General features: G+C 40.1%; 5 protein-coding genes and 1 non-coding gene across 6 annotated transcripts; 3 read left to right on the forward strand and 3 right to left on the reverse strand.

Annotated features, from left to right (window-relative positions):
• The first annotated feature begins 32335 nt into the window (after window positions 1–32335).
• Window positions 32336–34540, forward strand: LOC141622373 (L-ascorbate peroxidase 3-like). The gene is made up of 9 exons (XM_074438412.1): window positions 32336–32571; window positions 32806–32924; window positions 33057–33106; window positions 33203–33268; window positions 33363–33411; window positions 33508–33590; window positions 33675–33754; window positions 33929–34031; window positions 34240–34540. The coding sequence occupies exons 1-9, from the start codon at window positions 32396–32398 to the stop codon at window positions 34324–34326; spliced, it is 813 nt and encodes a 270-aa protein (XP_074294513.1). The 5' UTR covers window positions 32336–32395; the 3' UTR covers window positions 34327–34540.
• Window positions 34541–34790: 250 nt separating this feature from the next.
• LOC141622372 (L-ascorbate peroxidase 3-like) lies at window positions 34791–36672 on the forward strand. Its single transcript, XM_074438411.1, has 9 exons — window positions 34791–34984; window positions 35083–35201; window positions 35351–35400; window positions 35483–35548; window positions 35617–35665; window positions 35768–35850; window positions 35925–36004; window positions 36092–36194; window positions 36292–36672. The coding sequence occupies exons 1-9, from the start codon at window positions 34863–34865 to the stop codon at window positions 36466–36468; spliced, it is 849 nt and encodes a 282-aa protein (XP_074294512.1). The 5' UTR covers window positions 34791–34862; the 3' UTR covers window positions 36469–36672.
• A 262-nt stretch (window positions 36673–36934) lies between these two features.
• LOC141622374 (proteasome subunit alpha type-7) lies at window positions 36935–40399 on the reverse strand. The gene is made up of 3 exons (XM_074438413.1): window positions 40070–40399; window positions 38127–38541; window positions 36935–37360 (listed from the first exon to the last, which is right to left on the reverse strand). The coding sequence occupies exons 1-3, from the start codon at window positions 40240–40242 to the stop codon at window positions 37202–37204; spliced, it is 747 nt and encodes a 248-aa protein (XP_074294514.1). The 5' UTR covers window positions 40243–40399; the 3' UTR covers window positions 36935–37201.
• A 984-nt stretch (window positions 40400–41383) lies between these two features.
• TRNAR-UCU (transfer RNA arginine (anticodon UCU)) lies at window positions 41384–41456 on the forward strand. The gene has a single exon. It is a non-coding gene; the product is annotated as a tRNA-Arg (tRNA).
• A 787-nt stretch (window positions 41457–42243) lies between these two features.
• Window positions 42244–52011, reverse strand: LOC141622375 (26S proteasome non-ATPase regulatory subunit 4 homolog). The gene is made up of 10 exons (XM_074438414.1): window positions 51859–52011; window positions 51648–51761; window positions 51455–51560; window positions 48314–48428; window positions 47996–48205; window positions 47593–47884; window positions 46764–46887; window positions 43955–44064; window positions 43678–43746; window positions 42244–42463 (listed from the first exon to the last, which is right to left on the reverse strand). Exons 1-10 carry the CDS (start codon window positions 51868–51870, stop codon window positions 42425–42427), a joined length of 1191 nt encoding a protein of 396 aa, XP_074294515.1. The 5' UTR covers window positions 51871–52011; the 3' UTR covers window positions 42244–42424.
• A 6946-nt stretch (window positions 52012–58957) lies between these two features.
• Window positions 58958–61431, reverse strand: LOC141622369 (thaumatin-like protein 1). The gene is made up of 3 exons (XM_074438409.1): window positions 61169–61431; window positions 60353–61031; window positions 58958–59697 (listed from the first exon to the last, which is right to left on the reverse strand). The coding sequence occupies exons 1-3, from the start codon at window positions 61233–61235 to the stop codon at window positions 59472–59474; spliced, it is 972 nt and encodes a 323-aa protein (XP_074294510.1). The 5' UTR covers window positions 61236–61431; the 3' UTR covers window positions 58958–59471.
• Window positions 61432–70763: the final 9332 nt, after the last annotated feature.

Raw genomic sequence — 70763 nt, forward strand, 5'->3', positions numbered from 1 at the left:
GGTTGATTCCTTAAATTAGCTCGGACGCGTGATTGAAAACAGGAGAAAATGAAACAGGGGTCCGACCTTCGACAAAATTGAAGTGTATAATACGGTTTTGGGATTCGGTCCCGGAACAAAATTCTCCGGAAATCACATAGAAAGTTCCTCGGGTCAGATAAAGCGGCCACGCAAAGTTTGAGCACCAACGGAAGACATTTGGGGGTGCCGGTGTGCCACAAACCAGCATTCTCCGAAACTCGGATTATCGTGAAAAATGTGTTAAAGCTCGTTATTTGAGGTCATTTACGAAATGAACAGGTTGATTCCTTAAATGAGCTCGGACGCGTGATTGAAAACAGGGAGAAAAAAACGGGATCGGTACGACCTTCCGAACGGCTGAAATTGAAGTGTATAATACACGGTTTTTCGGGATTCAGGGGTCCCGGAACAAAATTCTCCAAAAATCACTGAGAAAGTTTATCGGGTCAGATAAAACGGCAACGCAAAGTTTGAGCACTAACGGAAGACATTTGGGGGTGCCGGTGTGCCACAAACCAGCATTCGCCGAAACTCGGATTATCGTGAAAAATGTGTTAAAGCTCGTTATTTCAGGCTGAAATCGAACAGGTTGATTCTTGAAATCGAACAGGTTGATTCCTTAAATGAGCTCGGACGCGTGATTGAAAAACAGGGAGAAAAAGAAATAGGGTCCGGTACGACCTTCCGAACGGCTGAAATTGAAGTGTATAATACACGGTTTTTCGGGATTCCGGGGTCCCGGAACAAACTTCTCCGGAAATCACATAAAAAATTCCTCGGGTCAGATAAAGCGGCCACGCAAAGTTTGAGCACCAACGGAAGACATTTGGGGGTGCTGGTGTGCCACAAACCAGCATTCGTCGAAACTCGGATTATCGTGAAAAATGTGTTAAAGCTCGTTATTTGAGGCTGAAATCGAACAGGTTGATTCCTTAAATCGAACAGGTTGATTCCTTTAATGAGCTCGGACGCGTGATTGAAAAACAGGGAGAAAAAAAACAGGGTCCGGTACGACCTTCCGAACAGCTGAAATTGAAGTGTATAATACACGGTTTTTCGGGATTCCGGAGTCCCGGAACAAAATTCTCCGGAAATCACATAGAAAGTTCCTCGAATCGATAAAGCGGCCACGCAAAGTTTGAGCACCAACGGAAGACATTTGGGGTGCTTAGGTGTGCCACAAACCAAATTCTCGAAACTCGGATTATCGTGAAAAATGTGTTAAAGCTCGTTATTTGAGGCTGAAATTGAACGGTTGATTCTGAAATCGAAATTCCTTAAAAGAGCTCGGACGTGTGATTGAAAACAGGGAGAAAAAGAAACGGGGTCCGGTACGACCTTCCGAGCGGTCAAAATTGAAGTGTATAATACACGGTTTTTGGATTCGGAGTCCGGAACAAAATTCTCCGGAAATCACATAGAAAGTTCCTCGGGTCAGATAAAGCGGCCACGCAAAGTTTGAGCACCAACGGAAGACATTTGGGGGTGCCGGTGTGCCACAAACCAGCATTCGCCGAAACTCGGATTATCGTGAAAAATGTGTTAAAGCTCGTTATTTGAGGCTGAAATCGAACGGGTTGATTCTGAAATCGAAGGATGATTCCTTAATTGATCTCGGACGCGTGATTGAAAACAGGGATAAAAAAGAAACAGTCCGGTACGACCTTAGAACAGGCTGAAATTGAAGTGTATAATACACGGTTTTTCGAATTCGGGTCCGGAACAAATTCTCCGGAAATCACATAGAAAGTTCCTCGGGTCGGATAAAGCGGCCACGCAAAGTTTGAGCACCAACGGAAGACATTTGGGGGTGCCGGTGTGCCACAAACCAGCATTCGCCGAAACTCGGATTATCGTGAAAAATGTGTTAAAGCTCGTTATTTGAGGCTGAAATCGAACAGGTTGATTCCTGAAATCGAACAGGTTGATTCCTTAAAAGAGCTCGGACGTGTGATTGAAAACAGGGAGAAAAAGAAACGGTCCGACGACCTTCGAACGGCTGAAATTGAAGTGTATAATACACGGTTTTCGGGATTCCGGAACAAAATTCTCCGGAAATCACATAGAAAGTTCCTCGGGTCGGATAAAGCGGCCACGCAAAGTTTGAGCACCAACGGAAGACATTTGGGGGGTGCCGGTGTGCCAAAACCAAAGATTCTCGAAACTCGGATTATCGTGAAAAATGTGTTAAAGCTCGTTATTTGAGGCTGAAATTGAACAGGTTGATTCCTTAAATGAGCTCGGACGCGTGATTGAAAAACGGGGAGAAAAAGAAACAGGATCCGGTACGACCTTCCGAACGGCTGAAATTGAAGTGTATAATACACGGTTTTTCGGGATTCCGAGGTCCCGGAACAAAATTCTCCGAAAATCACTGAGAAAGTTTCTCGGGTCAGATAAAACGGCCACGCAAAGTTTGAACACTAACGGAAGACATTTGGGGGTGCCGGTGTGCCACAAACCAGCATTCGCCGAAACTCGGATTATCGTGAAAAATGTGTTAAAGCTCGTTATTTGAGGCTGAAATCGAACAGGTTGATTCTGAAATCAACAAGTTGATTCCTTAAAAGAGCTCGGACGTGTGATTGAAAACGGGGAGAAAAAGAAATAGGGTCGATGCGACCTTCCGAACGGTAGAAATTGAAGTGTATAATACACGGTTTTTTTGGGATTAGTCCCTAACAAAATTCTCGAAATCACATAGAAAGTTCCTCGGAGTCGGATAAGCGGCCACGCAAAGTTTGAGCACCAACGGAAGACATTTAGGGGTGCCGGTGTGCCACAAACCAGCATTCGTCGAAACTCGGATTATCGTGAAAAATGTGTTAAAGCTCGTTATTTGAAATTTGAAATCGAGCAGGTTGATTCCTGAAATCGAACAGGATGATTCCTTAATTGAGCTCGGACGCGTGATTGAAAACGGATAAAAAGAAACGAGGGTCGATGCGACCTTGAACGGCTTTGAAATTGAAGTGTATAATACACGGTTTCGGAATTCGGGTCCGGAACAAAATTCTCCTAAATCGCATAGAAAGTTCCTCGGGTCAGATAAGCGGCCACGCAAAGTTTGAGCACCAACGGAAGACATTTGGGGGTGCCGGTGTGCCACAAACCAGCGTTCGCCAAACTCGGATTATCGTGAAAAATGTGTTAAAGCTCGTTATTTGAGGCCGAAATCGAACGAGGTTGATTCCTGAAATCGAAAGTTGATTCCTTAAAAGAGCTCGGACGTGTGATTGAAAACGGGGAGAAAAAGAAACGAGTCCCGGTCGACCTTCGAACGGCTGAAATTGAAGTGTATAATACACGGTTTTTCGGGATTCGAGTCCCGAACAAAATTCTCCGGAAATCACATAGAAAGTTCCTCGGGTCAGATAAAGCGGCCACGCAAAGTTTGAGCACCAACGGAAGACATTTGGGGGTGCGGTGTGCCTGACCAAAGCATTCTCTGAAACTCGGATTATCGTGAAAAATGTGTTAAAGCTCGTTATTTGAGGTGAAATTGAACAGGGTTGATTCCTTAAATGAGCTCGGACGCGTGATTGAAAAACGGGGAGAAAAAAACGGGATCGATACGACCTTCGAGCGAACATTTAGAAATTGAAGTGTATAATACACGGTTTTCGGGATTAGAGGTCCGGAACAAAATTCTCCGAAAATCACTGAGAAAGTTTCTCGGGTCAGATAAAACGGCCACGCAAAGTTTGAACACTAACGGAAGACATTTGGGGGTGCCGGTGTGCCACAAACCAGCATTCGCCGAAACTCGGATTATCGTGAAAAATGTGTTAAAGCTCGTTATTTGAGGCTGAAATCGAACAGGTTGATTCCTGAAATCGAACAGGTTGATTCCTTAAAAGAGCTCGGACGTGTGATTGAAAACAGGGAGAAAAAGAAACAGGGTCCGGTACGACCTTCCGAACGGCTGAAATTGAAGTGTATAATACACGGTTTTTCGGGATTCCGGAGTCCCGGAACAAAATTCTCCGGAAATCACATAGAAAGTTCCTCGGGTCAGATAAAGCGGCCACGCAAAGTTTGAGCACCAACGGAAGACATTTGGGGGTGCCGGTGTGCCTGAAACAAACATTCTCCGAAACTCGGATTATCGTGAAAAATGTGTTAAAGCTCGTTATTTGAGGCTGAAATTGAACAGGTTGATTCCTTAAATGAGCTCGGACGCGTGATTGAAAAACAGGGAGAAAAAGAAACAGGATCCGGTACGACCTTCCGAACGGCTGAAATTGAAGTGTATAATACACGGTTTTTCGGGATTCCGGGGTCCCGGAACAAACTTCTCCGGAAATCACATAAAAAATTCCTCGGGTCAGATAAAGCGGCCACGCAAAGTTTGAGCACCAACGGAAGACATTTGGGGGTGCCGGTGTGCCACAAACCAGCATTCGTCGAAACTCGGATTATCGTGAAAAATGTGTTAAAGCTCGTTATTTGAGGCTGAAATCGAACAGGTTGATTCCTTAAATCGAACAGGTTGATTCCTTAAATGAGCTCGGACGCGTGATTGAAAAACAGGGAGAAAAAAAACGGGTCGGTACGACCTTCCGATCGGCTGAAATTGAAGTGTATAATACACGGTTTTCGGGATTTCGGGTCCGGAACAAAATTCTCCGAAAATCACCGAGAAAGTTTCTCGGGTCGAGATAAACGCCACGCAAAGTTTGAGCACTAACGGAAGACATTTGGGGTGCCGGTGTGCCACAAACCGCATTCTCCGAAAACTCGGATTATCGTGAAAAATGTGTTAAAGCTCGTTATTTGAGGTGAAATCGAACAAATTCCGAAATCGAACAGGTTGATTCCTTAAAAGAGCTCGGACGTGTGATTGAAAACAGGAGAAAAACGAGGTCGGTCGACCTTCGACGGTGAAATTGAAGTGTATAATACACGGTTTTTCGGGATTCCCGGAACAAAATTCTCCGAAATCACATAGAAAGTTCCTCGGGTCAGATAAAGCGGCCACGCAAAGTTTGAGCACCAACGGAAGACATTTAGGGTGCCGGTGTGCCACAAACCAAAGATTCGTCGAAACTCGGATTATCGTGAAAAATATGTTAAAGCTCGTTATTTGAGGCTGAAATCGAACAGGTTGATTCCTGAAATCGAACAGGATGATTCCTTAATTGAGCTCGGACGCGTGATTGAAAACAGGATAAAAAGAAACGGTCCGACCTTCCGAACGGTGAAATTGAAGTGTATAATACACGGTTTTCGGGATCGGGTCCTTTGAACAAAATTCTCCGGAAATCGCACGGAGAAAGTTCCTCGAATTCGATAAAGCGGCCACGCAAAGTTTGAGCACCAACGGAAGACATTTGGGGTGCCGGTGTGCCACAAACCAAAGATTCGCGAAACTCGGATTATCGTGAAAAATGTGTTAAAGCTCGTTATTTGAGGCCGAAATCGAACAGGTTGATTCCTGAAAATCGAACGAGTTGATTCCTTAAAAGAGCTCGGACGTGTGATTGAAAACGGGAGAAAAAGAAACGGTGGTCCGTACGACCTTCCGAACGGTGAAATTGAAGTGTATAATACACGGTTTTTCGGATTCCTGAGTCCGAACAAAATTCTCCGGAAATCACATAGAAAGTTCCTCGGGTCTGATAAAGCGGCCACGCAAAGTTTGAGCACCAACGGAAGACATTTGGGGGTGTCGGTGTGCCACAAACCAGCATTCTCCGAAACTCGGATTATCGTGAAAAATGTGTTAAAGCTCGTTATTTGATTCCTGAAATCGAACAAAGTTGATTCCTGAAATGAGCTCGGACGCGTGATTGAAAAACGGGAGAAAAAGAAACAGGGTCCGGTACGACCTTCCGAACGACTGAAATTGAAGTGTATAATACACGGTTTTTCGGGATTCCTGGGTCCCGGAACAAAATTCTCCGGAAATCACATAAAAAGTTCCTCGGGTCAGATAAAGCGGCCACGCAAAGTTTGAGCACCAACGGAAGACATTTGGGGGTGCCGGTGTGCCACAAACCAACGATTCGTCGAAACTCGGATTATCGTGAAAAATGTGTTAAAGCTCGTTATTTGAGGCTGAAATCGAACAGGTTGATTCCTTAAATCGAACAGGTTGATTCCTTTAATGAGCTCGGACGCGTGATTGAAAAACAGGGAGAAAAAAAAAAGGGTCCGTACGACCTTCCGAGCAGTGAAATTGAAGTGTATAATACACGGTTTTTCGAGATTTCGGTCCGGAACAAAATTCTCGAAAATCACCGAGAAAGTTTCTCGGGTCAGATAAAACGGCCACGCAAAGTTTGAACACTAACGGAAGACATTTGGGGGTGCGGTGTGCCTACAAAACCGGCATTCGCGAAACTCGGATTATCGTGAAAAATGTGTTAAAGCTCGTTATTTGAGGCTGAAATCGAACAGGTTGATTCCTGAAATCGAACAGGTTGATTCCTTAAAAGAGCTCGGACGTGTGATTGAAAACAGGGAGAAAAAGAAACAGGTCCGTACGACCTTCCAACGGGCAAATTGAAGTGTATAATACACGGTTTTTCGGGATTCCGGAGTTCCGGAACAAAATTCTCCGGAAATCACATAGAAAGTTCCTCGGGTCAGATAAAGCGGCCACGCAAAGTTTGAGCACCAACGGAAGACATTTGGGGGTGCCGGTGTGCCACAAACCAGCATTCTCCGAAACTCGGATTATCGTGAAAAATGTGTTAAAGCTCGTTATTTGAGGCTGAAATTGAAATTGAGAAATCAGGTTGATTCCTGAAATGAGCTCGGACGCGTGATTGAAAAACAGGGAGAAAAAGAAACGGATGCAGTACGACCTTCCGAACGGCTGAAATTGAAGTGTATAATACACGGTTTTTCGGGATTCCGGGGTCCCGGAACAAAATTCTCCGGAAATCACATAAAAAATTCCTCGGGTCAGATAAAGCGGCCACGCAAAGTTTGAGCACCAACGGAAGACATTTGGGGGTGCCGGTGTGCCACAAACCAGCATTCGTCGAAACTCGGATTATCGTGAAAAATGTGTTAAAGCTCGTTATTTGAGGCTGAAATCGAACAGGTTGATTCCTTAAATCGAACAGGTTGATTCCTTAAATGAGCTCGGACGCGTGATTGAAAAACAGGGAGAAAAAGAAACAGGGTCCGGTACGACCTTCCGAACAGCTGAAATTGAAGTGTATAATACACGGTTTTTCGGGATTTCGGGGTCCCGGAACAAAATTCTCCGAAAATCACTGAGAAAGTTTCTCGGGTCAGATAAAACGGCCACGCAAAGTTTGAGCACTAACGGAAGACATTTGGGGGTGCCGGTGTGCCACAAACCAGCATTCGCCGAAACTCGGATTATCGTGAAAAATGTGTTAAAGCTCGTTATTTGAGGCTGAAATCGAACAGGTTGATTCACGAAATCGAACAGGTTGATTCCTTAAAAGAGCTCGGACGTGTGATTGAAAACGGGGAGAAAAAACGAGGTCCGTGCGACCTTCCGAACGGCTGAAATTGAAGTGTATAATACACGGTTTTTCGGGATTCCGGAGTCCCGGAACAAAATTCTCCGGAAATCACATAGAAAGTTCCTCGGGTCAGATAAAGCGGCCACGCAAAGTTTGAGCACCAACGGAAGACATTTGGGGGTGCCGGTGTGCCACAAACCAGCATTCTCCGAAACTCGGATTATCGTGAAAAATGTGTTAAAGCTCGTTATTTGAGGCTGAAATTGAACAGGTTGATTCCTGAAATGAGCTCGGACGCGTGATTGAAAAACAGGGAGAAAAAGAAACAGGATCTGGTACGACCTTCCGAACGGCTGAAATTGAAGTGTATAATACACGGTTTTTCGGGATTCCGGGGTCCCGGAAAAAAATTCTCCAAAAATCACTGAGAAATTTTATCGGGTCAGATAAAGCGGCCACACAAAGTTTGAGCACCAACGGAAGACATTTGGGAGTGCCGGTGTGCCACAAACCAGCATTCGCCGAAACTCGGATTATCGTGAAAAATGTGTTAAAGCTCGTTATTTGAGGCTGAAATCGAACAGGTTCATTCCTGAAATCGAAGAGGTTTATTCCTGAAATGAGCTCGGATGCGTGATTGAAAAACAGGGAGAAAAAGAAACGGGGTCCGGTACGACCTTCCGAACGGCTGAAATTGAAGGGTATAATACACGGTTTTTCGGGATTCAGGGGTCCCGGAACAAAATTTTCCGGAAATCACATAGAAAGTTACTCGAGTCAGATAAAGCGGCCACACAAAGTTTGAGCACCAACGGAAGACATTTGGGAGTGCCGGTGTGCCACAAACCAGCATTCGCCGAAACTCGGATTATCGTGAAAAATGTGTTAAAGCTCGTTATTTGAGGCTGAAATCGAACAGGTTCATTCCTAAAATCGAAGAGGTTTATTCCTGAAATGAGCTCGGATGCGTGATTGAAAAACAGGGAGAAAAAGAAACGGGGTCCGATGCGACCTTCCGAACAGTGAAATTGAAGTGTATAATACACGGTTTTTCGGGAGTCCGGAACAAAATTCTCCGGAAATCACATAAAAAGTTCCTCGGGTCAGATAAAGCGGCCACGCAAAGTTTGAGCACCAACGGAAGACATTTGGGGGTGCCGGTGTGCCACAAACCAGCATTCTCCGAAACTCGGATTATCGTGAAAAATGTGTTAAAGCTCGTTATTTGAGGCTGAAATTGAATAGGTTGATTCCTTAAATGAGCTCGGACGCGTGATTGAAAAACAGGGAGAAAAGAAACGGGTCCTCGAGTGCGACTTTCCGAACGGCTGAAATTGAAGTGTATAATACACGGTTTTTCGGGATTCCGGGTTCCCGGAACAAAATTATCCTGAAATCACATAGAAACTTCCTCGGGTCAGATAAAGCGGCCACGCAAAGTTTGAGCACCAACGGAAGACATTTGGGGATGCTGGTGTGCCACAAACCAGCATTCGTCGAAACTCGGATTATCGTGAAAAATGTGTTAAAGCTCGTTATTTGAGGCTGAAATCGAACAGGTTGATTCCTTAAATCGAACAGGTTGATTCCTTAAATGAGCTCGGACGTGATTGAAAAACGGAGAAAAGAAACGGTCGGGTACGACCTTCCGAACGGCTGAAATTGAAGTGTATAATACACGGTTTTTCGGGATTCCGGGGTCCCGGAACAAAATTCTCCGGAAATCACATAGAAAGTTCCTCGGGTCAGATAAAGCGGCCACGCAAAGTTTGAGCACCAACGGAAGACATTTTGGGGTGCCGGTGTGCTACAAACCAGCATTCGCCGAAACTCGGATTATCGTGAAAAATGTGTTAAAGCTCGTTATTTGAGGCTGAAATCGAACGGGTTGATTTCTGAAATCGAACAGGCTGATTACTTAAATGAGCTCGGACGCGTGATTGAAAGACAGGGAGAAAAAGAATAAGGGTCCGGTACGACCTTCCGAACGGCTGAAATTGAAGTGTATAAGACACGGTTTTCGGGATTAGGTCCCGAACAAAATTCTCCGAAATCACTTAGAAAGGTCCTCGGGTCGGATAAAGCGGCCACGCAAAGTTTGAGCACCAACGGAAGACATTTGGGGGTGCCGGTGTGCCAAACCAAAGATTCGTCGAAACTCGGATTATCGTGAAAAATGTGTTAAAGCTCGTTATTTGAAATTTGAAATCGAACAGGTTGATTCCTGAAATCGAACAGGTTGATTCCTTAAATGAGCTCGGACGCGTGATTGAAAACAGGGATAAAAAGAAACAGGGTCCGGTACGACCTTCCGAACGGTTGAAATTGAAGTGTATAATACACGGTTTTTCGGAATTCTGGGGTCCCGGAACAAAATTCTCCGGAAATCACATAGAAAGTTCCTCGGGTCAGATAAAGCGGCCACGCAAAGTTTGAGCACCAACGGAAGACATTTGGGGGTGCCGGTGTGCCACAAACCAGCATTCTCCGAAACTCGGATTATTGTGAAAAATGTGTTAAAGCTCGTTATTTGAGGCTGAAATTGAACAGGTTGATTCCTTAAATGAGCTCGGACGCGTGATTGAAAAACAGGGAGAAAAAGAAACAGGATCCGGTACGACCTTCCGAACGGCTGAAATTGAAGTTTATAAGACACGGGTTTTCGGGATTCCGGGGTCCCGGAACAAAATTCTCCGGAAATCACATAGAAAGGTCCTCGGGTCAGATAAAGCGGCCACGCAAAATTTGAGCACCAACGGAAGACATTTGGGGGTGCCGGTGTGCCACAAACCAGCATTCGTCGAAACTCGGATTATCGTAAAAAATGTAGTAAAGCTCGTTATTTGAGGCTGAAATCGAACAGGTTGATTCCTGAAATCGATAAGGTTGATTCCTTAAATGAGCTCGGAAGCGTGATTGAAAACAGGGATAAAAAGAAACAGGGTCCGGTACGACCTTCCGAACGGCTGAAATTGAAGTGTATAATACACGGTTTTTCGAGATTCCGGGGTCCCGGAACAAATATCTCCGGAAATCACATAGAAAGTTCCTCGGGTCAGATAAAGCGGCCACGCAAAGTTTGAGCACCAACGAAAGACATTTGGGGGTGCCGGTGTGCCACAAACCAGCATTCGTCAAAACTCGAATTATCGTGAAAAATGTGTTAAAGCTCGTTATTTGAGGCTGAAATCGAACAGGTTGATTCCTGAAATCGAACAGGTTGATTCCTTAAATGAGCTCGGACGCGTGATTGAAAAACAGGGAGAAAAAGAAACGGTCCGATGCGACCTTCCGAACAAATTGAAATTGAAGTGTATATAATACACGGTTTTTGGGATTTCGGGGTCCGGAACAAAATTCTCCGAAAATCACCGAAAGTTTCTCGGGTCGGAAAACGGCCACGCAAAGTTTGAACACTAACGGAAGACATTTGGGGGTGCCGGTGTGCCTAAACCAAATTCGCCGAAACTCGGATTATCGTGAAAAATGTGTTAAAGCTCGTTATTTGAGGTTTGAAATCAAACAAAGTTGATTCTGAAATCGAACAGGTTGATTCCTTGAAAGAGCTCGGACGCGTGATTGAAAACGGGAGAAAAAGAAACGGTCCGACGACCTTCCGAACGGTGAAATTGAAGTGTATAATACACGGTTTTGGGATTCCGAGTCCGGAACAAAATTCTCCGAAAATCACATAGAAAGTTCCTCGGGTCGATAAAGCGGCCACGCAAAGTTTGAGCACCAACGGAAGACATTTGGGGGTGCCGGTGTGCCCAAACCGGCATTCTCAAAACTCGGATTATCGTGAAAAATGTGTTAAAGCTCGTTATTTGAGGCTGAAATTGAACAGGTTGATTCCTTAAATGAGCTCGGACGCGTGATTGAAAAACAGGGAGAAAAAGAAACAGGATCCGGTACGACCTTCCGAACGGCTGAAATTGAAGTGTATAATACACGGTTTTTCGGGATTCCGGGGTCCCGGAAAAAAATTCTCCAAAAATCACTGAGAAAGTTTATCGGGTCAGATAAAACGGCAACGCAAAGTTTTAGCACTGACGGAAGACATTTGGGGGTGCCGGTGTGCCACAAACCAGCATTCGCCGAAACTCGGATTATCGTGAAAAATGTGTTAAAGCTCGTTATTTGAGGCTGAAATCGAACAGGTTGATTCCTGAAATCGAACAGGTTGATTCCTTAAATGAGCTCGGATGCGTGATTGAAAACAGGGAGAAAAAGAAACAGGGTCCGGTACGACCTTCCGAACGGCTGAAATTGAAGTGTATAATACACGGTTTTTCGGGATTCCGGAGTCCCGGAACAAAATTCTCCGGAAATCACATAAAAAGTTCCTCGGGTCAGATAAAGCGGCCACGCAAAGTTTGAGCACCAACGGAAGACATTTGGGGGTGCCGGTGTTCCACAAACCAGCATTCTCCGAAACTCGGATTATCGTGAAAAATGTGTTAAAGCTCGTTATTTGAGGCTGAAATTAAATAGGTTGATTCCTTAAATGAGCTCGGACGCGTGATTGAAAAACAGGGAGAAAAAGAAACAGAGTCCGGTACGACTTTCCGAACGGCTGAAATTGAAGTGTATAATACACGGTTTTTCGGGATTTCGGGGTCCCGGAACAAAATTCTCCGGAAATCACATAGAAACTTCCTCGGGTCAGATAAAGCGGCCACGCAAAGTTTGAGCACCAACGGAAGACATTTGGGGGTGCTGGTGTGCCACAAACCAGCATTCGTCGAAACTCGGATTATCGTGAAAAATGTGTTAAAGCTCGTTATTTGAGGTCAAATCGAACAAAGTTGATTCCTTAAATCGAACAGGTTGATTCCTTAAATGAGCTCGGACGCGTGATTGAAAAACAGGGAGAAAAAGAAACAGGGTCGGGTACGACCTTCCGAATTTGAAATTGAAGTGTATAATACACGTTTTTCGGGATTCCGGGGTCCCGGAACAAAATTCTCCGAAATCACATAGAAAGTTCCTCGGGTCAGATAAAGCGGCCACGCAAAGTTTGAGCACCAACGGAAGACATTTCGGGTGCCGGTGTGCTACAAACCAAAGATTCGCAAACTCGGATTATCGTGAAAAATGTGTTAAAGCTCGTTATTTGAGGCTGAAATCGAACGGGTTGATTTCTGAAATCGAACAGGCTGATTACTTAAATGAGCTCGGACGCGTGATTGAAAGACAGGGAGAAAAAGAATAAGGGTCCGGTACGACCTTCCGAACGGCTGAAATTGAAGTGTATAAGACACGGTTTTTCGGGATTCCGAGGTCCCGGAACAAAATTATCCGGAAATCACTTAGAAAGGTCCTCGGGTCAGATAAAGCGGCCACGCAAAGTTTGAGCACCAACGGAAGACATTTGGGGGTGCCGGTGTGCCACAAACCAGCATTCGTCGAAACTCGGATTATCGTGAAAAATGTGTTAAAGCTCGTTATTTGAGGCTGAAATCGAACAGGTTGATTCCTGAAATCGAACAGGTTGATTCCTTAAATGAGCTCGGACGCGTGATTGAAAACAGGGATAAAAAGAAACAGGGTCCGGTACGACCTTCCGAACGGTTGAAATTGAAGTGTATAATACACGGTTTTTCGGAATTCTGGGGTCCCGGAACAAAATTCTCCGGAAATCACTAAGAAAGTTACTCGGGTCAGATAAAGCGGCCACGCAAAGTTTGAGCACCAACGGAAGACATTTGGGGGTGCCGGTGTGCCACAAACCAAAGATTCTCCAAACTCGGATTATCGTGAAAAATGTGTTAAAGCTCGTTATTTGAGGCTGAAATTGAACAGGTTTATTCCTTAAATGAGCTCGGACGCGTGATTGAAAAACAGGGAGAAAAAGAAACAGGATCCGGTACGACCTTCCGAACGGCTGAAATTGAAGTTTATAAGACACGGTTTTCGGGATTCCGGAACAAAATTCTCCGGAAATCACATAGAAAGGTCCTCGGGTCGGATAAAGCGGCCACGCAAAATTTGAGCACCAACGGAAGACATTTGGGGTGCCGGTGTGCCACAAACCAAAGATTCGTCGAAACTCGGATTATCGTAAAAAATGTAGTAAAGCTCGTTATTTGAGGTCAAATCGAACAAAGTTGATTCCTGAAATCGATAAGGTTGATTCCTTAAATGAGCTCGGAAGCGTGATTGAAAATAGGGATAAAAAGAAACAGGGTCCGGTACGACCTTCCGAACGGCTGAAATTGAAGTGTATAATACACGGTTTTTCGGGATTCCGGGGTCCCGGAACAAATATCTCCGGAAATCACATAGAAAGTTCCTCGGGTCGATAAAGCGGCCACGCAAAGTTTGAGCACCAACGGAAGACATTTGGGGGTGCCGGTGTGCCTGAAAACCAAAGATTCGTCAAAACTCGAATTATCGTGAAAAATGTGTTAAAGCTCGTTATTTGAGGCTGAAATCGAACAGGTTGATTCCTGAAATCGAACAGGTTGATTCCTTAAATGAGCTCGGACGCGTGATTGAAAAACAGGGAGAAAAAAAACGGGTCCGGTTTACCTTCCGAATTTGAAATTGAAGTGTATATAATACACGGTTTTTCGATTTCGGGGTCCCTAACAAAATTCTCAAAATCACCGAGAAAGTTTCTCGGGTCAGATAAAACGGCCACGCAAAGTTTGAACACTAACGGAAGACATTTGGGGGTGCCGGTGTGCCCAAACCAAAGATTCAAAAACTCGGATTATCGTGAAAAATGTGTTAAAGCTCGTTATTTGAGGCTGAAATCGAACAGGTTGATTCCTGAAATCGAACAGGTTAATTCCTGAAATGAGCTCGGACGCGTGATTGAAAACAGGGAGAAAAAGAAACAGGGTCCGGTACGACCTTCCGAACGGCTGAAATTGAAGTGTATAATACACGGTTTTTCGGGATTCCGGGGTCCCGGAACAAAATTCTCCGGAAATCACATAGAAAGTTCCTCGGGTCAGATAAAGCGGCCACGCAAAGTTTGAGCACCAACGGAAGACATTTGGGGGTGCGGTGTGCCAAACCAAGATTCTCCAAACTCGGATTATCGTGAAAAATGTGTTAAAGCTCGTTATTTGAGGCTGAAATTGAACAGGTTGATTCCTTAAATGAGCTCGGACGCGTGATTGAAAAACAGGGAGAAAAAGAAACAGGATCCAGTACGACCTTCCGAACGGCTGAAATTGAAGTGTATAATACACGGTTTTTCGGGATTCCGGGGTCCCGGAACAAAATTATCCAAAAATCACTGAGAAAGTTTATCGGGTCAGATAAAACGGCAACGCAAAGTTTTAGCACTAACGGAAGACATTTGGGGGTGCCGGTGTGCCACAAACCAGCATTCGCCGAAACTCGAATTATCGTGAAAAATGTGTTAAAGCTCGTTATTTGAGGCTGAAATCGAACAGGTTGATTCCTGAAATCGAACGGGTTGATTCCTGAAATGAGCTCGGATGCGTGATTGAAAACGGGGAGAAAAAAACGGTCCGTGCGACCTTCCGAACGGCTGAAATTGAAGTGTATAATACACGGTTTTTCGGGATTCCGGGGTCCCGGAACAAAATTCTCTGGAAATCACATAAAAAGTTCCTCGGGTCAGATAAAGCGGCCACGCAAAGTTTGAGCACCAACGGAAGACATTTGGGGGTGCCGGTGTGCCACAAACCAGCATTCTCCGAAACTCGGATTATCGTGAAAAATGTTTTAAAGCTCGTTATTTGAGGCTGAAATTGAACAGGTTGATTCCTTAAATGAGCTCGGACGCGTGCTTGAAAAACAGGGAGAAAAAGAAAAAGGGTCCGGTACGACTTTCCGAACGGCTGAAATTGAAGTGTATAATACACGGTTTTTCGGGATTCCGGGGTCCCGGAACAAAATTCTCCGGAAATCACATAGAAAGTTCCTCGGGTCAGATAAAGCGGCCACGCAAAGTTTGAGCACCAACGGAAGACATTTGGGGGTGCTTGGTGTGCCACAAACCAAAGATTCGTCGAAACTCGGATTATCGTGAAAAATGTGTTAAAGCTCGTTATTTGAGGCTGAAATCGAACAGGTTGATTCCTTAAATGAGCTCGGACGCGTGATTGAAAAACAGGGAGAAAAAGAAACAGGGTCCGGTACGACCTTCCGAACGACTCAAATTGAAGTGTATAATACACGGTTTTTCGGGATTCCGGGGTCCCGGAACAAAATTCTTCGGAAATCACATAGAAAGTTCCTCGGGTCAGATAAAGCGGCCACGCAAAGTTTGAGCACCAACGGAAGACATTTCGGGGTGCCGGTGTGCTACAAACCAGCATTCGCCGAAACTCGGATTATCGTGAAAAATGTGTTAAAGCTCGTTATTTGAGGCTGAAATCGAACGGGTTGATTTCTGAAATCGAACAAGCTGATTACTTAAATGAGCTTGGACGCGTGATTGAAAGACAGGGAGAAAAAAAATAAGGGTCCGGTACGACCTTCCGAACGGCTGATATTGAAGTGTATAAGACACGGTTTTTCGGGATTCCGGGGTCCCGGAACAAAATTCTCCGGAAATCACATAGAAAGGTCCTCGAGTCAGATAAAGCGGCCACGCAAAGTTTGAGCACCAACGGAAGACATTTGGAGGTGCCGGTGTACCACAAACCAGCATTCGTCGAAACTCGGATTATCGTGAAAAATGTGTTAAAGCTCGTTATTTGAGGCTGAAATCGAACAGGTTGATTCCCGAAATCGAACAGGTTGATTCCTTAAATGAGCTCGGACGCGTGATTGAAAACAGGGATAAAAAGAAACTGGGTCCGGTACGACCTTCCGAACGGTTGAAATTGAAGTGTATAATACACGGTTTTTCGGAATTCCGGGGTCCCGGAACAAAATTCTCCGGAAATCACATAGAAAGTTACTCGGGTCAGATAAAGCGGTCACGCAAAGTTTGAGCACCAACGGAAGACATTTGGGGGTGCCGGTGTGCCACAAACCAGCATTCTCCGAAACTCGGATTATCGTGAAAAATGTGTTAAAGCTCGTTATTTGAGGCTGAAATTGAACAGGTTGATTCCTTAAATGAGCTCGGACGCGTGATTGAAAAACAGGGAGAAAAAGAAACGAGGATCCCAGTACAACCTTCCGAACAGTGAAATTGAAGTGTATAATACACGGTTTTTCGGGATTCAGGGGTCCCGGAACAAAATTCTCCAAAAATCACTGAGAAAGTCTATCGGTCGGATAAACGGCAACGCAAAGTTTGAGCACTAACGGAAGACATTTGGGGTGCCGGTGTGCCACAAACCAAAGATTCGCCAAACTCGGATTATCGTGAAAAATGTGTTAAAGCTCGTTATTTGAGGTCAAATCGAACAAAGGTTGATTCCTGAAATCGAACAGGTTGATTCCTTAAATGAGCTCGGATGCGTGATTGAAAATAGGGAGAAAAAGAAACGGTCCTGATTTACCTTCCGAACGGCTGAAATTGAAGTGTATAATACACGGTTTTTTTTGATTCGGGGGTCCCTGAACAAAATTCTCCTAAATCACATAAAAAGTTCCTCGGGTCAGATAAAACGGCCACGCAAAGTTTGAGCACCAACGGAAGACATTTGGGGGTGCTTAGGTGTGCCTGAAACCAACATTCTCCTAAACTCGGATTATCGTGAAAAATGTGTTAAAGCTCGTTATTTGAGGCTGAAATTGAACAGGTTGATTCCTTAAATGAGCTCGGACGCGTGATTGAAAAACGAGGAGAAAAAAGAAACGAGGTCCTGCGACTTTCCGAACGGCTGAAATTGAAGTGTATAATACACGGTTTTTCGAGATTCCGGGTCCGGAACAAAATTCTCCGGAAATCACGGAGAAACTTCCTCGGGTCGAGATAAAGCGGCCACGCAAAGTTTGAGCACCAACGGAAGACATTTAGGGTGTGCGGTGTGCCTGAAACCAAAGATTCGTCGAAACTCGGATTATCGTGAAAAATGTGTTAAAGCTCGTTATTTGAGGCTGAAATCGAACAGGTTGATTCCTTAAATGAGCTCGGACGCGTGATTGAAAAACAGGGAGAAAAAGAAACAGGGTCCGGTACGACCTTCCGAACGACTGAAATTGAAGTGTATAATACACGGTTTTTCGGGATTCCGGGGTCTAGGAACAAAATTCTCCGGAAATCACATAAAAAGTTCCTTGGGTCAGATAAAGCGGCCACACAAAGTTTGGGCACCAACGGAAGACATTTGGGAGTGCCGGTGTGCCACAAACCAGCATTCGCCGAAACTCGGATTATCGTGAAAATGTGTTAAAGCTCGTTATTTGAGGCTGAAATCGAACAGGTTCATTCCTGAAATCGAAGAGGCTTATTCCTGAAATGAGCTCGGATGCGTGATTGAAAAGCAGGGAGAAAAAGAAACAGGGTCCGGTACGACCTTCCGAACGGCTGAAATTGAAGTGTATAATACACGGTTTTTTGGGATTCCGGGGTCCCGGAACAAAATTCTCCGGAAATCACATAGAAAGTTACTCGGGTCAGATAAAGCGGCCACGCAAAGTTTGAGCACCAACGGAAGACATTTGGGGGTGCCGGTGTGCCACAAACCAAAGATTCACAAAACTCGAATTATCGTGAAAAATGTGTTAAAGCTCGTTATTTGAGGTCAAATCGAACAGTTGATTTCGAAATCGAACAGTTGATTCCTGAAATGAGCTCGGACGCGTGATTGAAAAACAGGAGAAAAAGAAACAGGTCCGATGCGACCTTCCGAACGGGTCAAATTAAAGTGTATAATACACGGTTTTTCGGGATTCCGGGGTCCCGGAACAAAATTCTCCGGAAATCACATAGAAAGTTACTCGGGTCAGATAAAGCGGCCATGCAAAGTTTGACCACCAACGGAAGACATTTGGGGGTGCCGGTGTGCCACAAACCAGCATTCTCCGAAACTCGGATTATCGTGAAAAATGTGTTAAAGCTCGTTATTTGAGGCTGAAATTGAACAGGTTGATTCCTTAAATGAGCTCGGACGCGTGATTAAAAAACAGGGAGAAAAAGAAACAGGGTCCGGTACGACCTTCCGAACGGCTGAAATTGAAGTGTATAATACACGGTTTTCGGATTCCGGTCCCTGGAACAAAATTCTCCGGAAATCACATAGAAAGTTCCTCGGGTCATATAAAGTGGCCACGCAAAGTTTGAGCACCAACGGACGACATTTGGGGTGCTTGGTGTGCCAAACCAAAGATTCTCCCATACTCGGATTATCGTGAAAAATGTGTTAAAGCTCGTTATTTGTGGCTGAAATTGAACAGGTTGATTCCTTAAATGAGCTCGGACGCGTGAATGAAAAACAAGGAGAAAAAGAAACAGGGTCCGGTACGACCTTCCGAACGGCTGAAATTGAAGTGTATAATACACGGTTTTTCGGGATTTCGGGGTCCCGGAACAAAATTCTACGGAAATCACATAGAAACTTCATCGATTCAGATAAAGCGGCCACGCAAAGTTTGAGCACCAACGGAAGACATTTGGGGGTGCCGGTGTGCCACAAACCAGCATTCGTCGAAACTCGGATTATCGTGAAAAATGTGTTAAAGCTCGTTATTTGAGGCTGAAATCGAACAGGTTGATTCCTAAAATCGAACAGGTTGCTCCTTAAATGAGCTCGGACGCGTGATTGAAAAACAGGGAGAAAAAGAAACAGGGTCCAGTACGACCTTCCGAACGGCTGAAATTGAAGTGTATAATACACGGTTTTTCGGGATTCCGGGGTCCCGGAACAAAATTCTCCGGAAATCACATAGAAAGTTACTCGGGTCAGATAAAGCGGCCATGCAAAGTTTGAGCACCAACGGAAGACATTTAGGGGTGCCGGTGTGCCACAAACCAGCATTCTCCGAAACTCGGATTATCGTGAAAAATGTGTTAAAGCTCGTTATTTGAGGCTGAAATTGAACAGGTTGATTCCTTAAATGAGCTCGGACGCGTGATTAAAAAACATGGAGAAAAAGAAACAGGTCCGATCTACCTTCCGAACGGCTGAAATTGAAGTGTATAATACACGGTTTTTCGGGATTCCGGGGTCCCGGAACAAAATTCTCCGGAAATCACATAGAAAGTTACTCGGGTCAGATAAAGCGGCCATGCAAAGTTTGAGCACCAACGGAAGACATTTAGGGGTGCCGGTGTGCCACAAACCAGCATTCTCCGAAACTCGGATTATCGTGAAAAATGTGTTAAAGCTCGTTATTTGAGGCTGAAATTTAACATGTTGATTCCTTAAATGAGCTCGGACGCGTGATTAAAAAACATGGAGAAAAAGAAACAGGGTCCGGTACGACCTTCCGAACGGCTGAAATTGAAGTGTATAATACACGGTTTTTCGGGATTCCGGGGTTCCGGAACAAAATTCTCCGAAAATCACTGAGAAAGTTTCTCGAGTCAGATAAAACGGCCACGTAAAGTATGAGCACTAACGGAAGACATTTGGGGGTGCCGGTGTGCCACAAACCAGCATTCGCCGAAACTCGGATTATCGTGAAAAATGTGTTAAAGCTCGTTATTTGAGGCTGAAATCCAACAGGTTGATTCCTGAAATCGAACAGGTTGATTCGTAAAATGAGCGCGGACGCGTGATTGAAAAACGGGGAGAAAAAGAAACAGGGTCCGGTACGACCTTCCGAACGGCTGAAACCGAAGTGTATAATACACGGTTTGTCGGGATTCCGGGGTCCTGGAACAAAATTCTCCGGAAATCACATAGAAAGTTACTCGGGTCAGATAAAGCAGCCACGCAAAGTTTGAGTACCAACGGAAGACATTTGGAGGTGCCGGTGTGCCACAAACCAGCATTCGCCGAAACTCGGATTATCGTGAAAAATGTGTTAAAGCTCGTTTTGAGGCTGAAATCGATCAGGTTCATTCCTGAAATCGAAGAGGTTTATTCCTGAAATGAGCTCGGACGCGTGATTGAAAAACAGGGAGAAAAAGAAACAGGGTCCGGTACGACCTTCCGAACGGCCGAAATTGAAGTCTATAATACACGGTTTTTCGGGATTCCGGGGTCCCGGAACAAAATTCTCCGGAAATCACATAGAAAGTTCCTCGGGTCAGATAAAGAGGCCACACAAAGTTTGAGCACCAACGGAAGACATTTGGGAGTGCCGGTGTGCCACAAACCAGCATTCGCCGAAACTCGGATTATCGTGAAAAATTTGTTAAAGCTCGTTATTTGAGGCTGAAATCGAACAGGTTCATTCCTGAAATCGAAGAGGATTATTCCTGAAATGAGCTCGGACGCGTGATTGAAAAACAGGGAGAAAAAGAAACAGGGTCTGGTACGACCTTCCGAACGGCTGAAATTGAAGTGTATAATACACGGTTTTTCGGGATTCTGGGGTCCCAGAACAAAGTTCTCCGGAAATCACATAGAAACTTCATCGGGTCAGATAAAGCGGCCACGCAAAGTTTGAGCACCAACGGAAGACATTTGGGGGTGCCGGTGTGCAACAAACCAGCATTCGTCGAAACTCGAATTATCGTGAAAAATGTGTTAAAGCTCGTTATTTGAGGCTGAAATCGAACAGGTTGATTCCTTAAATCGAACAGGTTGATTCCTTAAATGAGCTCGGACGCGTGATTGAAAAACAGGGAGAAAAAGAAACAGGGTCCGGTACGACCTTCCGAACGGCTGAAATTGAAGTATATAATACACGGTTTTTCGGGGTCCCGGAACAAAATTCTCCGGAAATCACATAGAAAGTTACTCGGGTCAGATAAAGCGGCCACGCAAAGTTTGAGCACCAACGGAAGACATTTGGGGGTGCGGGTGTGCCACAAACCAGCATTCTCCGAAACTCGGATTATCGTGAAAAATGTGTTAAAGCTCGTTATTTGAGGCTGAAATTGAACAGGTTGATTCCTTAAATGAGCTCGGACACGTGATTGAAAAACAGGGAGAAAAAGAAACAGGGTCCGGTACGACCTTCCGAACGGCTGAAATTGAAGTGTATAATACAAGGTTTTTCGGGATTCCGGGGTCCCGGAACAAAATTCTCCGGAAATCACATAGAAAGTTCCTCGGGTCAGATAAAGCGGGCACGCGAAGTTTGAGCACCAACGAAAGACATTTGGGGGTGCCAGTATGCCACAAACCAGCATTCGCCGAAACTCGGATTATCGTGAAAAATGTGTTAAATCTCGTTTTTTCAGGCTGAAATCGAACAGGTTGATTCTTTAAATGAGCTCGGACGCGTGATTGAAAAACAGGGAGAAAGAAAAACAGGGCCCGGTACGACCTTCCGAACGGCTGAAATTGAAATGTATAATACACGATTTTTCGGGATTCCGGGGTCCCGGAACAAAATTCTCCCAAAATAACCGAGAAAGTTTCTCGGGTCAGATAAAACGGCCACGCAAAGTTTGAGCACTAACGGTAGACATTTGGGGGTGCCGGTGTGCCACAACCCAGCATTCGCCGAAACTCGGATTATCGTGAAAAATGTATTAAAGCTCGTTATTTGAGGCTGAAATCCAACAGGTTGATTCCTGAAATCGAACAGGTTGATTCGTGAAATGAGCTCGGACGCGTGATTGAAAAACAGGGAGAAAAAGAAACAGGGTCCGGTACCACCTTCCGAAAGGCTAAAATGAAGTGTATAATATATCATTTTTCGGATCCCGAACAAAATTCTCCGAAAATCACATAGAAAGTTCCTCGGGTCGATAAAGCGGCCACGCAAAGTTTGAGCACCAACGGAAGACATTTGGGGGTGCCGGTGTGCCACAAACCAAAGATTCGTCGAAACTCGGATTATCGTGAAAATGTGTTAGAGCTCGTTATTTGAGGTCGAAATCGAATCGGTTGATTCCTGAAATCAAACAAAGTTGATTCCTTAAATAAGCTCGGACGCGTGATTGAAAAACAGAAGAAAAAGAAACAGGTCCGTTTACCTTCAACGGCCGAAATTGAAGTGTATAATACAAGGTTTTTCGGGATTCCGGGGTCCCGGAACAAAATTCTCCGGAAATCACATAGAAAGTTCCTCGGGTCAGATAAAGCGGGCACGCTAAGTTTGAGCACCAACGAAAGACATTTGGGGGTGCCGGTGTGCCACAAATCAGCATTCGCCGAAACTCGGATTATCGTGAAAAATGTGTTAAATCTCGTTATTTGAGGTTGAAATCGAACAGGTTCATTCCTTAAATGAGCTCGGACACGTGATTGAAAAACAGGGAGAAAAAAAAAACAGGGTCCGGTACGACCTTCCGAACGGCTGAAATTGAAGTGTATAATACACGGTTTTTCGGGATTCCGGGCTCCCGGACCAAAATTCTCCGGAAATCACATGGAAATTTCCTCGGGTCAGATAAAGCGGCCACGCAAAGTTTGAGCACCAACGGAAGACATTTGGGGGTGCCGGTGTGCCACAAACCAGCATTCGTCGAAACTCGGATTATCGTGAAAAATGTGTTAAAGCTCGTTATTTGAGGCTGAAATCGAACAGGTTGATTCCTGAAATCGAACAGGTTGATTCCTTAAACGAGCTCGGATGCGTGAATGAAAAACAAGGAGAAAAATAAACAGGGTCCGGTACGACCTTCCGAACGGCTGAAATTGAAGTGTATAATACACGATTTTTCGGGATTCCGGGATCCCGGAACAAAATTCTCCGAAAATCATAGAGAAAGTTTCTCGGGTCAGATAAAACGGCCGCGCAAAGTTTGAGCACTAACGGAAGATATTTGGGGGTGCCGGTGTGCCACAAACCAGCATTCGCCGAAACTCGAATTATCGTGAAAAATGTGTTAAAGCTCGTTATTTGAGGCTGAAATCCATTAGGTTGATTCCTGAAATCGAACAGGTTGATTCGTGAAATGAGCTCGGACGCGTGATTGAAAAACAGGGAGAAAAAGAAACAGGGTCCGGTACGACCTTCCGAACGGCTGAAATGAAGTGTATAATATACGGTTTTTCGGGATTCCGGGATCCCGGAACAAAATTCTCCGGAAATCACATAGAAAGTTCTTCGGGTCAGATAAAGCGGCCACGCAAAGTTTGAGCACCAACGGAAGACATTTGGGGGTGTCGGTGTGCTACTAACCAGTATTCGCCGAAACTCGGATTATCGTGAAAAATGTGTTAAAGCTCGTTATTTGAGGCTGAAATCGAACGGGTTGATTTCTGAAATCGAACAGGCTGATTCCTTAAATGAGCTCGGACGCGTGATTGAAAGACATGGAGAAAAAGAATAAGGGTCCGGTACGACCTTCCGAACGGCTGAAATTGAAGTGTATAAGACACGGTTTTTCGGGATTCCGGGGTCCCGGAACAAAATTCTCCGTAAATCACATAGAAAGTTTCTCGGGTCAGATAAAGCGGCCACGCAAAGTTTGAGCACCAACGGAAGACATTTGGGGGTGCGGGTGTGCCACAAACCAGCATTCTCCGAAACTCGGATTATCGTGAAAAATGTGTTAAAGCTCGTTATTTGAGGCTGAAATTGAACAGGTTGATTCCTTAAATAAACTCGGACGCGTGATTGAAAAACAGGGAGAAAAAGAAACAGGGTCCGGTACGACCTTCCGAACGGCTGAAATTGAAGTGTATAATACAAGGTTTTTCGGGATTCCGGGGTCCCGGAACAAAATTCTCCGGAAATCACATAGAAAGTTCCTCGGGTCAGATAAAGCGGGCACGCGAAGTTTGAGCACCAACGAAAGACATTTGGGGGTGCCGGTGTGCCACTAACCAGCATTCGCCGAAACTCGGATTATCGTGAAAAATGTGTTAAATCTCGTTTTTTGAGGCTGAAATCGAACAGGTTGATTCTTGAAATCGAACAAGTTTATTCTTTAAATGAGCTCGGACGCGTGATTGAAAAACAGGAGAAAAAGAAACAGGGTCCGATTTACCTTCCGAACGGTTGAAATTGAAGTGTATAATACACGGTTTTTCGGGATTCCTGCTCCGGAACAAAATTCTCCGAAAATCACATAGAAAGTTCCTCGGGTCAGATAAAGCGGCCACGCAAAGTTTGAGCACCAACGGAAGACATTTGGGGGTGCCGGTGTGCCACAAACCAGCATTCGTCGAAACTCGGATTATCGTGAAAAATGTGTTAAAGCTCGTTATTTGAGGCTGAAATCGAACAGGTTGATTCTTGAAATCGAACAAGTTTATTCTTTAAATGAGCTCGGACGCGTGATTGAAAAACAGGGAGAAAAAGAAACAGGGTCCGGTACGACCTTCCGAACGGCTGAAATTGAAGTGTATAATACACGGTTTTTCGGGATTCCGGGCTCCCGGAACAAAATTCTCCGGAAATCACATAGAAATTTCCTCGGGTCAGATAAAGCGGCCACGCAAAGTTTGAGCACCAACGGAAGACATTTGGGGGTGCCGGTGTGCCACAAACCAGCATTCTCCGAAACTCGGATTATCGTGAAAAATGTGTTAAAGCTCGTTATTTGAGGCTGAAATTGAACAGGTTGATTCCTTAAATAAGCTCGGACGCGTGATTGAAAAACAGGGAGAAAAAGAAACAGGGTCCGGTACGACCTTCCGAACGGCTGAAATTGAAGTGTATAATTCACGATTTTTCGGGATTCCGGGGTCCCGGAACAAAATTCTCCGAAAATCACTGAGAAAGTTTCTCGGGTCAGATAAAACGGCCACGCAAAGTTTGAGCACTAACGGAAGACATTTTGGGGTGCCGGTGTGCCACAAACCAGCATTCGCCGAAACTCGGATTATCGTGAAAAATGTGTTAAAGCTCGTTATTTGAGGCTGAAATCCAACAGGTTGATTCCTGAAATCGAACAGGTTGATTCGTGAAATGAGCTCGGACGCGTGATTGAAAAACAGGGAGAAAAAGAAACAGGGTCCGGTACCACCTTCCGAAAGGCTAAAATGAAGTGTATAATATACGGTTTTTCGGGATCCCAGAACAAAATTCTCCGGAAATCACATAGAAAGCTCCTCGGGTCAGATAAAGCGGCCACGCAAAGTTTGAGCACCAACGGAAGACATTTGGGGGTGCCGGTGTGCCACAAACCAGCATTCGTCGAAACTCGGATTATCGTGAAAAATGTGTTAAAGCTCGTTATTTGAGGCTGAAATCGAACAGGTTGATTCCTGAAATCGAACAGGTTGATTCCTTAAATAAGCTCGGACGCGTGATTGAAAAACAGGAAGAAAAAGAAACAGGGTCCGGTACGACCTTCCGAACGGCTGAAATTGAAGTGTATAATACACGGTTTTTCGGGATTCCGGGGTCCTGGAACAAAATTCTCCGGAAATCACATAGAAAGTTCCTCGGGTCAGATAAAGCGGCCACGCAAAGTTTGAGCACCAACGAAAGACATTTGGGGGTGCCGGTGTGCCACAAACCAGCATTTGCCGAAACTCGGATTATCGTGAAAAATGTGTTAAATCTCGTTATTTGAGGCTGAAATCGAACAGGTTGATTCCTTAAATGAGCTCGGACACGTGATTGAAAAACAGGGAGAAAAAAAACAGGGTCCGGTACGACCTTCCGAACGGCTGAAATTGAAGTGTATAATACACGGTTTTTCGGGATTCCGGGCTCCCGGAACAAAATTCTCCGGAAATCACATAGAAATTTCCTCGGGTCAGATAAAGCGGCCACGCAAAGTTTGAGCACCAACGGAAGACATTTGGGGGTGCCGGTGTGCCACAAACCAGCATTCGTCGAAACTCGGATTATCGTGAAAAATGTGTTAAAGCTCGTTATTTGAGGCTGAAATCGAACAGGTTGATTCCTGAAATCGAACAGGTTGATTCGTAAAATGAGCTCGGACGCGTGATTGAAAAACAGGGAGAAAAAGAAACAGGGTCCGGTACGACCTTCCGAACGGCTGAAATGAAGTGTATAATATACGGTTTTTCGGGATTCCGGGATCCCGGAACAAAATTCTCCGGAAATCACATAGAAAGTTCTTCGGGTCAGATAAAGCGGCCACGCAAAGTTTGAGCACCAACGCAAGACATTTGGGGGTGCCGGTGTGCTACTAACAAGCATTCGCCGAAACTCGGATTATCGTGAAAAATGTGTTAAAGCTCGTTATTTGAGGCTGAAATCGAACGGGTTGATTTCTGAAATCGAACAGGCTGATTCCTTAAATGAGCTCGGACGCGTGATTGAAAGACATGGAGAAAAAGAATAAGGATCCGGTACGACCTTCCGAACGGCTGAAATTGAAGTGTATAAGACACGGTTTTTCGGGATTCCGGGGTCCCGGAACAAAATTCTCCGTAAATCACATAGAAAGTTCCTCGGGTCAGATAAAGCGGCCACGCAAAGTTTGAGCGCCAACGGAAGACATTTGGGGGTGCCGGTGTGCCACAAACCAGCATTCGTCGAAACTCGGATTATCGTGAAAAATGTGTTAAAGCTCGTTATTTGAGGCTGAAATCGAACAGGTTGATTCCTGAAATCGAACAGGCTGATTCCTTAAATGAGCTCGAACGCGTTATTGAAAAACAGGGAGAAAAAGAAACAGAGTCCGGTACGACCTTCCGAACGGCTGAAATTGAAGTGTATAATACACGGTTTTTCGGGATTCCGGGGTCCCGGAACAAAATTCTCCGGAAATCACATAGAAAGTTCCTCGGGTCAGATAAAGCGGCCACACAAAGTTTGAGCACCAACGGATGACATTTGGGGGTGCCGGTGTGCCAGAAACCAGCATTCGCCGAAACTCGGATTATCGTAAAAAAATGTGTTAAAACTCGTTATTTGAGGCTGAAATCGAACAGGTTGATTCCTGAAATGAGATCGGACGCGTGATTGAAAAACAGGGAGAAAAAGAAATAGGGTCCGGTACGACCTTCCGAACGGCTGAAATTGAAGTGTATAATACACGGTTTTTCGGGATTCCGGGGTCCCGGAACAAAATTCTCCGGGAATCACATAGAAAGTTCCTCGGATCAGATAAAGCGGCCACACAAAGTTTGAGCACCAACGGAAGACATTTGGGAGTGCCGGTGTGCCACAAACCAGCATTCGCCGAACCTCAGATAACCATGAAAATGGATTAATGCTCGTTTAATGCTCATTATTTGAGGCTGAATCGAATAGGTTAACTCCTGAAATGACCTCGGTCGCGTGATTGAAAAACCGGGAGAAAAAGAAACTGCGTCCGGTACGACATCCCGAACGGCTCAAAGTGAAGTGTATAATACACGGTTTTACTGGATTCCAGGGTCCCAGAACAAAATTCTCCGAAAATCACATAGAAAATTCCTCAGGTCAGATTAAGCTGCCTCGCAAAATTTGAGTAGCAACGGAAGATATTTGGGGGTGCCGGTATGCCATAAACCAGCATTCGTCGAACCTCGGATAATCGTGAAAAATGGATTAATGCTCGTTATTTGAGGCTGAATCGAGTAGGTTAACTCCTAAAATGACCTTGGACGCTGATTGAAAAACCCGGAGAAAAAGAAACAGGGTCTGGTACGACCTACCGAACGGCTCAAATTGAAGTTTATAATACACGGTTTTTCGGGATTCCAGGGCCCCGGAACTAAATTCTCCGGAAATCACATAGAAAGTTCCTCGGGTCAGATAAAGCGGCCACGCAAAACTTGAGTAGCAACAGAAGACATTTGGGGGTGCCGGTATGCCATAAACCAGCATTCGTCGAACCTCGGATAATCGTGAAAAATGGATTAATACTCGTTTAATGCTCCTTATTTGAGGCTGAATCGAACAGGTTAACTCATGAAATGACCTCGGATGCGTGATTGAAAAACCGGAAGAAAAAAGAAACTGGGTCCGATACGACCTCCCGAACGGCACAAATTGAAGTGTATAATACACGGTTTTTCGGGATTCCAGGGTCCCGGAACAAAATTCCCCGGAAATCACATAGAAAGTTCCACAGGTCAGATAAAGCGGCCACGTAAAATTTGAGTCGCAACAGTTGACATTTGGAGGTGCCGGTATGTCATAAACCAGCATTCGTCGAACCTCGGATAATCGTGAAAAATGGATTAATGCTCGTTTAATGCTCGTTATTTGAGGCTGAATCGAATAGGTTAACTCCTGAAATGACCTCGGACGCGTGATTGAAAAACCGGGAGAAAAAGAAACTGCGTCGGGTACGACATCCCGAACGGCTCAAATTGAAGTGTATAATACATGGTTTTTCGGGATTCCAGGCTCCCGGAACAAAATTCTCCGGAAATAACATAGAAAGTTCCCCGGGTCAGATAAAGCAGCCACGCAAAATTTGAGTAGCAACGGAAGACATTTGGGGGTACCGGTATGCCATAAACCAGCATTCGTCGAATCTCGGATAATCGTGAAAAATGGATTAATACTCGTTTAATGGTCCTTATTTGAGGCTGAATCGAATAGGTTACCTCATGAAATGACCTCGGACCCGTGATTGAAAAACCGGAAGAAAAAGAAACTCGGTTCGATACGACCTCCCGAACGGCTCAAATTGAAGTGTATAATACACGGTTTTTCGGGATTCCAAGGTCCCAGAACAAAATTCTCCGGAAATCACATAGAAAGTTCCACGGGTCAGGTAAAGCGGCCACGCAAAATTTGAGTAGCAACGGTTGACATTTGGGGGTGTCGTTATGCCATAAACCAGCATTCGTCGAACCTCGGATAATCGTGTAAAATGTATTAATGCTCGTTATTTGAGGTTCAATCGAATAGGTTAACTCCTGAAATGACCTCGGACACGTGATTGAAAAACCGGGAGAAAAAGAAACTGGGTCCGGTACGACCTCCCGAACAGCTCAAATTGAAGTGTATAATACACGATTTTCGGGATTCCAGGGTCCCGGAACAAAATTCTCCGGAAATCACACCAAAGGTTTATCGGGTGAGATAAAGCAGTCATACAAAGTTTGAGGAGCAACGGAGGACATTTGCGGGTGTCAGTATGCGATAAACTAGCATTCGCCGAACCTCGGATAATCGTGAAAAATGAATTAATACTCGTTATATGGAGGTGAAATCGAATAGGTTTACTCCTGCAATGACCTCGAACATGTGGTTCAAAAATCAGGAGAAGAAGAAACGTGGTCCGGTAGGACCTTCCGAACGACTCAAAATGAAGTGTATAATACACTGTTTTCGAGATTCCAGGACCCTTAACAAAATTCTCTGGAAATCACACAGAAAGTTCCTCGGATCAGGAAAAATAGCATTCGTCGAACCTCGGATAATCGTGAAAATTAAATTAATACTCGTTATTTGCGGCTGAAATGGAATAGGTTACTCATGCAACAACCACGAACACGTGGTTGAAAAACCGTGCGAAAAAGAAACATGGTCCAATACGACCTCCCGAATGGCTCAAAATGAAATGTATAATCCACGGATTTCGAGATTCCGGGGTTCCGGAACAAAATTCTTTGGAAATCACACCAAAGTTTTCTCGGGTAAAAAAAAGCGGTCACACAAAATTTGAGGAGCAATAGAGGACATTTAGGGGTGCCGGTATGCGATAAACCAGCATTTGCCGAACCCCGGATAATCGTAAAAAAAAAGAATTAATAATCGATGGAGCTGAAATCGAATAGGTTTACTCCTACAATGACCACGGACATGTGGTTGATAAATCAGGAGAATAAGAAACGTGGTCTGGTAGGACCTTCCGAACGACTCAAAATGAAGTGTATAATACACGGTTTTCGAGATTCCAGAGTCCCTGAACAAAATTCTCTGGAAATCACATAGAAAGTTCCTCGGATCAGATAATGCAGTCACACAAAATTTGAGGAGCAACGGAGGACATTTGTGGGTGCCGGTATATGATAAACCAGCATTCGTCGAACCTCGGAGAATCGTGAAAAATGAATTAATACTCGTTATTTGTGGCTGAAATCGAACAGGTTTACTCCTGCAACAACCTCGAACACGTGGTTGAAAAACCGGGCGAAAAAAGAAACGTGCACCGGTACGACATCACGAGCGGCTCAAAATGAAGTTTTATCCACGGTTTTCGAGATTTCAGGGTCCCGGAACAAAATTCTCTGGAAATCACACCAAAGGTATCTCAGGTCAGACAAAGCGGTCACATAAAATTTGAGGAGCAACGGAGGACATTTGGGGGTGGCGGTATGCGATAAACCAGCATTCGCCAAACCTCAGATAATCGTGAAACATGAATTAATACTCGTTATTTGGAGCTGAAATCGAATAGGTTTACTCCTACAATGACCTCGGACATGTGGTTAAAAAATCAGGAGAATAAGAAACGTGGTCCGGTTGGACCTTCCGAACGACTCAAAATGAAGTGTATAATACACGGTTTTTGAGAAAATTCACTGGAAATCACACATAAAGTTCCTCAGATCAGGTAAAACTGCCACAGAAAATTTGAGGAGTAAAGAAGAACATTTGGGAGTTCCGGTATGCGATAAAAAAATAATCGTCGAACCTCGGATAATCGTGAAAAATGAATTAATACTCGTTATTTGGGGCTGAAATCGAATAGGTTTACTCCTGCAATAACCTCGGCCATGTGGTTGAAAAACCGGGCAATAAGGAAACGTGGTCCGGTACGACCTCCGGAACGGCTCAAAATGAAGTGTATAATCCACGGATTTCGAGATTCCAGAGTTCCGGAACAAAATTCTTTGGAAATCACACAAAAGGTTTATCGGGTCAGATAAAGCGGTCACACAAAATTCGAGTAGCAACGGAGGATATTTGGGGGTGCCCGTATGCGATAAACCAGCATTCGTCAAACCTCGGATAATCGTGAAAAATGAATTAATACTCGTTATTTGCGGCTGAAATCGAATAGGCTTACTCCTGCAACAACCTCGAACACGTGGTTGAAAAACCGGGCGAAAAAGAAACGTAGTCAGGTACGACCTCCCGAACGGCTCAAAATGAAGTATATAATAATGCACGGTTTTCGAGATTCCAGGGTCACGGGAAAAAATTCTCCGGAAATCGCACATAAAGTTACTCGGATTAGGTAAAGCGGCCACGCAAAATATGAGAAGCGAAGGAGGATATTTGGGAGTGCCGGTATGCGATAAACCAGCATTCGTCGAACCTTGGATAATCGTGAAAAATGGATTAATACTCGTTATTTGGGGCTGAAATCGAATAGGTTTACTCCTGCAATAACCTCGGACACGTGTTTGAAAAAAGGGCGAAAAAGAAACGTGGTCCAGTACGACCCCCCGAACGGCTCAAAATGAAGTAATGCACGGTTTTCGAGATTTCAAGGTCCCGGAAAAAAATTCTCTGGAAATCGCACATATAGTTACTCGGATTAGGTAAAGCGGCCACACAATATTTGAGGAGCCGAGGATATTTGGGAGTGCCGGTATGCGATAAACCAGCATTCGCTGAACTTCGGATAATCGTGAAAAATGAATTAATACTCGTTATTTGAGGGCTGAAATCGAATAGGTTTATAGTAATACTATGCGTCAATGTCACTCAGTCTCAGAATATAAAATTCAATTCAAGAAAAAGCAATTTTCATGTCTTCCCCGATATATGAATCTTATTCTCCATAGATATAAATGAACGGAAAATGGACCAATATCGAATCCATATTCCTACATTTTTAGAAAATGCGATTCTTTTGTTCTCCATAGTAAGTTGTGAGCTCATAACTGTTAAGTTATACTATTATATATAATCGTACATTATTCTAACCATTGAAAATTTTAAAATCGTCAACTGTTGCACGATTCTTCATAAATAGAAAGGTAAAATAATTTCTCATATTCTTATCGGTTAGCATCTACCATATAATTTTAAATTTTATTTTTACCACACATTGATGCTATTTTGTTTATGATAACATAAAAAAATACTCTTAATATTATTCGTTCACTAGTCACCACTAAAGTGTCTTGTATAAATAGACTAAAATGATGCACATATTTTTCAAGTTATAAATCGTCTATAATTTTACATATACTAGCATCTTGAATACTTGCATCATGGCACAATTACATTTGGGTTTGAATTTGGGTTTGAATTTGGGTTTGAACAAAAAAAAAGGGCAGCAGGTTAAGGTTGATACCAAATATTTGCAACAAATTGAAGGAGCTCGTCAAGAACTCCGTAACCTTCTCTCTCAAAATACCCAATTCGATCCCATTTTGCTTCGCTTAGCGTAACCTTTCTACTCCTTCCGTTTTTTAATATATGCTTTGTGTATGATGTTTTCGTTTTTTGATCTAACACTTTAGCTCTAAGCAAGACAAATACTCCGTAGTATTTGTTTTGGGTTACGTTAAAAATTGAATAGAAGTGTGACAACGATCTTATAAATAATTATAAAATAAATATAAATATTTATAAAATTATACGAAGTATAATGCATAACAAAGTTGGAGCGTGGTCGCAGATTCCATGATGCAGGTACGTATGACGCAAAAACAAACACAGGAGGTGCAAATGGTTCAATTAGGAATGAGCTAGACAACCCTCCAAACAGTGGAGTCATCAATGCTATTGATTTTTGTGGTGAGTTAATTACATTTCGTAACTATATAGTTGATCTTCTGTAAAACCGTTATATGATGACATAAACATTATAAGGTTATTGCTGTTATAACGGTCTTATTTGTGAATTTGTGGCATCTTTACTTGTCTCAGAACCAGTGAAGGCCAAATATCCTATGGTTACTTATGCGGATCTTTATCAGGTGAATATTTACGTTTTGTTTTATTTTTTCAATCTCGTTCTTTGATTTAGTTATATGATTGAATAAAACAAAACGACTGAATTTTTGTACGTTCAGCTAGCTGGAGTTGTTGCAGTTGAGGTTACCGGTGGTCCTAGCATCAACTTTGTTCCTGGTCGACCTGTACGTGTTTAATTTCAATATACGAGGTACTCCGTATGTATTATGTTAATTAATCAATTATGGGATTCATTTATTTGTTCATTTTGTTATGTAGGATGCATTGCAACAAGAAGACAATGGAGCTCTTCCAAACCCTAATGGAGGTACGTACAGTGCATGCCTTTGATTTTTTAAGAGAACTTCTTATAATAACAAAATTACGAATTGATCAGATTAACAATGGTGTTGACGGGTTTTAGGAACTCGACACTTGAGAGACATATTCTACCGCATGGGCTTCAATGACAAGGACATTGTAGCACTATCAGGAGCACATACACTGGTAATTAAGTCTTTAAATAATATTGATCGAGATGAATTTGCTGAATTAATATTAATATCGTATACCATTTTTGGTAAATTTTAGGGTCGCGCACATCAAGATAGATCGGGTTTTGATGGTCCTTTCACTTATGAACCTCTCAAGTTTGACAACTCCTACTTCAAGTAATAATACACACATCATCGACAGTCAAATTAATACTGTAGGATATAATAAATATAATAGTTGGGCCTCAACCATTATATTTATATCCTATTACAAATAGCTAAGATTATGTTATTCCGACTCAGCTATCCAATTCAATTTACATTTACGACTCGTATTTTCCATGATGACAGGTTGTTATTGGCTGGTGAGGATCCAAACCTGGTGAAGTTTCCTACCGACAAGGCTCTAATGCAAGAGTCTGCGTTCCGCGGCTATGTTGAACTCTATGCTAATGTAAGCGAACAATATCGACTATCTCACACAATAATTAGTGACAGATTCTCATTATAGACGGGAGATATCCGTTTATAGTTATAGACGGGCTAAATATTTACCCACTTTGAGCATAAGACAATCAACAAGTTGCATGGTGGGGCCCAAAAATGTCACCACTTTAAACATAATTGACCTGTCTTTCATTATTGTACTGTCAAAATGGCAGGATGAGAGGGCCTTCTTCAGAGATTATGCAGAGTCACACAAGAAAATGTCTGAGCTCGGATTTCAGCCACCATGCAGTGGATACTGATGTCGATGATGACCGTCATCTTCAACTATATGAAATTACTCGGATTATTCAATAATCCGAAATACCTCTTTTATTTATGAATAATATGTTATGGTTTGTAATAAATAAAGGGAAAACTATCCTGAAAAAAAACCTTGCTTTGTTGTAATAATAATACAGGTGATGTATTCTAAATAATTAAACTGTTTGCTTTGTTTAATAAAGTGATTACGCTTCTTTCTCTTGTGAAGTAGCAGTTCCATGCAGTTCTCGATGCAGTTTTTCATCTTGGGTCATTCGGAAACAGAATTTAAGATTAACTATGTTTACGGCATTTAGTTGTGAATTTCGTGACCTCGAAAAGAACACTCAAAGAATTATTCATCCCTTGTCAAAGGGTTTTCTTATTTGTTTTGTGTTACCTCCTCTTAAAGCAAAAGCAATCCCTTACTTTTGCAGCTCTTATACTTGAGTCGCGCTGTCCATTGAAATCATATTTTTACGAAACCAAAACTAGTACCCTCAGCTAACGAAGGCGCAAGTAGGCAGTAGCCAAGATGACAACTCGAAAAGGGCAGGTGAACGATGCAGAATACTTGAAAGAAATCAATTGGGCTCGTCGAGACCTACGTGCACTAATATTTACCAAGCAATGTGCTCCTATCATGCTCCGCCTAGCGTAATGTTCTTATCTGATTCATCGTTAAATTCAGTGTTGCTTCCTGTTTTCTTTGCAATGTCATTTATATTACGGTCTCTTGTTGCTCTGCTTCGTAGATGGCATGATGCAGGCACATATGATGTTAAAACGAAGACTGGCGGTCCAAATGGTTCAATTAGATACGAGTTGAGCCATGGTGCCAATCGAGGCCTCAAAGTTGCCATTGATTTTTGTGGTGAGCCTACTAAGACAAAAAAAAAACTCGTATTCATACAACACGTCAGCTGATAATTGGTTTAAAGCAAAATGACTCGCTAAAATTCAGGAAAGGTAATAAAGTAGTAATTATTTTTTACTGATTTCTGTTTCATTTACTGATCTCAGAAGAAATAAAGGCGAAACACCCCAGGATCAGTTATGCGGACATCTACCAGGTGAAATTGAGATTCCGTATTGTAATGCATCAGTGAGTGTACTTTTTAAGTTGAATCATAACCATTAGGTTACGTACCTCAGCTCGCTGGAGTCGTTGCTGTGGAAGTCTCAGGTGGTCCAACCATCGACTTTGTTTCAGGTCGAATGGTACGTGTTTCTTTCATCTGATATTTTAATTTAGAATTTGCACAATCATATTTAATAAATATAACCAGGATTACCCGAGTTCTACTGATGAAGGCCGTCTTCCTGATGCTAATGGAGGTAACTCATCTTATCTAACAAACAGCATCTCTTTCAATCTTCCCAATGCAAAGTTTGCATAAAAACGACTATCCTTGTTCCGTTGGGTTTCTAAATAAATAGGTAGCGAACATTTGAGAGAGATTTTTTATCGCATGGGTCTTTCTGACAAGGACATTGTTGCACTTTCTGGTGCACATACACTGGTAAGGCACGCATCTTCGACGTCTTTGCAGGGTTTTTTTTACACCTATATAAACTCTGCACTTTCCATAATTAGGGTAGAGCACATGTAGAGAGATCGGGTTTTGAAGGAGCTTGGACACCGGAGCCTCTCAAGTTTGATAACTCCTACTTTGTGTAAGTTGACACTTTCCATACTTGATCTGTACAGAAGCAGATTGCAATGTATAAAAGCGTTATTACTTGTTTCGATTTACATGCCAGTGAACTGCTTAAAGGAGAAAAATCAGGGATGCTGAAACTACCTACAGACAAAGTTCTTGTTCGAGATTTGGCGTTCCTTCCTTATGTTGAACTCTATGCTAAGGTATGGACACTAGTCAGACACAGGCCGAAAAGAAGATTGTTTCCTCAAGAACAATTGATGCTTATACCCGAGTTTGAGTCGATGTTTGATGTGATAGGACGAAGAAGCCTTCTTCAGAGATTATGCAGATTCTCACAAGAAGCTGTCAGAGTTGGGATTTTCACCGCCTAACTCTCGCCCAAAGATGGTTACTAAGGTTGTGGTTGGCATCGCTGTTGCTGTTACCGTTGCTGTCTTCAGCTACTTCTATGAAGTCTATAAGCAGTCTAAGTAAGACGGTGAAGTCTGAAACAACAAACAAACGCCTGAACATATAGTACTGCCAAATTGTACGAATAATGAGCCCGAACGGCTTGATCTTTGTTCCATTATTCTTATTATTTTTTACCATAACAGTTCATTAATGTCTAAAGCAATAAAAAGTTGTCAAAGAAACCGAAATTAAAATAAAGACGAATAAAAAGGTCTGGTTAATACTGATGATGTGGTGCATCTCTGTTTTCCGTTTAGACGGATCTTCAATTTACCTTTGTTATATATTTGGCATCCCCGTTGCAGTCGGGATGAGCGGAAAAAAGTGCTCAACGGAAATTCTATGGCAAGAAGTTAAGATTGCCCACCATCTGAGGGTCTTTTAGGCATCAAAACTTTTGTTCCATATATCGTCACTATCGCGACATAAACAGCATCGACTGTTCCTCGTAAACAGTCTGGAAAACAGAGGACCGAAATCCTTTAAATTCATGCCAAAGAACTCAACTCAAATGACGAAATCCTTTTACATTCAAGCAATTACAGATAATTCTCTAGCCGATAATGAACCATAGACAAGACTATGGCATAATTCAAATTGTCTACTGATAGCGCACACAAAATCCAAAGTCTGGCTTATGAATAATCTGAAACCCAGCGCTAAAGAAACTTCATGAACCGGCAAAGGATTAATGATCAAGGGAAAGGAAGTAACTAGTTCACCACAAGTAAGCCCAGAAAAGAAAAAGGTGCATCTACGAATCTCTAGCAGGACCTTTCTTAGCTGCCTCAGCTGCTGCTTTCTCCGCTTCAAGCTCAGCAACAATGGCATCGATTTCAGCCTCCTCCAACTGACGCAAACCTTCTTTTGTCATCACTGCAACTTCCAAGTTCTTTCCTCCGCTTTCAACCACCTTAAAAGAATTTGCATAAAACAGTTACCAGAGTTAATTTATCAACAAGTGAGTAGGGATGACAATTTCACCCAAATCTAATTACAGCTACCCGATCAAAACCACGTGGATGAAAAGCCATATTAGATAGGTAAACCGCGGGTGACAGCTCAAACGCATGGTGGATGGGTGGCGAGACTAATGAAGCTCCATCTAACCCATCAGACATCAACAAAGATATATCAAACATCGAAGCACGTGTTTTTGCCAGAACAATCATCCAAAAAAGGGTCAACAGTTAGTTGCATGCATACAACCACGTCATGAAACTTAATACTCGTATAAAAGAAAGATCAAGCAAGAGATGGGACCGTTGTATTCATAAAACGGTCTCAAATTAGTTTTATATCCAAAAAAATATACAATTTCGGTTGGAGACAGCATACATCTTATTTCTAGAAGATTGTTTTAAGTGAATCTAAATTTAAGGACATTCATTACATAAACTTGTCAAACAAACAAAATGCAAATGACAGCTTGAACTTACACTAACGAAATAGGATAAGTAACTGTTATCTCAGATGGATGGAAGTTTTTCACAAATTACTCTAATTCACAATTTATAATGCAATTCTTTAGATGGGAAATATATTTAGGACGAAACTTCCGACTTCTGAGTGCCCTATAGAAGCCAGCTGGCCTAATATGTCATCGAATTGGCAATTTCACATTCATAATAGATTAACAAGTTTTATAACATAAAATAAAATGCTCCAAACTGACTTACTTCAAGTAATGCACGAATTGCCAGCTTCACAGTTTCTTGCCCAGCAGTTTCTTTGTAGTTCTTCTCCAAAAATTCTCTAATTGAATTGGAGTTTCTCCCTGTTGCATTAGCTTTCCAGGCTGAAAATGTGCCCGATGGATCGGTCTGGTATAGAGCCGGCACCTCGGTGTATGGGTCAAAGCCGACGATCAAGGTTGAAAGACCAAATGGTCTAACACCACCACTTTGTGTGTACTTCTGCTGAAGGCCAGCAATGTAACGGGTAATATACTCAACTGTCACTGGATCTTCCAAGGTAAGCCTGTGGCTTTGACATTCCACACGTGCCTTGTTAATAAGGACACGGGCGTCAGCTTTGAGCCCAGCACAGGCCAACGCAATATGGTTATCAAGGTTTACAATTTTCTTTACCGACCTGAAAACAAAATAAATATTGCTTAGTTTGGATACAACAATAGGAAGGAAAGGGGAAGAAGGGGATGGAGGGAGAATGAAACATGATGTTTTCCTTCAGATCTATTTTTATGTCAAAAGAACACTAATGTTCCCGTAGGAAGGAAAATGGATCTCCTTCAGATCTACCTACTAGCAACCCAAACAAGATTGCTCTCATCCCTATTATGTCTTCCTTAACTACAAAGGACACAAGACACACAGTCTCTTCCTAGAAAGGAAAATGAACAATAAACAAATGCAGCGGAACTGATGCCTGGAAATTACAAGTTGAAAATAACACATGCAGGACATAGAGGACTGATCCAAACAACTTTCATCAGAATCCATATAAACCTAAACAAACGGATTGAGCATTACGAAATTACAAAACCTCTCACTTTAGATGAAACTATGAAAACTAAACCCTTGGAAACCCTTGACCTGTCTACTAGTCCCTCCGTTCATGATAAAGATGTTTAGTCAATCACCTTTCTTTCATACTCAGCATAACAAAGGTATTCATCTTAATCATCGGTACAAACGAAAGATATGTGGCTTCCTAATTTCACGGAAGACAATGCCAACTCATTTTTTGGTTATATTTTGAAATTTCCTTATGCTAATGGCCAAAATCATACGTTTACAAACAAAGGGAGTATAATTGTTTACTTGATCACAATACTGAAATAAGAAGGCGAAGCGCAACAACATATCCCGACATTTCACCAAACTAATCAACTCTAATTCAAACACCAGAGCATAGAGGTCAGGCATCACCCCATAAATTTCCTCAAATTTATCACTCTCTGCAATCGAATACTCGAGATTGGACGCCAAAGTTTAACTCTTCGGTTTATATTAGAACCTTTTTCCACTCAACATGAACTATATAGTGAACCTAATTAGCTCCCTATGCTTACGAGCAGTAGTGATTCAAGTTAATCGAACCCAAATTCTTTCAGACTAACACTTTGTTCATAAACTATCAAATCAACCAATTACTTGCTTAAATATAAATTCCTATAAAAAATCACTTTCAATCAAAAACACTGCAAAATCGAACTTACTACTAACTAAATCATCGAATGAAATGCGATCAAACAACAAAACCCTAAGAAATCAAAAACAGTACAATTGAACAGCAACGCAAAACCCTATAAAATCGAACCTACGCACAACTAATTCATCAAATAAATTGCGATCAATTAACAAAACCCTAGAAAATCAAAAACAGCACAATCAAACAACAGCGTAAAACACCAGAAATCGAACTTACGCACAACTAAATCATCAAATAAAACGCGATCAAACAGAAAAACCCTAGAAATCCGAATACAGCACAATCAAACAACATAAAACCCTATAAAATCAATATTATACACAACTAAATCATCAAACAACCAACAATAAAATAACAAAACCCTAAAATCAAATCCAAAAACAATCAGATCTATCATCATAAAACCAAATCAAAACAAAACCCTAGAAAATCGACAAAATTAACAAACCTAGAATCCTGAAGTTTAGCAGTGGATTTCTTCTCAACACCAAGAACAACTGTATCAGTACCGCGAACGCCGACAGCGGCGTTACCTTTACGAACAGCTTCAAGAGCGTATTCGACTTGAAAGAGGTGACCATCAGGTGAGAAGACAGTGATTGCTCTATCGTATCTCGCCATTGTTGTGATTTCTTAAGTTTTTTAGGTTTTCTATGGATCAAAGTTGAGTTAATTGGGGGTGGGGGAGTTTTGGGAGTGAGAAAGCAAGGTATATATGAAGAGTTATGTTTAACGACTTGGGCAACAAGACATTGAGCCTTTCTTTTTCCACATGCTCACTTTATTTTTATAATAAAGAATTAATAAAACTTACCAAAAAAAAAAAAAAAGATGGAAGATAATCAAACTACTCTGAAAAAGAAAAGAGGGAAGATAATAGAAAATTGGAATGAGTACTTCATCCATTTCATTCAATTCTACCTCGTTTTCTTTTGTTCATATCTTTAGAAACATATTAATAAAAATTATAAAAATTTACTTCGTAATATTCACAATGCATTTAGTAAGACAATTTAGATAAGATTTCACATGAGTATCTTTTATGTTATATATTAGAAGTTGTATCGAAAATTCTCTCCCCTCATAAATAGTGCCAAAAAAGAAAACGTATAGAGTTAAATGGAATGGAGAAAGTATTAAGTATGTAAAGATGGTTGTTTTTTTTTTTTACTCAATTAGGGGTGATCAATTATCATTATGTGGCTTACGTAAATAAATAGAAGGCGGTTTTACAATAAGTTAATTGTAAAATCAGTTTATAAAATACCCTTTTTCATGATTTATGATCAGCTTAATTTTAAAAATCTGATCTTAATTTCAAAGATCTTAAATCTTAACTAGTATTTTAATTTATCTACCATAATCATTCTAAAGTAACACATACTCGGGACAACTTATAACAACCTCAGGAAAAATAACTCAATTCGAATTAATACTCCCTCCTATTTTATATGATCTTCTACATTAGTTTTGGACCAAATGGGGGAAAATGAAAGTGGGTGAGGAAATGTGGGGTTACATGTTATATTAACCACAAATGATAGACAAATAAGAAAAGTGGAAGTTCTTTGTAAATTTTCCGTTTTAAAAAATGTGGAAGATGTTAGTGAATAGGAGGGAGTAGTACGAGTTACATTTAAAAATTGTATATTCAACCCCAATTATTGTTTGCTAAACGAACAAATAATTTGTCCTAGTAGTGTGCCATTGGAAATATGGGTTATCATGTTCATTAAACTGAGTACGACAAATATACAAGAAGGCGCCCGTGGCCTAATGGATAAGGCGTTTGACTTCTAATCAAACGATTGTGGGTTCGAGTCCCACCGGGCGTGCATTTTATTTAGCTTTGCACTGTTTAGTGTTTCTTTTTGCACATTCATTTATGGGGTACTACACTATCTAATTATCTATGAAGAAAATTCTGTACTGTATCTGTGTATTCGTTATCCTTACGAAATCTCAGATAAACTGGAACGATCTGATCTGATAAGGGATATAATGAAATTCTTTAATTAGGTTTTTCCAGAATAAAAATGTAATTTTTTTTTATTAATGGACCAATAAAAATGTTATTCGAAACGTCCCGTAATCTTCAACCAATTATGCGCTTCAATATAATTCTCAGGAGTAAGTGTTATAGCTTGTTTCCAATACTCGGCGGCTTGATCAAACCAAGCCTCTGCAATTTCAGAATCTCCCTGTCGGATGGCCTGTTCTCCCCGGTCGGAATTGGCGGGTCAATTCCTTCCCTTAGAACCGTACTTGAGATTAATGCAAATGTTTTTATTCCCGTTCTAAAATAATTATAATAAATTTTCGGGAAAAAAAAAACAAGATTGTGATAGTTTATTGTTAAAGTACAATGGTACAACATTCTCCGAGCAAAGTTGACATGATTAGGTATTGTTGGGTGTCTATTTGTGTTAATTTAGAACCATTAAGAGTTAAATCTGTAAAAAAATTTGTCGCTATCATTTGATTATCGTAAAATGTTACCCTAACACCTGAGGGCCAAACCAATCTTTATCTTGTTAGTTTTACTGTTTGATTATATATTTCTGTTGTATATACACAAGGGTCATTAGCAGAGTATATAGGAAGAAGAAACGAGGAGGCGGGTAAACACAACAGATGTAAGTCATCAACGATAAAAGTTTACCAAATGTGTTTGGTAATATAACAATACATTCAACATTGAGACACTATTTGTTCTGGGAGGCTAAGGCTATTTGCTCAATTGGTCATGGTTCAATCAACCCTAAGACCACAATGCAAGTCCCGGCTTTCTTTGAGAAATGAATCAATTCTTCTCGTCGCTTGGCTTGTCGTCATCCTTTTTCTGCAAACCAGATTAATCCACACTTAGTAATAGGTGCAAGAAGCTGCAAATATGACTATTTTTTTTCCCAGAAAGCTAATATTAAAACATCACTATAAATAAGTATCCTCACATTCAAGGTGCGGCAAAACAGAGCCAGTTAAACTTAAAGTGCATATAAAAGTTGTGCAGCTGAAAGGCTGAAAAATATCACCACAGGCTGTCACGAGTGCATCAGAAGAGATTCACGTAAAGCGATCCCAACATTAGCGTATTAGGTTGAATAAGCCCATGATGAAATGACACCGAGTTCACTCCATTCCAATACTGATGAGTAACGACTCAGTTCAATTATCAGCCAACCAAACATCGAACCACGCAACCTAGGCTATGCTATCTATGTTACTCGACTCTTCAATATATCCTCGCACACACATGTACGATACTCGACACTCAGATAAGGTTTGATACTTGAACACCTCATTTAAGCCAAAATATGCATATTTTTCATTTAAATAGCCAAGTCCGACACTTGGACACATACCGTGTCAAATACTTCTAAACAAGTCTAAGCAACACAATCCACAATCATACAACTCCTAGGTGACTAAAGAAGGTATGGACACATGGCATGGCACCATATGTAACCATAATGTCAGACAGGGCCACTAAATTCTGCGAAATTTTACTCACCAACTACGGATATCACCTAAATGCATATTGAAAATGATATATTGCCCAGCAGACATCCAAAATAAGGCCGTTAAGAGCCAACATAAAACCATACACCATAGGAGAATGCCTATAAATAGTCCAAATTGGCACATTCACTCGTGATTAGTAGAAACTAATGACATTCACCCTTCGATTGACTGAGAAGCCAGAAAACTCTACAGAATGAAACATTAAAGCACACAGGAAATTATATTCGCCAAAGAGACTTCCATATTGAATATGTGAGAAATGTGTAGAGCATACGTAATGCCAACATGCAAGCAGCAACAGCAAATACCCCCAAAAGGAATGGAAATAGTAAGCCCGCTTACAAGAATGTAACCCTATTTCTCAATTCTCAGACAGAAACCAAATTACTGATGACTCTATATTATAGGGAGATAAGTGACTTGATGTAGGTATGCAAGCTGACAAGCATAAAAGTGATAAAACAAGTGACAAATATGACAGAGGTTGAGAGTTGAGACTGAAGAAAAAACAATACTTCATGATGATCTCACCTCAGATTGATGTTGCATGGAAGCCATCAAATCTTTGACAGAAGAATCATTTGGGTCAACTCCTGGAAGCTGTTAGATAGAATATGTTTGTTCATTTGTAGATCGAAAACATAAAAACAAGAAGTAAATAATGTCACATTTTAAGAATAATTTTTTTTTTAAAAAAAAAAAACTTGTACAAATAATCCCTATCTACTACTGGTTCTTATCAGTCCCTCGTCTATCTACTGGTTCTTATTTAAACTTTGTAAATTATGAGGTGAAAATAACAACATACCGAAGCAAGAAGTGAAGCCACATAAGATTCATCAGCCAGCAATTTCCTCACATCTGTAACAGTTACGTCTTTTTCATTGTCGAATTTGTCGTCCACAGAGAGTTGAAGAGCTGAATGCATTAACAAAATCGTGAAAAAATGAATACACGTGATAATTTCAGAACAACATGAGCTATCTCATTTGCAACTACCGATAACAAACAAAATATCAGGAAAGAGATGATGGAAAATATGATGCTCTCTCTAAAAATAACGAGAGCAATCGAAAATCATTCCTTCTTGAAAGTATATAATAGAAGTTCTTAATTAACACACGTTTAATCTTTTTCTCTCGTTTAGCCAGTAAAGACAAAGTGAAAAACCCTGAAGAGTCTTCCTCCTCAAACATCCTTCCCTGAAACGATAATAAAAGTCACAACAAAGGAACTAGAAAACGCCATCGGACTAAATATTCAGTTTCTTGCTTAGAAAAACTGAATGAACAGTGGTATCTCATAGATGGATCACACGTGTGCCTTGATGCATCACCACCCGTGCCATGATACATCAAAGGTGTGTCACAACCAAGTAAAACTGAACCTCAATACGATCTTCGGGTTCATTAAAGGTGAGTATTAGCTGTGTCCGTGACCTCGTCTTAAACATATTGTCGTTGGCTGGGTGGTTGCGAGCGGCCAACTTTACAGATTCATAACTGTTACGGCTTTGAGCCAATGTTTTCGAATATCTCCAAATTTTACAATAAGCTTCCTACAGGTCATATATATTGAGCATAAGTTCCACTCGCCCAAAAATATGATGTTTAGAATCAAGAAGGGTTTGTTTAGATTGGGGGGTTCAGAAGGAAAGGGAGAGGAGGAGGAGGGTTATTAAATCGCTTGTTCGGCTAGCAACAAGGTTGGAGGGAAATCGAGGGGGAAGGAATAGAAGGATCCACTTTCCCTCCTCCAAGACAAATCACAAGCCCTCCAGCAGAGTTGGAGGGAAATCGTATTCAAAAACACCACCTCCATTCCCTATCCCCTCCCCTTTCCCTCTATCCATCTTCCCTCCCTTCCCTCCTTTTGTGATATCCAAACAAGGCCTAAATCATGTAACCATCAAGGCTCATAAAAGAAGGGATTTTAAGATTTAATTACCAGCTTAACAGCAAAAATGGATCTCGGGTAAGGAGCCGTAGTGGTCCAAAACTATCTACGAACTAGTGGTGACACCTTCTATACAATCGACAGAGGTGGACATGAAAGGTTGAAATTAAAGACTATAATACTCTACTAGACAGCTTATAGCTTATAGGACACTGTATAATTAAAATGAAAATTATTAGGAAGCATTTTATAGGCCTTACATAGCACCATCTTTGATAACCACCATGTAGTTACTGGTGAGTAGAAACACTACTAGATGGATAAACCACACACCCGTGTGGCAGTATAGTATATCCAACGGTGTCTGTGTGTTGATGTTGACCACCCAACTCATTCAGCCATAATCATAGGGGTTGTCTCGAAATTAGAGTTGATCAAGTGCGGCCCGACCCATTCGGCCCAGCCCGTTCGGCCCGCTAAAATAGCGGGCTTGGACAAGAAAAATCAAAAATTAAACGGGTAACAGACAAGAAAATTCGGCCCGCTAGAATAAATGGACGGGCTTGGACTAAACAAAATTGCTCATGGGCGGCCCGCTAGGCCCGCTATTATTAGTAAACCTCATAAAAGTCCAAAAACCCTCAATCTCAGACGTTCTATGCTCATTTCATTTGCAATTTGTACACTCTAAATCAATTAGGTAGCGCAAATGAATACTTATGCCTTACGTATAAGTGGGAGATTGTCGGTATTTACACTTGTCGTATAACGATTCTCCGAGATTGGACATGCTAACGGGATTGTCGTATAAAGATAGTACCTTTCAAGTATTTACACGGGAGTGTATGTAACCGCTAACAGTGCCGCACAAATACCGAGGCAAAAATGAACTTTTGATGTTTGTAGTAGAACATTGCCAAATTTGTGTTTTTTCCAAAATTAGTAAACTTATCTTTTGAAAATTAGTATACTTTTTTAAGGGTAGACTTTTAAAGATAATTGTTAAGATTTAGGGGATGTAGCTATAACAAACTCGTGTTTTAATAAAAACACTAATTTTTGTATTTTATTTTAGTCAGGCCCACGGGCCGGCCCGCTCTCTTGAAGTGGGCGGGTACGGACAGTGGAAAATGGCCCGTTTAGCGGGCTCGAGCTATTAAATACGGCCCGCCGGACACTTTTTTAGCAGCTAGGCCCGGCCCATGTCCGGCCCAAGCCCGCTTTTGATCAGCTCTACTCGAAATGTCCAAATTTAAACATATAATTCACTATCTAGGACAGCCTCCTGTAGACAAGGTGTAATAGTTAAATGTGTTTGAGAAGCATAGCAGGGGTGCACCTTAAATTGGGTGGTAGCAAACAATAGATCCAATATTAAACAATTAAGTCGCAAATGGAACATCATCTCTGTCGAGACATCGTTATGGGCCTAAACGAACAGCCTATGACTCTATGAGCCATAAAAGTAGTAGTAGTGTTATGGTGACTATGAGTTGATGTTGCAAGCCTTGCAACCCAAATTATTCTCATGAGTCGGCTGGCATGGTCCAAAATTACAGAATCTAAAGGGTACAGTTCATGCACATGACTGCTAGTTGGGTCATCATGATGGGATTGGATGAAAACAGTCGGCCTAAGAACAAGCAATGATGTTTTAGAATATAAACCTATTTAAGCTTATATGATTTAATCATCGACTGTTAAAGTTGGTGTATACTAACCGAGCTGCAAATCTTGATCGTCTACTGTGGCATCTGACATATCTGTATCTCGCACAGTAATGGTTGACACAGGGTCATCCATTGACATTGCCAGTGCCTGCTGCAGGAGGGCATTCTCATCATCCTGTCATTGTTACGTGTAAACCATTTAGGGAAAAACACAATGGGAACAAAAGGTCGTTTAATTTGTCAAAAGAGACCAAAGCATACATGCTTGACTTGAGGTCTGGACCAGCTAACAACCAAGTCCCTTTCCTGACCGTCATTGAGCAAGGGCAATCACAGAAATAACAAATGGGTATAGACAGTAAACTGCAGCTCGGCAAAGCATTGACATTATTGGTTTGACATAAGACTAACTCCAGCTAAAAACGACTTAGGGTCTGAGTTTGGATTATCATACTCAGTTTTTTTTCCTCTCTTCCACAGATAGTAGATTGTTATTATGGTTTTCTGATCACATTCAGGTTTCCAGTTATTTCTCAAACATTTAGTCCAAAGTATAAGATATAACCTCTGCCAAAAAAAAATTTAACTCCCAATTCCAAAACCCGCAAGCATAACCCAACATGACCCAAAATTAGCAAGGCTAAGCGCAAGAGAACATCAGCTTAAGCAAGCATTTCTTGAACAACTAGTCAAATAAGTTGAGAATAATCAGCTAGTCAACTCAGTTAATGAAATTAGCTAACGTCTAAATTATTAACACACAATTGCCAAACAGGGTTGAAGCCAAATAAGGTAGATCTCAAAAGAAGCCAACCCATTTTTAAGACAACAAAGAAGCCAGCCTAATAGTAATAAGAGATTAAAATGAAAAAATGTGTACCATCAAATCAATATTTTTATCCGCTTCAGCGTTCGCACTGCTACTTTCTCCCATAGTAGCATCTTGAGAGCTTGAATGTTCCTGTCCAGCAGCTTCTTCAGAAGCCTTTTTTGCAGCTGCCTCTTGCCTTGCCCTCTCTTCCTCCATTGAAACTCTAAGAGCAAGAGCTAACTCGGGATCAAGGTTTGGATCAACGCCAAAGTCATATCCAGTCATGCCACCTGCTGAGGCAGCGGCTGCAGCTGCAGCAAAACCACTTCCTCCCTCTCCATCTCCAGTAAATATGGGAGTACTGAGACATAAAAGAAATTCATAGATTATATTAAATAATTCTTACTTACAGAGCGACATGACTTGGTAATAATTAACAAAGCCCAAACAAATAATTTAACCATGTTACAACCTTATAAGCACATCGGACAGAGCATTAGAGCCTGGAGGAACGTGGACGTAGTGGCTAGTTTCATTGTTATTCACCGCAGATACTAAGGCCTCTAGCTTCTCTGACTTTCCCTCCTCATCTTCACCAAAGTCAACAACATCCAGTGCAACACTGTTCTTTTTTAACTTCCGTCCTATCATCTCCAACGTCTTTTTTTCATAATTAACCGGACTGCCAGTAGATAATATAATTAAGAAAATGTAAAAAACAAAACTGCTCGAATAAAATAAAATATCTGGAAGGAGAAACTAAAGGAAAGACAGGACAATTATCATCCACCTTCCAGCGAAGACTATAATTCTCTGTTGTTGCTTTTTGTTTTGACGATGCTTAAGAGCTAATTGAGCCACTTGAATTCCAGCTGCCAATTCCATTTCACCACCTATTTCAAGACCTGAATCCGCAGTAGAGCATGTTCAGTACACTATATTCCTACCATAAATAAGTCTATGAAAGAGATTTGTGAAACACAAGGAAAAAAGAAAACGTGATACTAGGGATCAATGATAACTATTTTACCCAAGTGGCTCATGGGCTCCAAATCTCCCATAATGGCAGTTGGGGGAAGTCAAATACACAAAGAGGCTGTTTCCATGATATCAAGAATCAACAACAACAACATAGCCTTAATCCCAAAATGATTTGGGGTCGGCTGACATGAATCATCCTTTAGAACCGTCTATGGGTAAATGCACACCTCCAAATGCGAAAAAAATAGAAAAGGGAAAAATGAAAAACAAAAGGGAGAGTGAAACATAATACAAAGTCAAGGTAAACTTATAGGTTTTAAAATCGAAGTCCGGATTTCTTTTATAAAAACTTAAAATTTAAATCGAGAATAAAGATTAAAACGATTTTGAAAACCGCAGTAGAATTTAAGGATCCGGAATACCATAAAAGTAAACCAAGTAAAATATATAAGAAAGTGGTTGGTAAAAAAAAGGTGTGATAAAGGAGAGAAGAACAAATAATTTTTTTTTTAATAAAAACACGAAATATTTCAAATAACATCAAATACTAAAAATCCACATGTATACTTTCCCTCCATTGTGCCCTCTTCGTCGCCATACTCTCCTCAAGCGCCAGAAATCTCATATCTTGCTCTATCACTCTCAACCATGTCTGTCTCGGTCTCCCTCTACCCCTAGGGATCCTTTCTGTTCTCCAAGTCTCCAGCCTCCTAACTGGTGCGTCCATAGGTCTCCTTCTCACATGGCCAAACCATATTAGTCGATTTTCCATCATCTTGTCCTCTATTGGCCCCACTTTTACCTTTTCCCTAATCACCTCATTCCTCAATCGATCTTTCCTTGTATGCACATCCACCTCAACATACGCATCTCCGCCACACTCATCTTTTGAATGTGACAATGCTTCACGGCCCATCACTCAGAACCGTAAAGTAAGGCAGGCCTAATTGTCGTGCGATAAAATTTTCCCTTTAATCTTTGGGGCATATCTTTATCGCATAAAAACCCTGAATCACTCTTCCATTTCAACCATCCCGCTTTAATTCTGTGAGTCACATCTCTGTCTAACTCCCCATTTTTTAAAAAAAAAATAGATCCTAGATATCTGACCCCTCCACAACATTCCCATCGAAAATAATACTCTCCGCCTCTGTCGATCTGGACCCCGCCACGTTAGTGAACTGACAACCCACGAGTCTCTAAAGTATGCCTCCACAATTCCAACTTTCTCTCCTCCCCCTCTTTCGTCTCATCAATCAACACAATATCATCAGCAAACATCATACACCAAGGGATGTCGTCCTGAATATTCCTTGTCAACTCATCCATAACTATAGCAAAGAGAAAAGGACTAAGTGCGAAACCTTGATGCACCCCGATGGTAATGGGAAATTCTTCTGTTCTCCCGACATTAGTGCGAACACTTGAATTGAATCGAAGAGAGTTGATGAGAGGCTCAAGACTCCACTGTGATCATGATTTTCACATGAAGAGATACTAGCTAGTTTAAAGCAATCTATTTCCTCAGTCTTTATGTATGCCGAATAAATGTTAGAAGATAACTGCCTAGACTGTGAAATGGCAAAAGAGAGATATTTTCATCAATAGTTACAACAACCTCGCCTCATATTTCTTGTCTCACTCACTTAACTCATCATCTTAACTAAATTTCACTGTCTACGGCGTTCAGTATGAACGTGTCTAATCAGCACCTATCCCACATTCTCACCCCCACCCGAGCACTACATCAACCTTTCCACCCTACCACGGTATTATAGGAAACATAATGACTTCTTTCATCTTACATCTATTGCAACCCAATAGCCACCATATCATTAAACATCTAAGATCAAACCCTACTCATCCCATCCGATAACCACTACAATCAAAAAAATGAAAGTGTAGTCTTCTTTGAGAAAATAAACAGGCAGCTGGAACATACAAGTGATAAAAAGCTGAAAATGTAGATCCAAACTATACCTCAGTGACAACAACAACAACATTAGAGCCTTAATCTCAAAATGATTTGGGGTCGACTGACATAAATCATCCTTTAGAACCGTCCATGAGTGAATGCACACCTCAAAATACCTCAGTGACTAGTGACTACTACCACTAAAAATCCCAACCTAATACTCGAGACTGCCAAGCTCCGCTTGGGGAAAATCTCCATGTGATCTAGAACTAATGCGAGTTTGCTTGTGATTGGGGTAGTTATTGCTAGGATAATACATCTTAAAACAGGAAGAAAATGGAGAAAAATGGTGTTCATGGAAGGTGGAAATGAGAAAGAATGGGCAATTGACTAATTGTTATCCCTTAAAGCGGGGAATAGTTATTCAGCTCTCTCCAAGTCTCCAAGGGTAATGGCATTACCCCCATATAGAAGTAAAAGTTTCTAATCACCTCCTCTTCCAAGTTTCAACTCTCCACCGCCACCACCACTTACCAACAATCTCCTCCTCTTTCCCCTTATATTGAGTTCTATTGCTCCGGTAATAGTTGCCTCATCCCACGCAAACGAGTCCTAAGGGTGTAATTATTAAGGGTAGTCAACGAAAATTTTAAAAGAAAGTACAAGGAGGTGATGGTGATGATAAGCGAAAGGTGACGAAGATAGCCTAAAGGTAAAAACCACCCCATTAACAAAGAAATCGCCACCCACCCCCCACTCCCAAGGGTACATTACCCTAATATACTCATATGGGCGCGGCAATTCCCTCATCACCTCTTTATCACTCTCCATCTTCCATTCATCAACCACATCATATTTCCGTTTTTCTTCTTCGTTTTGAACTCCACTACCCCGTAACAATCCTCCCCATCCACGCGACCCTTAATAAGTACTCCGTAACTATTACAAAACTCAACACAATAAACTTCACAACAATCAAACAAACAATCCAACAAGCACACACCAATTACACAAAATTAACCGAAAATCACTAACCGTGCATACAAGCCAAGATTTTGCCAAGATCACTAGTAGGAGTAACCAAAACACGAACACCTTTACCCGCCATCGTCAGAAGTCCCACAGTATTCTCCGGATTAGACTGCTCAAATAATAACCCTAATTAACCTAACTTAATCAAATTAAACGCAATTAACAATACAATCAATCCAAAAATAAAACAAATTACCTGAGTTTTGGCGCCACAGATTAAATTAACAGCATCAGATAGAGATTGAAATCTATTGGGAGAATAATCGCCATTGCGCATCCACTCCGAATTATCAATGCAAATCATCGTCGCCTGTAATCCAATTAAAAAATTACGGATATGTTAGAAAATTAGCGAAATTACGGAAACCCTAATTTGTAAATTAGATGAGTATGAATTAAGAACATACCTCCAGCACCATGGTTGAGTATAGATGGAATATAATGAAAGTGATTTAGTTTGTGATTTGTAGAAGATGAAGATCCTGAGGTGTTTTTATTTCACTTTGCTCGTAATTTTGTGAGAGAAAATTAGGAATAAAATTTTAGAGTAAAAAAAATTTGGGATATTATACATGATACCCCTTAATTTTTCGATTTTCTATATGGTATTCCTATACTTTTTGAAACATATATGGTACCTTTAATTGTTGTCATTATCACTAATTGTACCCCTAAACTTGATTTTCCGTCAATTAAACTCAGTTTTAGGCGTTAGGTAATTACTTGGACACGTAACCAAGCTTGTCATTTATCATCCCATGACATAAGGATTCTATTAAGCTAAATATCCATCTTTGGACGTGATAATTTGGCAAAGAATCAATAAATTTTCCGTTAAATTTTTTTTAGCCCATATATATCAATAAATATTAGGATCGAGATGGATATTGAGTTTAATAGAGTCCTTATGTCATGGATAATAAATGACAAGTTTGGTTACGCGTTCAAGTCATTATCTAACGTCTAAAACTGAGTTTAATTGATGGAAAATAAAGTTTAGGGATACACTTAGTGCTAATGACAACAATTAGGGGTACCATGTATGTTTTAAAAAGTGTAGGGGTACCATGTAGAAAGTCGAAAAATTAAGAGGTACCATGTAGAATATCCCAAAAAAAAAATTGTTTATGTAAAAAAAATTTTTTGTTTTTTTTTTACTTTCGAGATTTTAACTTATTTAGGAAGTCATCGCTATATTTTTACAATTCAAACTTTCCCATTCTTATAGGGGTGTGGTAGAGTTAGGTTGTTAATGAGACGAGACAGTTCGTGAGCAACTCGAAATCGGTTCGGTTAAAGACTCAAAGCTTGACTAGGCCTCGAGCTCGGCTCAAGAGCTTAACGAGTCAAGCCGAGTAAACGCTGGCTCGACTCGAAAAATTTGCGAACGGCTCTAACTTGTGTGATTAGATAAAATATTGCTCATATGTTATAAAAATATTCTATCATGAAAATTACTCTTTCACATACGAACTTTACTCTTTCACATACACTTTTTCATTAAGTTTCCATAACATGCCCTTTTTTTTAACCTAAACAAAGTAAGTTTTATATGTACGTTTTCACTAAAATAGAATCTAATTTGTAACACCCCACGTTAATTGAAGAGGTCCAGTGATAGACTTAAATGACTGGTGCTTAAAGGGATTGGAAGTACTACTCATATTAACAAAGTGCAATTTTTTTTATGGTCATCCATGCGAAACAACTCCAAAGTTAAGCGTGTTTGGCTGAGAGTAGTCTTAGGATGAGTGACCTCCTGGGAAGGTTCTCGGGATGCGCATGAGTGAGGACAAAATGCACTATAAAGAACCCGTGTTGATTTGCGGGCCATGTACACAGCTTGATGAACTATCATAACTAAACGCTCCCGACCCGATTTGGGCCAGGGTGTTACATAATTGCTCTAAAAAACTTGAAAAATGGATTATAATTATCTAATTAGTGAAATAATTTAATTGATTATATTAAATATGTTTTGTTGAAATTTTTAGGGTTTATAAATTAGTGAAATTAATGTGATTTCGATTCATTTTTATCTTCTTTATCTTACCGTATTTTCAATTCATCTATTATCTTTGTTAATTCCGAAATTATGAGAAGAATTACGTATAATAAAAGGCTAACAAGTTTGCCTGCGGATTTGCCATAGACCCGAATTTTCCATACCAAAACATTTTTGGTGCAAATGATTAAATGGACTTTAGAAGATGAATTTGCTAGTAAGTGTAAGACTAGTAAGAGAGCATACCATTTCTATTTGCTTTAAATTTCACTTGCTTTTCAAAATCAGTATGATTTAACCTCGAATTTCTTCAAAGAAATATCGGGAGAGGGGAGTGCATAGACTTGGCAAAGCTGACTCGACCCGAATGACCCGACTCAAGACCCAAAAATGACCCAAACTTGTCGGACCCGATATGACCCGACACCCAAATTGACCCGACCCGACCCAGACCCGAAACTTGATTGACCCAATGTTGACCCGACCCGAAATGACCTGACCCTTAATTGACCCGATCCAAAACGACTTAAAGTGACCAAAATGACCCGAAACGAAAAGTACTAAGTCAAATTAATGTTATTTACACCAAATAGAGTTTCATTTGTTACAATCATCCCTTATAAATAGTTAAATTTACAAAATAATATTTCGTAATCAAAATTGTACTAACTAAAGTGTTTTAGGCATTAACCCGAAAGCGACCCGATCCAAAATGACCCATACCAAAAGTGACCCGACAAAAGGTCACCCGAAAATAACCCGAAACCCAAAATGACCCGACCCAATCCGAAATGTATGACAAACCCGAAATGACCCGATTCAAACTGACTCGACCTATACCCAACCCGAATGACCCATTTACCACCTCTAGGAGTGCAGCCGTTGTCGGTCGAGCGCGCCAAACCCAAACCATGGTTAGTAACAATATTATCCGATGCATAACTAACCCAAATTGAAATTGCAAAAACCAAAACCCTAAAACTTGTAATAATCAACCAATTGAAGAACATCAACCTGGAATTATGACCTTCCTCTACCAATTCATCTCTTCCTGATTCCTGACGCTTTAATCGATACATCAGGTACTCTCAATTTCACAAAATCACAAATCCCCTTTTATTTCAATTATAATTGAATTACAATTTCAATACCCTATAATTAGAAATAGATTATTATTTGGTGTTTCATTTGTGTCTGATTACAATTTTGAAGGGAATTGAAGATGATTTATGATGTAAAATTAATAATTACGGTAGTTTGTTGTCGAATTTCTACCAGTTGGGCAATGTAATTTGTGATGATCAATGATTTTGAGTACAAATTCGTATTTGTGACGATCACTAGTTATGACGGCAGTGACAACCAATTTAAATAATGTTAAAAAGAAATGGGATCCATTATGTACAAATACATTTCCAAGCGATTCTCGAAAAGCCTTATTGTCTAAAACGGATCCATTATGTACAAATAATGACCCATTTAAATGAAGAGTTAGTTACTAATAGGATCCATTTTACAAACTTCTTGTGTAAGGCCAACTTACGAGTAGAGAGTAGTGGTAAAGTATGTTTTCTCTTTGGCGTAGTCATCTCCATCTCCTTTTGAAAAGCGTAGACTTTAGCTACTGTTATTATTTTACTGAAGTTAAAGCATTGCAAATGAGACAACTTGTTAGTGATGAAGTTTTGTTGTAATCTTGTATGGTTTATAAAATGGAAGATATTACTCCCTCTGTCCACTAATAAAGTTACTCCCCACTTTTCCTTTTAGTATGTTCACATTGAAATCTTTTTCTGTTTCTGTTATGTCTGGTCACTGATTTATAACTCGCGTCTTTCCTCAGCTTTCATCTTCATGCACGTGTTTCCCTCGTATCTTAATATGGTGCCTACACTAGCAGGAACATTACTAGTGGAGGAACAAACTGTAAGGTAGCTTAAAATAGCAAATTTTTTTATTAATTCCATTTGTTCATGGTGTATGAGGGTATTAAAGTTTGGATGGACAAACTGACATTGACAACGAACTAGATGGTTCCAAAGAACCGGAAATTGCTGTTGTGGTCTGCAAGACTGCAATCTCTTGTGTTTCCCTAATCAGTAATGAGTAATGAGTAAGAATATGCACAAGCTTGCTTATTATTTCTCCTCCTCGAGGAACATTGTCATTAGGTTTGGACCCTGAATTTTTTTTAGGTGGATAGAGCCGGATAAAACTTCTTGGCTTCGTTTGGTTTTGGATGAAATCTTCCCCTGCGGATTTTGATCTATCTAAGTTCGTCACCCATGGATTACATGTAGCCGTATCCTTTCATCATGAGGAAAGCCATAGTGCCATACAATTTGGTGAATCCTCTGGCATTTCACCTGTATTTTAGCTTTACAGTGGAATTTTACTACAGAGTATCTGAGTATTATTGTTTTTGCTGTGTTAATTTTCGGTGTAGTGCACCTTTAACAATATAATGTCATGATTTACAGTTATCCTGGCATTGCTTCCTTTTGGTTGGCTGTGACCAGGAATTTTATAAAGGCCTAGTTCAAATCCTGAAGTCATTGGTACAGCTTAATAGATACGTGTTCTTCTGAAGACGTGTTATTCAGTGCCAATAGGGGTGATTTTTAGGACATGTTTTTAGAGGAGATACTGGCAATGGGTTTCATTTCACCGTATCAGATTTCTGAGCGGCATGAGGAACTCTTGAAGGGCGATCAGTTCTGCTCGACCTACTGAATCACTGCTACAAACTATTGGTCAAAAATTTACGGTAAAGTTCCAAAATTACTCCTTGAACCTTGATTGAATTCAGCTATTATTTCCTTGTCAAAAGTCGATACTTGAAAAGCTCATGTGTGTCGTAGCGATAGTTTAAACCTTGACCGTGATACGTCATTAGACTTCTTTTGAAAATTTTGAAGGTCCCCGCGGCCACAATGCACCACATATTAAGTCGGTATCACAACAAACGACCGATTTAGTGACCATGACCAAAACCAAGGCATAAATAGCTCTAGAAATCATCTTGGAGGCAGTCTATCTGTCTATTGTCTCTTATAGAGTTATAGCAATGTCTGCTAAGCGCCTAAGCATCTCCCATTATATGCGATATACGACTGGTCAGTAGCGAGTCAAGGCTGTCCTTAATCAAAGTCCCAAATTATGCCTATATATTAGGAGATCAATCATTTAGTTGTTCATCTGCTTTTCCATTTATATATTGTAGCGTCTTTTGACTGGCTGGAATATTCCTCATCTCCAACATCAAATTTTGCATTTAAAATGCCTTTGCATATGCCTTCTTTAGCAAAGTAAAGTGATACTCCACTGATCTATAATGCTAGCGGAATGTCAAAAAAAGAATTCAAGTGGCATCGACAGTTGACACCACATGAACAATAACCGTCACCCGTCAGACGTTCTTTAGTTTACCGGTTCTATTTTGGCCGAACCTTCATGATCTTATTGCCCATGTTGCATTTTTCCTGTTTAATTTACGCTGTTGCTTGCTTATCTGTTTAAAAGTGGTTTTTTTTTTTCAAGTTGGAAGGAAAAGAAAGTGAAATGAATGTACTGCAACTTTTATCTTCAATTGAAAAGTAAAGATTGATTCCCTTTTTTTCCTGCTATTTTAAATCTTGGTGGTGTCCCAAGTATAGCTAGCTAGCTGGTAAAGCACCGTTTAGTTTGGCTGGTTGAGAATCTTTGTTACGGAAGCTTTGCAAGCAATTTGGAGTCATTTGTTCAGCTTCTCACTTTTCTTAATTTTTCTTATCTTAGACTTTAGAGAATGATTGAAGACATTCTTCTGCTTCCTTACATACCTTCTACTTTCATTTTCCGAGATCCATAGCATCACAAGAACTTATACGAGACTGTCTCATATGTTACGAACTTATCACTTCCCTAACTTATTCACCAAATCCAAGCATGTAACAAGAAGTTCGATTTTTTTTTTTTTTACTCCTTCAATCCCAATTCAACAATGACGGGATTTGTACATAACTTGGTTATTGTCATTCCTGACATATATTGCATATCCTTCAATACATTTATTTGCTCATTATTTAGTCTGGAAACTTGATATAGTAAATATACTGAGTACTTTGAATACGTTCCTGACTTCCTGAAGCTTTATTGTAGTCTTGTAGGTAGCTAATTTAACCCATGATATATATATTTGAGTGCCATACTTTTGGGACATAATAGAGATATGCTGGACTTTTGTATATGATAGTTATGGCGGACTTCTTTCAGAAAGACGTTCAACGACAAGGAAAGTCGAAAGGCATGCTAAAAAGCTACTAGTGCTAATGTAGTGTAATACAGTATTTCTGAAATCAAGTCAATTTGTTCGTCAAACTTGAAATGTTGATATTTATTTGGTAATCCGATGTTTGCACCGTTGTTAGTGGGAAAAAAACAGTCCCTTTTGGTTGAAAATCAAAGATAAATCATAAAAGGTTTGCTGGGTCACATTACTGATGTTAGCTTATCTCATATCTGCAGATAATGGCATCTTCATCCTGTTTCCAGTTGTGTAATCAAGGGATTTAAAGACTTTTTTCGTCGAATTAAATCAGTCGTTTGAAAAAGAATTCCTTATCATTGGAAGATATTTCATAATTCATAGCTTATGGCTTAAGCATCATATTAATCACTGCTGCCATGATAAGATATCTTTGCATTTTGTGTGTTGCAGTATCTTCTTGTTACTGTTATTTTTCTGTTGTCATTACTTTTACTCCTCCCCAACCAACAACAAGTGGTTTTATATATCAATTTGTTTTGTACAGGTTTGAACCTCGTCCGGTGTACTTGAAGCCTTCCATGCTCGCATTCTTGTCTTCATTCAAAAATAAAAGCACGGTCGTGTTGTGACTTGTAAGTAAACGATTTGATCTCCGCTCGTGCTCAGATAGGCTAGATCTTAATCTCAACTTAGACTTTTTTTTTTCCTCTAACCTTCTCTCACAAATTAATAAATTAATGGAACTAATTCAATTTTTGTCTACTTTTTTTTTTTTTTTTTTTTTTTTTTTTTTTTTTTTATCAATTAAAGGTGGCAAAAAAAATAAAATCCATTTTAATATGGTGTTAAAGAAATAGGTTGGAGAGAAGTTGGAAAAGAAAGGTCAGAAGGTAGAAAAGAAAAGGTCTATAACACAGGCACACAGGTCATTAAAAAAATTAGATGAGTGTAAAATAAACTATCCGATTCAAGATTTTGAGCGTTGTTGAGTTTGCCTTCTATCGTAATTTGGTCAAGAACGGGTAGGGTGCGCGAAATCATATCCCTAAGATTGAACCTAATTTTACCAATACCTATTTCAGCCTTCGATCGTAGTTGGGTCAAGAATGGGTATGTAGGCTAAGATTGAGCCGAGCTCATTTTACCAAACCAATTTCGAGACTTGGTTGAACAAACTCCGGCTCCTTACGCCTCAAATTGAGATCTAAACTACATGATCCATTCCATACGCACAATTAAAGTCACCAAAATCTGAATCTTGAGAAGAATACTGCCATTAATTCATTCATAGCTCACATCAATAATATACATTTTGAGCAATAGTAGTACATGTGAAAAAATGGACCTATCTTCCTAATACATTCTAACTTTCCTTCTTCCTCAAGGATCCAAACTTTGGACAAAACGAAATGCATGAAATCGGATCTAATCTAATCTAATAAATCTTAAAAAACCAACAAAAGAAAACACCTTTTTTTACATCACAACCTTAATCTTTTTTACATCAAAATCTAAAAAAAAAATAAAGTTTGAATCTTGAGTCTTCTTCAATAATGTCAATCAATCACTTGTCTAAAGTGATGTATGTCCTAACTTCGACATTTCAGCTCAGCTCGGCTCTACCATATTATGTTTGTTCCGAGATTGCCCGCCTATATTTCCCGTGACACTTACATTTGACGTCAACAATGAATTTTTGAACAATTTCTAATGATCTCGAGCTTGTGTAATCAACAATTGAATTGGTTGATCGAGGAGGTGAAGTACTAGTTCAAAAGCGCGATGAAAAAGAATAGTAACGCGAAATGTAAGGCAATTGTAGGATGTCTTAAATTTGAGGAGCTTCCTGAGGCCAAATTGGCTAGCCATGACCCATCAGCCATCAAAGATGCTGATCCCGAACCAGAATTTGACCCGGTTACTGCTCCATGAACAGGATTTGACCCGGGATTTGCTCCAACGCCTACTGAAGGATCCATGGATGCTTTCTGGCTGCAATATTTACACAAAATGTAATTACTATGAGACGGTTTCATAATAATGTTAGTTGTACCACCACAATGTCTTGAAAGACGATGTTATATACAATTTCTCAATATATTAATGGCACAACTTTTTATCGTCCATAATTATTTCAATTATCGTCTTTTTTTTTCGTCCATTATCATTTCAATTACCGTCTTTTTTCATTGTTAACGACTATTTACTAAAGTATTATACTCCGTAAATTCGAAACCTGTCCATCTTATAATTTTTTTTTTTTCGACAAAAGTAAACCATTATATTAAAGGAAAGAAAACAGAAGTGTCCTGAACAAATACAAGTACAACAGTAAACTAACCAGTAGCTAAACTAACCGACCAGTTACGTCGGGAACGAAGGAAAGAAAACAGAAGTGTCCATCTTATAATGGTATCATAAAAATATTTCTTTCTAATTTCAATTGAGAAACATCCTTTAATCAATAAGGCTCGCTAAGTTAGTATACGTAGACTACAGACTATCCATACAGACCCAATAATGAAATAAAACAAAATCGCTATCAGGAACAGTAAATAAGCCAACTGTAAACGAAATTCCGGACCCAAAATACAAAAAACCCATAATTATAGAGTAATAATGAAAGGAACTGAAAATGAGGCAGTACCTTGGTGTAGAGGGACAGAAAGTGATGGTATAATCAGCTCCGGAACATGTGAACGTGCTACTCGCATCATCATACGCATAACTATACGCTCTCGGACACGCATTTTTAAACAACTGTGAGTACGCGCTCGGCTTACAAGTCGCGGGTGAGCTATATTCTCCACTACAACAATACTCTGGGCTTCCAAACGCTTCACACGCGCTCCTGCACGCGCCTCCACCTTCGGATTGGAGTTCGGTGGGACACCGTCTGTTTAGGTCTACTAAACAGCCGGTGGTTTGACACCCGCCTGACCCCCCGCTCGACTCGACTATCATTGGAAGATTGTATCCATCGACTAGGCTTACGTCGTAAAAGTCCTGCCCGCCGCTCCCGTTTAGGGTGAACTCGGCGAGCGTTGCTGGAGGTGCGGCCCCAGCACCGTTGCATTCGACTTGTCCGGAGCCGCAGTCTCCTGTTGAACAGGAGCCGGCTCCGGAACTGTCGAAAGTGCAGCCAGTCCGGCCCCAGAAGCGGCCGGACCAGCCTGTTGGCGCTGGGAATGTTCGAGTTCCACCTTGTGGGAGCTCGAATCCTGTGCTATCCAGCTTGGGACTACTAGCTCCTGCTAGTAGTCCTGGCCATACTGGGTGGTCACATTTGTTAACGAATGTGAATGTAGTCCCCATCACGTACAAACCTGTAACATAACACAAACCACTACGTTAGTTATTAATTCGAACTTGTGACATACTCCTGTTAATAGTTATCTATTTCATCCATTTATACACGTCTGTATCAACCAAAATTGAAAAATAGATAACTATCACAAATTACCTCTAAGCAAGAATTGAGCAACTATAAATAATAAGAATGTTGTTGTAGAGAAATTAGATGAATTCATTTTGATAGACAATTGCAAGAATCAAGATTATTGAATGAATCCTTGAGATATTATAAATGAATCAAAATGTTGGAAATTGATTGAAGGTGTTTTAGAATAAAGATAAGATAAAAATGGAATTTGAATGTGAATTTGGAGGTATAAAGTTTATAAGAAATGTGAAAAAAATGGAAGAATAAGTAGGAGAAATGGTGGGAGTAGGAATCTTAAGGGAAAGGAATGGAGGAGTATTTATAAAGGAGGTGGAGGTGGAGTTTGGTGAGTGCAAAATGTGCAATAGTGATTATTAACCGCCTCATGTGGGATGTCACCGCCCATTTTGAGTATGCTATTTGTTTAATTGTTGTTGATTAATTATGAGTAAAGGGATTATAAGAATATTAATTTGGTGTTATTTAATTTAGTGATCAAATAAAGTTATGTCAAAGGTAAAGGTCAAAGGGTGTTAGGGTGGAGTGTATGTCATTAGGATGGACATTGTTTATTTGTATATGAAAAAAAAAGTGAAATGAAATACTCGGTTTTGTGGGTATTCATCTAGCCCATCTTGGTACTAATTGCTCCATATTGGTTATTTATGTTTTTGTATAATACTCCATATATGTAAGACGGTGGTAATTTACGTGGATTACAAAAATTAATAATGTGTGTGCTATTGGGTGACACCTAATTTCAATAACACCATATAAGTCTTTATGTAGAATTGTATGTAGGTTCAGTAGTTTCAGTGGCCAGTTCTCTACATATTGCATCATTTGCATGTGAAAGGGTGGTACTGGGATTAGATATCTCCAAATAACGTCATCTCATTTTTCTTAAATAATATAGTCCATAGAACATTATTTAATATATCCATGCAATAATCGTCCTGTCTAAAAATGAAAATTTGAGGTTTATATTTTATATTTTATATTTTCGGTTCTTTCTTTCAGATTCCCTTATATAGTTGTATCATTACTCTTTTACCATGTTGAATTTTTTTACCCCGCCAAATCCAATTATCCAAATCCAGACAAATGCATACTCTCATTGATTTTTAGTCCAAAAGAACATGGTCTAAATCAGGTTGCTTCCTGGATCGAGACATCTGGCTTGTATGCAGTTAACGAACGCATACATCTCATGGATTTTGTTGGTCACTCTCATCAACGCATTAGTCATCATCCCACCAATACATCTCATGAAGAATTTAAGATCTTTTGTTTTTGGTCTTCAGTTCTTCAATTCTAATTGTGTTGCCGTAGCGGAGCTAGGATTTTAAGTTAATAGGGTGTGAAAGAATAATATTATAAAGAAACTTTGAAAAAATTCGAAAATTTTAACTAAAAATTTCGAACGCCCGCGAAGCGACCGCCCCTGCTAACTCCCGCTCCACCGAAGGAAAAAAAAAAATATTCTACGTCACAAATATCTATTGAAGTGTATCGCCCATCAATCGTATTTAATTATTTCTTTTATTTAAAGTACCATTTTTACGAAATACAATAATATTATTCATTATCGTGTTGCTTCTCCGTTCCTGACATTTGGCTTCCATGCAATTCACGAACGCAACTCATTCATTTCCGTTCGTCACTGCCTTCGACACATTTTTCCTCCTATTTGCCATTCTTGGTTATCTTTACCATGGAGATCCCTAGTTTGGCCCCTCGCTTTTTTTTTCTTTTTTTTTTTTTTTTTTTTGGTAACGAGGGAACCCGCAGCCGCTACCTTTCTGCAAGACTGGTAAACTCATGCGGGTGTACGTGATAGCCTGCAAACCACGCATACCAGGTAAACCACCCGAGAGTGACATGCTCGAAGTCTATTAGGTATGGACCCAGGCCAAGAATGCTCCACAAGATTTTGCTCTTGGGGAGGCTTGAACCCGAGTCTCCTGGGAATTTCATCCAAGTTTTAACCACTAGACTCCACCCTTGCGGGCGGCCCCTCGCTTTTTACTTGAGTGGCATCCATCTTTGAACCGAATCGAGAATATAATATTATAAGTTAAGGGGTTACTCCATCTATTGCCAATTGATTTTGGGATGGAACCTCCTTGAACTTGTAAAGTGGACACTCTCTTCCTTAACGGACGCAGTCCAGACCCATGTGCGATTTAACACAACACAAATCTGACACAAATTTGAACAAACCTAATACAAAGTTAGCGGGTTAATTAGAAATTACACGACTTATTTCATTTAAGTAATTAGGCATTTAGGCTAGTGAGGAAGTCCTAGAATAAGACTAGAAGTTGATTCGATCGGGTTAGGGCTACTAAAGTCCCAACACATATCTAATACGAATAACCTTATCACAATTTGGTATTGAGTCGATAACCTACTTATTTTGTTTAAAAATAAAGCATTTATTATATTCGTCATTTTGGATTAATGGGTAATGCATGTTACTTAGGTTAATGAATTTTAATGAGTTAATATATAAATTGGATTATTTTCAATCTTAGGATATTATTTATCAATACAATTTTAAATTTCTTTCAACAGAGTTTCTAACTTTCTAAGTTGCTGTATGTCTCCTTCTGGTCGAGTCCCTCGCTATTTTATAATACCGTAACCTTGCATAACTTGCATGTTCAATTACTGATTATCTCCTTAATTATTTCATGTGATTTCCATTATTTGGCTGCATGCATGTCTCCCTATTAAACACTGAATTATGGCCAGCATGAGATTTAAATTTAGATTTTCAATCACTTAATCACTGACTCAAAAACATTTAATGATTATAATGTTTTTCTAATTGAAATTTAACGTTTTTTACACTTATTTGTTGGCTTTGTTGTTGGTGTCTCGCTTTGTAGTTTGTATCTTACAATTTCATCAAATTGAATTGAATTGAATTACAATTACTCGCAGGGGCGGTTCTTGAGGGGGTGCAGGGGGCGCAGCCGCACCCCCTCAAAGTCAGAAATAAATAAATTATTGTTCAATATATTTTAATGTTATTTGTTTGGTTCAGTGGTAAAAAATATTTATTCTAACCTAGAGGTCATGGGTTCGATTACTACAACCAACTATTTTTTGTGTTTCTTTCTTTTAATTATTTTTCACCTATCATTGTACAAAATAGGCCTAATAAATAATTAAATACTCTCTCCCTAATATAACAAGTAGTTTTAGTATTGTAATTATAAAATTCTTGATAAATATGTCCATCATTATTAAAAAAATTACCAAAAAGAATAATTTGTTTGGTATATAATCAATGTTTTTTGCGTATTCTAATTTTGCGTCAGTTTGATAGCCTCGTATTCAAAAAATCCTTTAAAAAAAGACATCCTTTAAGAAAGACGTATGTGAAATGTATAAAATTTTATTATATTAATATTGATTTCGCCGCCACGTACTAAAAGTCTTTTAATTTTGTAAAATTTTCGCACCCCCTCCGTTCAATCCCTAGAGCCGCCACTAATTACTCGGGTATGTCTAGGAATGGATAAGACTGTCTACATTCGACCTTTTGTCTCGTCATGTGCAAAGGCTTCTTACGAAAATAATTTAGAGCTATTCATGGGTCGTCCCGTCCATTGAACCCGGCCCATCCCGCCTGCTAAAGAAGCGGGTACGAACAAGGCATTTTAAGAAAATTACTAAGGCCCAACCCATTAACCCGTCCCAAATCCGCTAACCCATTTGTCCGTTAGCCAAAAAATTAACATGAGCCCGGCCCATGCCAAGCCCAAACCCGCATTTGATCACCTCTAGAAAATATATAATTTTGTTGTTGCATGGTGATTAGGAAAACTTAAGGGTTATTGCGGTTACACTAACTTGAACAAGATTACAATAAGAAGTTGCCAAGAAAATACTTTTATTATTATTATTATTATTATTATTATTATTAAGTACATGTTGACTGCTAAAATATGCTTACAAGGCAGGCGTCTACGTGTCACCAAAATTCCAAATGTCCATAACCTTATAAAGTAGGAGGCTAAGTTCGACCCCTCCAACCTCCATGACCAAAAGAGATATATATTTGATCTTCCAAGAATTGAAGATCTTGAAAATAAAGGGTTATGATACGCTATCCAACTAAAGTCATATTGTAAAATCATTCCCAAAGGTGTTTCTTTTACATATGATTGTGGTCGTTCCACGAAAATGATGGGACTATGCTATACAATGTCAATAATATTTTTTGTGTTCCGATATTTTGTTTACTTTTTCTCATTCTTTGTAACAGATATTTTATTCAAAAGGAAAATAAATGAGTCAAACAAATGCAGTGGTATAGTGTGAGGTTCGCAAATCGCAATCAATTATATAGAGATGCCTGTTTTTAGATGATTTAACATGATTCACAAAAATAATAATAAAAATAAATTTAGTTTATAGTGAGCGATTTTTCTTCGAGCAAGAGTACTAATAAAAAAATTTAACTAATAAAACATTGTAAAACCATGTACTAAAGAAAACAATGTACTTATCAAGGGAACATGATGGTAGATTGATGAAAGTTATTTTTTGCAAAATTATTCAGTTAAATTATCACTTCGTATTTTGTTTTACAATAATAGTTGTATAAAATTACACAATTTTTACATTTATGTAAAGCTGTTTTAAACTTCGTATAAATTTGTGCTTTTCTTTGTTCATAAAAACTAAATTTTTACACATGATTGAAATTCTTGCATGTTAAACATAAAACCACTAAAATAGTCGAGTTTAGGATAATAGAATATGTAAACCAATATACTATAACCCTATAAATAATTTTGTGATCAATATAATGAAATGATTCAATAATCATACAAATTGTTTATATTCATATAAAATAGTAGCATAGCAAGAGGTGGTTCAATGTTTTCTCAGTCACCAACAAACATCCGAATTTATCTTATTATTATGTCGGTTTAACGAACCTCTAGGCTCTTGCAACTCTCAACCAAGAGTCAAAGAAGCATGTATCGGTCCAATAAGGGTTATGCAACTTACGTATTACGTATAACTAGTAACCGGGAATAAGAGTTATCTTAAATGATAAAAACTTTCGTATTCGAACCATAAGGCTAAGGGTTCAGTTCTCATCCGTGATAAGAGTGCACTAAAAAAACGTATAACTAATAACTTGACGATAAAATATCACCGCTAAAATGCTTGGAAGTTTAGTTAGTTAAGCAAAGGCCGAGGGAGGCCAAAACATACCTTCCGACGTCGTTTTTGTCCCTTATAGCAATAACGGTTTGCCTGCCCTGCCAACCAAACATATCACGTGGTGCCACCCTCCATACCACGTGATTTTGGTTTGGCTCCCACGTTCCTATTTTTCTATTGTACAAATTATCGTTTAAGACATACATACCCGTCTCAACTTTAAGGCGGGCATGATCTATAGTTCTATACTAAGTTTGTACAACCACGTTAATATCCTATAATACATGCATAAATTTTTCATCAATAGGATGACCTAATTATGAATTAGATCGTCTATTAAGAGTTAGCACAATTAAAATGTAAATAAATATATATACATAATATTTCTATCACCTTCCTCCACTCGACTATTTCATGTCCACAACCCAAAATACTAACCGACGTTAATCTCGTTCGAGGCTGCCCCATATATCCGCTTATTCTTTTCTTTTTTGTTCATTGTAAAGAGAGTAATGAAAAGTGCGTGTTTCGATATTGCAAAAGTTTATATGCAAATTAGCAACACCTTAAATAACTTTATCAATTGAGTTAATTGACATTTGTTTACTATAGTCGACGTTGAATTGAAGAAAAGAATGAAATAGTTTGATCATAATTTTAAAATCAAGCTAATTTTATTTCGTTATATATTGAAATAAAAAAATCGCTATTAAATTATAAAGAATAGAAAAGGGAAGGACATCAATGGCCAATGGGCACGCCTGTAGAGGGCCATCAAATCTAACTATGATCCCTAAGGTTAATTGATATGCGCAATTAGAAATTTGTAGGGTCACTAATTAATTAGCTCCATAAACAAACCATGTGATAAATAGTTGGTATATTAACTTTAGGTCATGGACGTATCAAACTATTAATGTTGTATTCTTGCATGTAGATCCCCTAATTATGTAATCTTGGTCTCTTGATCGCAAATTTTAGAGCATAAAATTAAATAGTATATGGCTACAACCGTAGGAAAATCGTTTAGACCGTTGGCTAGTTGTTTGGTTGATTAATTGACGATCATTTCTAAAAAATTAATTGAAATTTAAAAAACGTAAAATTAATAATTGTTTCGTCGATTATACTTCTCAGACGTAAATTGATAGGCTGATAGTAAAGAAAACAATACTTCTATAAGTATTTTATTTATAAAATGTTGGGTGTTAGAAATCTGGTCACAACTTCCACATTTTCAAATACTCGTATTAAATAATTATTTAAAATATATACTAATAGTAGATGGGTCAAGTAACAAAAAGCTAACGGGGTAATGAAGTAATACGAAAATTCATATTCTATATTTTTGTTGACTCAACAGAATTATTACATTTAGTTAAAATACTTCTTATAAATGAATGAAAATGTAAATAATTAATAGGGTAACAGCGGTTATTGATTAAAATTATGTATACATGTGTGTCACACAACAATGTAGGATTGAGCACATGTAATATAAGTGACAATACATAGAAGCTGCTTAGCTATATAAAGCCTTTCAAACTTTAGCATTTTTGTGGTGAATTCTTGTGACAAGTCTTTGTTTAATGAAAATACATTTATCTAACAATGCATAATTTTTAAACCAGATAAACGTCGACATTATTGTAATGATCAATCATTTCGACACGATATGCCATCAAACATTCATATTATCATCGTCTCAATTATTTGTTTACCTTTTATGAATATCCCTGATAAAGTAAAAATATAATTAGAACGAAAGGATCATACTCTGTATTAAATAATGAACGATTTTCCACCTTTTGTGTTAAGCTTTTCGCTATGACACTAATCTTTACATGGTTTCAACTTAAGTGAATTTAAACTGATTGATAACTCACAATATCACCATTAAACCATTTTTTAGAGCACGTTTAAACTTTCATTGATCTCCTTAATTAGCTTAGATAGTTGGGTTTTTTTAGCTATTTTTTTGTGTGTAAAGAGAGCCACTAGTTTTAATACGGGTGAGATTTAAACCCAGATCATAAATTCATAAAAGTATCATCTCTTATAAATTTATCAACTAAATAAATTAACATCTGTTTTAGCAATTTATTATTAATTAAATTGGCAAACTCTTTTCGGCGGACATAGTAAGTTGATGCTTTAGCATGCACTTGCTAATAGATTACGATATCGCAACTCTTTTAATCCAAAAGCAAATTTCAGCCTATGACGTTCATGTGGTATGTCTCTTGACACTTAATCAATAAATTAGGCTATGTTTAAGTGTGTAACCTGAATTATAATAAATTATACGAGTCCGTTAGTACGTACGAAATGTGTATATATATATAGTCATCACTCGTATGGATTACTTGGCCATAATATAAGATATGGCGTGAACATATAAATAATTAAGCTAGCACGGCTAGACGACGAAATTACCATGCTTAAAAGCGAAAGCACTTACTAAGCTAATTACGAATTAAAAGTCGGATTATGTAGTTAATGTTAATTATCCTCGGTAATCATTATGATCTATATCGCGACATCTTCAAATTTGCAAATCTATATATTCTAATATAGTTCACAAATTCTTATTTGTGACGGAGGGTATCCGTCACAAACAAGAGACGGGTACCATATTGTCTCATAAAAAAACCCATAGGGGTGAGAGAAGGAGCACATGGAGTGGGTGCCCACCTTGTCCCCTCTACCCATTTTCACTCACAAAATACCCGTCGCAAGATCCGACCCGTCACAAGCAAGACTTATTGAATATAGTTTGGGCCAACAATACAATTTGTCGTACATTTCACCAAGGATACATTCTAATATAGACATACATATAGTTATATAGAATTTTCTACGACGATCTTTTATTAGTTATCGTTTTACAGACTATATTTTTAAATCATCTGAAAAATCCCCACTAAACTAAAAGAATAAGAAAACTCTAATATTTTCTCGTCTAAATGAATATTCTATATTTGGGCTTCATTATATCTTATCTACAATTGGGCCAAACTGCTTAATTTCATATAATTCTATCCATTTACTCATTTATATGTCTACAACTGGGCCAATACTGATTAATTACATACAATAACTAACCTACTACAAGATAAGAGCATTCATATATTGTTTTTACTTTTAAAATGAAAAAAATGCGAATAATTTTTTTTTACACTTTAATTTAATACTATCTATTTCTACTGTATACAATAACGTGAACATTTAAATTTTGGTTATTTTTTAAATTTTTTTGATTTAATATATACATAAGTATATTTATTATAACACAGATACACACAAAATAATTTCAGCAATTGTTTTTTTGGCATCAATTGTATACATGGTAACAGTGTTGAACCTTCTTTTTTTCTATCTCTTAGTGATGGGGCATATTCTGCACCGCTGACCAAGTCAACATATTGAGCAAGGTCAAAGATATCCACAGCAAGTCAACGACTTAGATAGCCTAGCCGATCTGACCCATCGGTCGGTCACTGGTCTCGGCATGACAACCCGCCAAATGGGACACATACCCGCGTACTCACATCCAAGACCCCTCGGCGGTGGGTCAACAAGGCCCGCCGGCCTGCCATAGGCCCCTCGGCCGAGAGGTAGATCAGTCTTTCCACCTGCTAGCCACTTGGCCACTTGGCCACTACGTGACAAAAGGTGAAAGCCTATAAATACTCCTCAACCTTCATTGAGGAAAGGATCCCAACATATACACAACTAAACCTAAATACACTATTCATCTGGTAATATCTTCCTTATCTCTCTACAATATACATTCAGCCAAGTAACGACTTATCCTTTAAGTTTACGGACTTGAGCGTCGGAGTGAGTACGCTTGGCACAAAGCCAAGCCCTCGCCTTCGTTCATTGTTGCAGGAGAGGCCGTGAGGAACGATTGAGACCAAAGGAGAATCCAACTCAAGACATCATTCAACAAGCCACGGGTGGTAACTATACTTGCTCTGGAATTACACCCGGAACAATTGGCGCCGTCTGTGGGGAAAGACACTAGAAGCTAGTCACATTCATTCCCAAAACAAAAAAAAAAACAACAAAAACCCACCCAAAAAGCTAAGATGTCAAAACAACAAGACGCATCGTGTGACCGACGAAACCGCATTCTACCACGATGATACTTTCAACAGTGCGAGTCGTGCGGCCCTCCACCGGCGGAGTAATCCAACCGGAGTTCGGGATGCCGATAATGCCGACACGTCGCCGCTATCCAACCAGTCACCATCATGGGACACGTGGTTGACATAGCAAAATCGAAAATGGTCCTGGACCTAATTAGTAATACGCCCGCTCACACTGTCACGCCGACAAGAGCGGCGGAAAACGCCCAGGAGACCAGGGCCCAAAACGTAACTCCGAGAAATTTGAACGGAGCACCGGGAGAAGCCGACCC

This window comes from Silene latifolia, chromosome X (assembly GCF_048544455.1).
Source record: "Silene latifolia isolate original U9 population chromosome X, ASM4854445v1, whole genome shotgun sequence".
NCBI lineage: Eukaryota > Viridiplantae > Streptophyta > Magnoliopsida > Caryophyllales > Caryophyllaceae > Silene > Silene latifolia.

Coding starts and splice junctions, on each gene's coding strand:
- LOC141622373 (XM_074438412.1), top strand. CDS start 32,396: ATGGCACAATTACATTTGGGTTTGAATTTGGGTTTGAATTTGGGTTTG. Junction 33,107..33,202: donor CTTATGCGGATCTTTATCAG/GTGAATATTTAC, acceptor TTGTACGTTCAG/CTAGCTGGAGTTGTTGCAGT. Junction 34,032..34,239: donor ATGTTGAACTCTATGCTAAT/GTAAGCGAACAA, acceptor TCAAAATGGCAG/GATGAGAGGGCCTTCTTCAG.
- LOC141622372 (XM_074438411.1), top strand. CDS start 34,863: ATGACAACTCGAAAAGGGCAGGTGAACGATGCAGAATACTTGAAAGAA. Junction 35,202..35,350: donor AGTTGCCATTGATTTTTGTG/GTGAGCCTACTA, acceptor TACTGATCTCAG/AAGAAATAAAGGCGAAACAC. Junction 35,549..35,616: donor ACTTTGTTTCAGGTCGAATG/GTACGTGTTTCT, acceptor AAATATAACCAG/GATTACCCGAGTTCTACTGA.
- LOC141622374 (XM_074438413.1), bottom strand. CDS start 40,242: ATGGCGAGATACGATAGAGCAATCACTGTCTTCTCACCTGATGGTCAC. Junction 38,542..40,069: donor GCTAAACTTCAGGATTCTAG/GTTTGTTAATTT, acceptor TTTTGTTTTCAG/GTCGGTAAAGAAAATTGTAA. Junction 37,361..38,126: donor CAATTCGTGCATTACTTGAA/GTAAGTCAGTTT, acceptor AATTCTTTTAAG/GTGGTTGAAAGCGGAGGAAA.
- LOC141622375 (XM_074438414.1), bottom strand. Junction 46,888..47,592: donor ATAAAAATATTGATTTGATG/GTACACATTTTT, acceptor TAACAATGACAG/GATGATGAGAATGCCCTCCT. Junction 43,747..43,954: donor TGGCTTCACTTCTTGCTTCG/GTATGTTGTTAT, acceptor TCTATCTAACAG/CTTCCAGGAGTTGACCCAAA.
- LOC141622369 (XM_074438409.1), bottom strand. CDS start 61,235: ATGAATTCATCTAATTTCTCTACAACAACATTCTTATTATTTATAGTT. Junction 61,032..61,168: donor TGCTCAATTCTTGCTTAGAG/GTAATTTGTGAT, acceptor GTTATGTTACAG/GTTTGTACGTGATGGGGACT. Junction 59,698..60,352: donor TTCTGTCCCTCTACACCAAG/GTACTGCCTCAT, acceptor TAAATATTGCAG/CCAGAAAGCATCCATGGATC.